At 49.9% G+C, this 71,019-nt stretch overlaps 1 protein-coding gene across 2 annotated transcripts; it reads right to left on the reverse strand.

Annotated features, from left to right (window-relative positions):
* Positions 1–8,774: 8,774 nt before the first annotated feature.
* On the reverse strand, positions 8,775–59,287 carry PPP1R16A (protein phosphatase 1 regulatory subunit 16A). Of its 2 annotated transcripts, none has more exons than XM_028735973.2 (11): positions 59,183–59,287; positions 42,078–43,634; positions 25,745–25,815; positions 24,505–24,650; positions 19,969–20,072; positions 18,643–18,767; positions 17,474–17,599; positions 15,253–15,328; positions 13,073–13,202; positions 11,355–11,514; positions 8,775–10,764 (listed from the first exon to the last, which is right to left on the reverse strand). In XM_028735973.2, exons 2-11 carry the CDS (start codon positions 42,325–42,327, stop codon positions 10,381–10,383), a joined length of 1,572 nt encoding a protein of 523 aa, XP_028591806.2. In that variant the 5' UTR covers positions 42,328–43,634; positions 59,183–59,287; the 3' UTR covers positions 8,775–10,380. The 2 variants fall into 2 exon arrangements, with proteins under 2 accessions (XP_028591806.2, XP_028591807.2); XM_028735974.2 differs by lacking the exon at positions 59,183–59,287 and adding an exon at positions 51,128–51,286.
* Between the last annotated feature and the right edge of the window lie 11,732 nt (positions 59,288–71,019).

Raw genomic sequence — 71,019 nt, forward strand, 5'->3', positions numbered from 1 at the left:
ACTAAGTTTGAGAACCAAGGTCCCACTGTAATTGCGAGAGGTGCCAAATAGATGGATCCAAATAGATGCAGAGCAATGGGGGATTGGTGGTGTAAGGGGGAGCCCAGCTCTGGGACCTCTTCCAGGGCAGGAGTGCGGATGTCATTTATCAGAAAGACCAGGGGAGCTGGCAGGCCTTTGCCTTGCTCTGCCCTCGCGGTTCAAATGGTCACACGTCTCCGCAAGGTTGTTTGCCTTTCTAATCCCAAGCTAAAGGTTGCATTGCAGCAGACCAGAGACTCTTTGTTTCTTCCTCAAAGCTGTGTGTTTTCCAGGAAAAGCCTCCGCAGTGGAAAGTCAGAGTTCAACGAAGTCATGTGCGTATGAAATATATTGGATCAGCACAGATGCCTGCATTTTGGGTGGGCTTTCCTTGCACCCCAGATCTGGGAGGCTGTCATGATGTCATGCAAGGGGCTAAGCGCCCGTTTAGACGGCAGTTCAGCTCAGCCCTGCGCCTGGACGGCCGTGGAGAAAGGCAGCATTTGCTCGGCTTAGTTTCTCTCCTGCAACAATCTCTCCAAAAGGAGTTCAGAGCGGAAGGCTGGATGCACCAGACTGCAGGAAAACAAAGCCCAAGAGAAGCCGCAGACCTTTGACTCTGGGAAAACCTGCTTGGTCATGAGGATTGCTGCGCTGGTTCCTGCTTGACCTGCCTGCTGGACAAGGGGCTGGGCGGATGAGGTTGCAACACCTCGGCCGCGTGGTCAGCAGGGTCATGCAGCGGGGAGAGACCTTGCAGGCTGAACCAGCAGCTGGGCTTCCAAGATCAACCCATGTGAACCAGCTCCTTCTGGTCGGCTGGAGGTTCACCGCTGATGCAGCAGAACCCAAGAGGCTCAGCCACTAAATTTAAATCCTGCCGGCTGCCTGCAGTGCACCCACCACCTAGGACCACAGCCACCCTCCTAGGAGAGACCCACAACTCTCCAGGCCCCAATTCCCTAGAGGGCAAGCTGGTATGCACACACAAATACACACACACACACAACCCTCTGGATTCATCTCTCTCTCACACTCAGACCTTGCTTTCAGGGACAGAGCTCAGCCTCAGAAGCATGAGTGCGCTGTGCATATGCAGAGTGCTTTTTGCTTGCGACAGATTCAGGGGCAGGCTGTCCAGAGTCCTGTTGATTTGTTGGCTTGGTTTACATTCTCCAGCAAAGAAAAAGGAAGTTTTCTGGGCTCCTCGCAGATAAGACAGAGAGCAACTTCCATGTTAATGAAACAATCCCTCCAAACACACACACACACACACACACACACACACACACACACAACCTATGGTTTTTAGGTTATTAACCTGGGAAAGTAGCTCATCTAAGGGAAGTGAAATATACTCAGAGTCAAGAGTGGATTTCATGCTCTTTATTCAGCTCATAGTGGTGAGGAGGAATGGAAGTTCCCCCAGAATGTCTGCTGGGCTTCCAAGATGAACCCATGTGAACCAGCTCCTTCTGGTCGGCTGGAGGTTCACCGCTGATGCGGCAGAGGGCAGGGTGTGTGTGTGTGTGTGTGTGTGCTGATCTTGGGTCTGGGGATCTCTGAATACCAGCTCCTGAGAGTTGCAGGTGGCCAGATCATGTTCAGCTTGCAGGATTGGCCTGATCTGGCCCAATGGTTGCCATTGGTTTGAGTTGAATTAATTTTATAATGAATGATTTTAGAGTGTTGTGTTTTGTTGTACTGTTGTACTGTTTTATTGTTGTTAGCCGCCCTGAGCCCGGCTTCGGCTGAGGTGGGCGGGATATAAATAAAAATTATTATTATTATTATTATTATTATTATTATTATTATTATTATTATTATTATTATCATCATCATTATCATCATCATCATCATCATCATCATCATCATCTAGCAGCCTGGTGTTCTGTTTCATAGAGTTGTAGTGCTGGAAGGGATTCCTAGAGTCATCTAGTACAGCACCCCAACTCAATATTCTTAACGTGGATTAAAAAGAAACTCACTTCAGTAAGCTTGCATTAAAAGGGCGAGACTGTTGTAAACAAACATTTGCCCTTGTTCCCTTATGGGGTGTCCAGGAGCCCATATAGAGTTTGTACGAACAAACTTAGTTGGTCTCTAAGGTGCTACTGGACAATTTTTTTTATTTTTTATTTATATTTCGACTTAGTAATGTTTCCAAGTCTGCTGTAAGGTCAGCTGGTGTTCTTACGCCAATTTTGCAGTGAGGCTGAAATGGTCAGGGAAATAACAATGCTGTCCAGGATTGCAAAGACTGCGGAGAGAATAACTGGGTGCACTCTTCCCACCTTGGATCAAATCTACGCTTCCAGGTGCCATAAGAAAGCGGCAGAGATAGCGCAGGATAGTGCGCACCCCAGAAATGATCTCTTTCAGCTTCTGCCTTCTGGAAGAAGGTACAGGGTTATAAAGACCAGGACTAGCCGCCTGAGAAACAGTTTCTATCCAAATGCAATTTTGGTTTTAAACGCAGTGTAAGGTAGTCTTGGGTGGCGCTGTGGGTTAAACCACTGAGCCTCTTGGGCTTGCCGATCAGAAGGTCGGCGGTTCGAATCCCCGCGACGGGGTGAGCTCCCGTTGCTTGGTCCCTGCTCCTGCCAACCTAGCAGTTTGAAAGCATGTCAAAGTGCAAGTAGATAAATAGGTACCGCTCCAGTGGGAAGGTAAAGGGCATTTCCGTGCGCTGCTCTGGTTCGCCAGAAGCGGCTTAGTCCTGCTGGCCACATGACCTGGAAGCTGTACGCCGGCTCCCTCGGCCAATAAAGCGAGATGAGCGTCGCAACCCCAGAGTCGTCCCCGACTGGACCTAATGGTCAGGGGTCCCTTTACCTTTACCTAAGGTAGTCGTGCTCTGGTCCATGGGGTCATGAAGAGTCGGACACGACTAAACGACTAAACAACAACGACAAGGTAGTCTCTATGGGAGTATATTATATTTACTTATGGGGTATCAGAGTTTTTAGGGGGCTAACCAGGCTGGGATAGCAGGCTTGTTGGTTTTTGAATGTCTGATGTAGATTTTTTTCAGTTTCGTTGTTCTGTATGGGACAAAGACAATAAAGATTATCGTATCGTAAAGGGTTGCCACGTGCTACTCCATGAATTCAAAAACCCACCCAAGAGCCGGAAGGCACCTTGAAAGTCAGCCCTTTGCTCGGCTCAGGATCAACAATGCAACTCGATCAGGACGGCTCCAGCTCACAGCTGAGCTTCAAACCAGGGACCTGCCACTCACAGCTCATATGCTCCGCCGTCACACTGCAGGAGCTCAAGCGGCTGAATTTCCAGGCCATCTCCTCCGAGGAAGCACGCCACGGCCGCCTCTCGATGTCCATGTGCTTCGGAAGGAACAGACTGTGCAGGTCAAAAGCTCCTCGCTTGGCACAGGCCGGGCGCTGCTGCCGCCGGCGGGCACCGAACAGGCTGCTTGGCACCTATCAAGCTGGTGATGACACCCTGTCTTTTGACAGAGGCCCACCTGCTCTGCTGGCAAACCCAGAGCTCTGAGCACCTCCCACAGCCATCCTTCAGCACCCAAGGCAGCTGGGAAGCATCTCCGATTGTCACCTCTTTACTCTGCGCATGGAAGTCACGAAACCAGACCCCACAGGGCCTCCTCCCTCACTGTCCTCAAGACACTGTTGGCATCCGCCAGCTGGGGCAGAATCAGGGAAGTGATGGGGAAGGAGGGAGGCCCATCGAGTCCTGCATCCTGCTGTCCCAGCGGCCAACCAGGTGCCCTTTAGGGGAAATCCCACAAGCAGTGGCTCTCCAGGGATCCAAACAGGGGACCTTCTCAGTTGAGGATCAATCCTGGGACCTTCTGCGTGCAAGACAAGTGTTTTACAAAGCCACTTCCGCCCTACGAAAGGTGGTGGTGTTGCGGGCTTCATGCCCCCACCATGCACACGGCAGCTGGCACTAATCCCCAGCCGTGTCATCCCCTGGACAGCCAATCAGCTGGCTTGGGGGCGTGGCCTGCCCTATTTAACGCAGGATCTCCCTCTTTTGCCGTCTCCAGCTGCTCTGGTTTTCCCACCCTCCCGCCCTATAAGGTTTTCATTCCTTGACCTTGCTATGGACCTCGGTTGGTCGCCATTGAGGGGCCTGATGGGAATTTTTCCACTTGGCAAATTGGCACCAGCCACTTGGTTTTCGCCTACCTCGTAGCAAATCGTCACAACTTTCTGGGTAGTGGCGGTTAGGCATTGGTATAGTTTTGTAGATGGAAGAGGGGAGGAAGCGCCATCACCTGCCCCACATATTGAAGGGTAGTCTGGTAAAGGATTCCGGGGGGCATGACCCCGTCTGAAGGCTGGGGAGGTGAGGGCCTAAGGCACGCCCCCTTTCGGTGACCCTGGGGGAGTTCCTAGTTGATGTGCATCAGCAGGACACCCCCTACTGGTGGTTAACCCTTCCCAGACTTCAGGCGGACGGGCTGAAGTCGGATATAGTTGGTTAGGACCAATCCCTAAGCCAAAACCATTCACCACCTGCAACTAATAAAGTTGTGGCCTTATTTAGCCCATTAACCTTCATAATGGTGTCATGTGTCATTATTTCCACTGGGGGGGGGGCGGGAACTCGCCACGCAACTATGCTGTGCCCCTTCCCTAGCTCCTGCGTGGGCAGACTGCAAAAGCTTCTGGTGACTATAGCAATAGCTACCCATTCCTTGATGCCAGGCTGGGGTGCCAGGTTAGAGGAGGTTAGCCTAATGTGTACCACTAGAAGGAGAGGAAAAGAGTTGGCAGGAAGGAAGCAGACTCCTCTCTCGCATTTCAAAGGAAGCAGACTCCTCTCTCGCATTTCAGCCTGCAAAAAAGCAAGAGGACAAAATGGCCCTTCCCATTTACCACGGTCCATTGTCTGATAGAACCTACAAGCAGAAGGTCCTGGGTTCAATTCTTGAGAACTCCAGGAAGGGCTGGGAGAGACTCCCTGCCTGAAACCCTGGAGTACTGCTGCCAGCCAGTGTACTGCTGCCAGCCAGTGTGGTTTGACTCTGGATAAGGCGACTTCCTAGATTCCAGATGAGTGACAGCTGCTCACACAGACCCCTTGAGCACCTATTTCCCCTCCTCAACTCCCCTTGCACCGTAATGATGGGGGCATAACCAGTATTCCCGAAAATAACAAATCCCTATTAACTTCTATGTTTATTTGAACATTGTTATTTTCGGGAATACTGGGAAATAACAAAGTAAAGAGTAATAAGCAAGAGTTGTACAAGATTATGATTCTAGCTGGAATGGCAGTTATTGCTTTGGGATGGAAAGAAAAGGCCAAATGGAGTATGGAAAAATGGAATGATTATGTTTTTCAATACGTACAATCAGAAATATTCGCAGATAGTGGCAGAGGATAGATGGGAAAACAAATGTCAAAGAATCACAAATAAATGGGTATTTTACAGGAACTGGATAGAAAGAGGGGAAGCCAACCCTAACATACAAGCTCGAATGAACAGACTGTGTACATGGATAAAAATATGAAGAAGGAAGGCCTGACTGGGGGTGGGGAGGGCTGGAGTGGGGAGGGAGGGGGAAGGGGGGGAAGTAAACCGGATGGTATTTTGAACTGATTTTGTTATGTAAGCCTTTTTTTCAGAAACCATATGCAGTGGTACCTCGCAAGACGAATGCCTCGCAAGACAAAAAACTCGCTAGACGAAAGGGTTTTTGGTTTTTTGAGCTGCTTCGCAAGACGATTTTCCCTATGGGCTTGCTTCGCAAAGACGGAAACGTCTTGCAAGTTTGTTTCCTTTTTCTTAACACCGTTAATACAGTTGCGACTTGACTTCGAGGAGCAACTCATAGCACACGGTGTGGTAGCCTTTTTTGAGGTTTTTGAAGACTTTGGTGATTTTTGAAGCTTTTCCAAAACTTTCCCGACACCGTGCTTCGCAAGACGGAAAAAATCGCAAGACGACAAAACTCGCGGAACGAATTAATTTAGTCTTGTGAGGCACCACTGTATATTAATGTTATGTAGTTGGGCATTGTAGTATGAATGAATTTTGTTCTGTATTCTTTGTTTTATAGAATATATATAATAATGTTATGTTACTAAGCAAATTTAATAAAACAGGGGGGGAAATGATGAGGGCATAACGGTGCTCTGCGGTAGTGGGAGAAAAATTCAGCAGGGTTCAGCTCACATTGGTGCAAAGCCCCCCCACAGCTTTGTCGAGCCTTAACCCCGTTGCCCCCCCCCCCCAAGCTGTGCAGAGGGGAGCAGGAGTGAAGGCGGGGGACCTTCACTCAGTACAGAGACCCACACAAACACAACCAGACGTCTGTTGGGGTTGTTTACCAGAAACACTTTTAATGGTAGAAAAGGGTTGATCCAAAAGCTGCCCAGGCCCCCACTCCCTCCCCCCAGACAGCAACATTGCTGAGGGGCAGCCGCTGGAGGGATGCTCTGCGGTGCAAGCCCTGCAGAAACGAGGAGTTTGTGTGCAAAAGCGGAACCGCCGAGGGTCCGAACTCCTGCTAAGCCACATCAGACGTCTTCCTGGAGCCCCAGCGACGAAGCTGGGCTCCCTCAGCATCCCTGACGCAACTCTGGCCAGGAGAAGAGGAAGGGAAGAGGAGAGAGAACGCTGTTTTCTACTGGAAGGCACGGTTCCTCTGTGACCGCTGGGTTCCTGAGAGCTGCCGAACAAAGTTCTCTGCCCCAGGGGAGCCCAGGCCTCGGGAACAAACTGCTTGCACGGAAATGCAGCTCTGCAAGGGACAATTTGCTGGGTTTAGAATCGCAGAATTGTACAGTCGGGGTGGGACTTTCTCCATGGTGAAACCGCTAGTGGTTTGGATGGATCGAAGGCCGAACCCGTTCAGCTCACAGCTCCTGCCTCGCTTCCCGGCTGCGGCACCCCAAAGCAAGCTCCCTGGTGTGAGAATCAGGTTCAACCCTTAGGATGGATCTCCTACTTGGGGACTTCCCTGGCCTTTTCTGGCCCACGTAGGACCAGTCTGAATATTTGGCCTTGGTGAAGATTTGACGTTTTCTTCCCCCAAAAGTTTCTGATTTGAGGTTCTGTTGAAATGAGGCTGCATTTTAACGTTGTATTTTAATCTTGTGTTTAAGTTGTACCTTAATCAATTGTTTTATATCTGGTGTTAGCCGCCCTGAGCCTGGTCTTGGCTGGGGAGGGCGGGGTATAAATAATTTTATTATTATTATTATTATTATTATTATTATTATTATTATTATTATTATTATTAGGATGCCAGCAAAAGGGGCAGGGAAAGAGATCTTGGGCTCTTCTCAGCCACACAGGGCACCAGAGGCCTCTTTCTGCTGGAATAGAGACCTTATTTGGGCTGACGAACTGGAGGTGCAACTCCTGGGTGGGAAAGCACAACGGCGGCAACGCAGAATGCCCAGCCTACACTGCAGGGCTGGAGAGGAGTCAGAGGGAGACTTCCTCCTCCTCCAGAGGAGTGAGTAGCTCATCAGCCCCACCTGCTGGCCTCCAGGGGGCTGAGGAAGCAGGATTCCCCACACGGCAGGTTGCAGAATTGCAAATTGAAAGGGACCACCACCACCCCAGGGTTATCTAGTCCAACTTTTCATACTAAGTGGGTTGCTAAAGTGCTTTGACACGTAACCTGTGGGCCGCACACTGCCCTGCCGCGTGGCGACAGGGAGTGGGGCCTAAATTTGATGCCCTCCCCCCAGCCCTCTTGCTGCCTTCCCAGAGCCAGCGAAGTTTGGTGCCAGGCTTTGGGAAGGAGGCACAAGGCCCACCCGCTTCCGAAGGCATGGAAGGGCCAGGCAGAGGGCTTTCTCGATGGTGGCACCTGCCCTGTGGAACGCCCTTCCTTCAGATGTGAAGGGAATAAGCAGCTATCTTATCTTTAACGTTTATTTTAGCGTTTCCGTGCGCTGCTCTGGTTCGCCAGAAGCAGCTTAGTCCTGCTGGCCACATGACCCGGAAGCTGCACTCCGGCTCCCTCGGCCACTAAAGCGAGATGAGCGCCGCAACCCCAGAGTCGTCCGCAACTGAACCTAATGGTCAGGGGTCCCTTCACCTTATCTTTAAAAGACATCTGAAGACAACCCTGTTTAGGGAAGTTTTGAATATTTAATGCTGTATTGTTTTTAACACTTGACTGGGAGCCGCCCAGAGTGGCTGGGGAAACCCAGCCAGATGGGCGGGGTATAAATAACAAAATATTATTATTATTATTATTATGGAAAGCTCAGCTAGGCTTTGGGAAGGAGGGAGGAGGACTTTGGGACCTTGTCAGAGCCCTGGTGCCTTCTTGCCAAGACCCGGCACCTTGCTTACCTGGATGTGGGAAGGCAGCACTGGGGGTGGGCATCAAATGTTGCTGAGTGCCCCCCAAAAGGGCCGAGAACCGCATGGACCACCCTAACATGGTGCAACTTCCTGCAATGCAGGAATCGCAACCAAAGCATCCCCAGGACGGAAGGAGACCTAAAGGAGCTCTCCACTTTCCTTTAGGAGGAACCTGAAAAAGGGGAACGGTGGGGAGGAAAATCTCCTCTCCCTCTTTCTTTTTCTGGGAATTCTTTTTCCCCTTTGGGGTGGGGGAAGAGAGATGCAACGCAGCCAAGCTCCTGGCAGGAATTCAGCTGTCTCCTGGGCATGTGCAGAGGGGAAGGAAGGCGGAAAACACCTAAGTTGGTCCTCGGTAGAGGGGCGGATTCCCAGCACCCGCCCCATCTTGTGGCCGCCCCTCTGTGGGTTGACGAGGATGCTCAGAGAGAGAGAGAGAGGTCACTGAATTTATTGCTTTATCAAAGGCAGGAGTGGGAACACCAGGATGAAAAATATAAACAAGTCATTAGAAGAAGAAAAACACTGTCAATTTTTTAAGACAAAAGAGGATACAAAAGGTAATAGAAAAATCCATGAGGAGCAGCCTTTGCCAGCTGGTTGCCCCCTGGATCTCAGCCCGGCTGGGGGGCTGATGGGGGCTGGAGTGCAAAGGCTGGCGAAGGCCACACGGTAAAGACAGAGAGAAACATCCTCGATCGGGTTGGGGAGACACAAGGGTTGCAGCTGCCTTTTGAAGGCAGCCAGGCATGATCAAAACAGGAGCGCTTTGCCCAAGAGGTGGCCCCCTCCGAAGAGGCAGGCCTGTCCGCTTGCCACAGCAGCAGAAGGCCAGGGCTGCGTCTAAGGCGGCCGCAGCCCGGCAGGAAAATTGCAGCTGCTTCCCCCGTCGCTCATGTCGGAAGCAGCCGGGGACGCTTTGCGGTCACCGTTGTCGGGGCTTCGAGGGGCAGTGAGAGGCCAGAGGGACCAGGACCCACACGGGCACCCGCTCTGCCAGGGCTGGACTCAAACGAAGGGCAATGGGGAGAAGCCCCTTCCCTTGCCTTCCTCGCATCTGCCAAGGCGCAGGTGCCCCCTCAACTGCCCCAGTCTCAGAAATGGCCCCACTCTCCAGCAGCTGAGGGCCGCTTTGCCCAAGGAGAAACCCATTTTCCCGACTACCACTTCCCAGCATGCACTTCTTCTCTGCAACAGATCGGCTCCGAGGAAGAGGAGAAGGGCATGTGGGGGGGCCTGACGGAGCAGGAAAGGGGTGCTCCACACACAGCCTTTTGGGGGAGGGTTGGTGTGCCTCCCCCGTCCTGCCCCCTTTCCCGCCGGGATGGCAAGTGGTGCAGTACAATCCCCAGCTCCCTTGTAACACCCAACCCACTCATTTCAGAGACATAGAAAACTCCGCAGAGAACATTCAGCATGATTTTGGGCAAACCGGATCCTGCAGAGGCGCACAGGTCCCCTTGCTCCGTGTGTCCCCTTTTCCCAGGAAACCTGGCCTCCTCCAGGTGATTCCGGAGCAGCCACAACCTGCCGCCACTTCCCTGTGCAAGGGCAGAGCAGCCCACTGGAACAGCACCGGGACGAGGGCGTTGGCCTCCACTTGCGCCCTGGGCACCAGCGCAATGGACGCAGCAGAATCTGCTTGTTCGTCGTCCCCAAGACCTGCCAGGACAGCAGCGCAGGGACTCTCCCTTCAGAACTGACAAGAGCACTCAAACTGCCCGACAGCTGCCTCCTCCAACACAGAGAAGCTGTTCCCTTGGGACTGCGCACCCTAGCATGCATTGCCGCATTCCAGAGACCAACACGCAGGGAAGTGTAGTTTGGCAGGTGAGATTTCTGCACCGGCAACCGTAGGGAGCTGGGGTTTTCCGTTGGGCGAGGGTGCTGCCTCTCCCGCAGACAAGCCCTTGGGGAGCAGCTGGCTTAGGCTGCTGCATCCAAGCCCCAGAGGTGCTGGGCACCCACCAGGCGCAGCCAGGAGGGGCGCAAGGCCCGGTTCAAAGGGTACCAAGGAGGAAGAGGAGAGCCTCCCTCCGAGCTCACATCAGCCGACAGCAGCGCTTCTTCTCCACCGGAGTCTCTTCCACCGGGGCGGTCAGTTTGAGGAGCGGGGGGTCCCCGCTGGCCGCCGTGAAATACACAGAGTTGTGCTCCGAGTCCGGGCTGGGGGCCTCGCCAGGGCCCAGGGAAAAGTCCTCCGCGTGGGGCCTCTGCAGCTTGGCGGCCGCCCGCTGGCGCTTCAGGTCGGCCAGGGTGTGGCGCGCCTTCTCCTTGCTGAGCCCGGCCGGCGGGTCGTCCTGCGTGGCCATCTGGTAGGAGGTGCTGCGGTCCAGGCGTTTGGAGTAGAGGTGCTTGGGGTGGGCCGAGCCGTTGCTCTCGGACAGCTGCTCCCCCGGCTCCACGACGATGGCCGGCTCAGCGTCCTGCCAGGACAGAGGGAGGAAGGATGAAGCCATGGCACCTCCTCCCCCCCACCACCGCAGGGCGCAAGGACAGACTCCGAGGACAGACAGAGGGAAAATGTCAAGTGACCTTTCCCAAGAGACCAGAATCCTTCTTGCTGGGGAAGCTAGACTAAGGATACCAGTTTTTTTTCAATGAATCCGGGGACAGTTTAATCAATTAATTAATTAATTACTACACGTTCGGGACATTGATTCTGCAGCGATGGCGGTGGCAGAGGGGTGGCCACCGCCTTGACCTCAACCAACTGCATTCGCTCCAGAAGACACACACACATTTCCCCTTACTTTTTAGGAGGGGGAAAGTGCGTCTTATAGAGCGAAAAATACGGTGATTAAAAAATAAGCCCTCCAATTAAACTGAAACTCAAGCTGGAGCTGCTTCGGTTTTTGAGGCTGTTTCGATTGTGGGGGGAGACAAAGAAATGGGGTGTGTTATTACAGGGGGTCCCAGCAGAGCGGCATGGCTGTTGAGAGCAAACACGGGCGGCTAGCCAAAAGGGCAGGGGCTAAGCTCCCCCCCCCCTGGTCAAGATCAGGCCCCCCCTCACCAAGACGTGTGGCTGGAGCTCGGCGTCCGTCTGCCTGTCCTCGTCCTCCCCTTCGCTCTCCCGCTGCTCAGCCTGCTGCTGCCAGACGATGGCCTCCTTCTCGTGCTCCTTGCGGTAGAGGTTGCTGCGCTCGGTCACACTCACCCGCCTCACCACTTTCCTGGAGAGGGAGGGAAAGAGGGGGCAGGGAGGGGGTGAGAACCGCTTCTGCACAAGCCTCTCAAAGCAGAGAGAGCCTCCAGAAGAATGGCAGGTGAAGACGGTGGACTTTTTGGAGCTGGCCGACCTGACTGGAAGAATCCATGATCAGAAAGAAGAGGAATACCAAGAAGATTGGAAGAAATTTAAAGATTATCTACCTAAATACAATCATACCTCGGGTTGAACGCGCTTCAAGTTGAGCGCGTCCGAGTTGCGCTGTGTGGCAAGCTGGAAGTAACAGAGCGCATTACTTCCGGGTTTCACCGCTTGTGCATGCGCTCAAAATGATGTCACGTGCATGCGCAGAAGCGGCAAAAAGTGACGAATGCATGTGCAGACATGCCATCACTAGTTACGTTTGCTTCTAGATGCGAACGGGGCTCCGGAACGGATCCCGTTCGTATCTAGAGGTACCACTGTACTGTAATATAAGATAATTAGATTGGGACGCGGGTGGCGCTGTGGTCTAAACCACAGAGCCTAGGGCTTGCCGATCAGAAGGTCGGCGGTTCGAATCCCCGCAACAGGGTGAGCTCCTGTTGCTCCATCCCTGCTCCTGCTAACCTAGCAGTTCAAAAGTACGTCAAAGTGCAAGTAGATAAATAGGTACTGCTCCGGCGGGAAGGTAAACGGTGTTTCCGTGCGCTGCTCTGGTTCACCAGAAGCGGCTTAGTCATGCTGGCCACATGACCCGGAAGCGGTACGCCGGCTCCCTTGGCCAATAAAGCGAGATGAGCACTGCAACCCCAGAGTCGTCTGCAACTGGACCTAATGATCAGGGGTCCCTTTACCTTTACCTAAGATAATTAGAAGTCACTTTAAAGTATCAAATAGGCTTAGGATTAGAATAAGAATGAGTTGTAAAGCATTATGGATTTAGACTATTAATAAAAGAGAAGATGATGGTAAACTGAAGGAGTTAGTTTTATTAGAAAGATGGTTTTGGAGAACTGTTACAAGGTGATAAATGAAATTCAGTTAGGGGGGATTTGAGGAAGTCAGATAACAATGAAAGTTAGATTGGGTTTTAGAAGTAATAAGAGTCCATATTTTTGTTTTTTTCAGTATTGTAATGTGTTTTCTTTTGTGTGTTTTATTTGTTATATTTGTTATAAATGTGGAAAATCAATTTAAAAAAATTGGGGAAAAAAGAGAGCCTCCAGAGAGCTTTTGCTCCACCTCCCCACTCATAAATTCACAGAAGGGACACGGGAGGGTCTGGTCCACCCCCTGCAATGCAGGAATCACAGCTGGAGAACCCCTGGCCAATGGCCCTCCAACCTCTGTCCAAAAACCTCCCAGGAGGAAGAAGGTCCCACCCCTTCCACTGTCAAAGAGGCTCTCACAGCCAGAAAGTTCCTCCTAAACTCGGAATCTCCTTTCTTCTCATTTGAGCCTGCCCCATCTTCAGCTGCCTGAAGACGGCTATCCTATCGCTCCTCTTCCTCCTGCCCTGCCCTCCTGGGCCTGGCAGGCTCCTCTGGCCCCACACATTGAGCCCACACCGCACGCCCTACCCTCGGCTTCCGGCGCTGGAGGTGCGTCGCTGCAGCAGGGACTTGTGCTTCTCGTGGGACTTCATGATGGCGTCGTGCTTGTGCTTCAGCTCCATGAGTTTGGCCCGCACTTCCTCGTCGGCACACACGTCTGGCAGGAAGGGGAAAGGCGAGAGTCAGGAACCGGGGGGGGGGGCATTCTGGACCAGACCCTTCTTCCCTCCATCACCTTTGCCGAACCTGGAGCCTCCGCCCAGCAGCAAGGACACGGCATGGCAAGCCCGGTCCAGCAACGCCCTCCCTTCCGAGATCTAGACAGACACTGTCAGATTTCCCTCTAGTCAGAAGGACTAGAGACTTTAAAAAAAATAAATAGAGCAGAGACCTTAAGTGCCAAATTCTGCTTATGTGCACGGCTGAAGAGGGACTGGCTGAAATCATACAAGTTAAATCCAAGCAAGGGAGAGAGCCTGAAAGCTCTTTCTCTGCCAGGTTTCTGCTTGGGGTGCGGAAAGAGCTTTTAAGCTCTAAGCTCTGCTTGGGGTGGAAGGAGCAAGGCCTACTCAGGGCACCAATTCCAGGGTGCTCTTGCAAGATCTTGCAGGGCCGCCCAAGCTCCCGCGATATCTCGTGCGAGCACTCCTGGCCGTCCAGTGTCATTGCCCTGAGTGGGCCTTGTCCAGAGAGAGACGCAGGCAGCTTAAAAGCTCTTTTCGCAGCTGAGTAACCCAAGTGGACTCACTTGGTGGATCCACCCCCATCGTTCTGCCTGGACACTGAGGTCCAGCTCCGAGGGCCTTCTGGCAGTTCCCTCACGGCGAGAAGCTAAGCTACAGGGAACCAGGCAGAGGGCCTTCTCGGTGGTGGCGCCCGCCCTGTGGAACGCCCTCCCTTCAGATGTCAAAGAGATAAACAACTACCTGACATTTAGAAGACATCTGAAGGTAAAGGGACCCCTGACCATTAGGTCCAGTCGCGGATGACTCTGGGGTTGCAGCGCTCATCTCGCTTTATTGGCCGAGGGAGCCAATAAATGTATTTTTGATCTTTGTTGGAAGCCGCCCAGAGTGGCTGGGGAAACCCAGCCAGATGGGCGGGGTACAAATAATAAATTACTATTACTATTACTATTACTATTACTATTACACAAAGGAGCTTTTAAGCTCACCTTTACTTGCCAGGAAGGGCCACTCAGCACATCAGCTCTGGGAGTGCTGGGCATGCTCTCTCCCTCGCTCACTGCCTCATCCAGTAGCTGCAAGGCAGTTCAAGGTTTTAGGCGTGCCCAATATTTGAGTGGGGGACGCGGGTGGCGCTGTGGGTTAAACCACAGAGCCTAGGACTTGCCAGTTGGAAGGTCGGCAGTTCGAATCCCCGCGAAGGGGTGAGCTCCCGTTGCTCGGTCCCAGCTCCTGCCAACCTAGCAGTTTGAAAGCACGTCAAAGTGCAAGTAGATCAATAGGTGTCGCTCCGGCGGGAAGGTAAACGGCGTTTCCGTGCGCTACTCTGCCTCGCCAGAAGCGGCTCAGTCATGCTGGCCACATAACCCAGAAGCTGTATGCTGACTCCCTCGGCCAATAAAGCGAGATGAGCGCTGCAACCCCAGAGTCATCCGCGACTGGACCTAATGGTCAGGGGTCCCTTTACCTTTATCTTTAATATTTGAGTACTGTATACACAGAATTCTTGGAACGATGTGATTAGGAAACTGCCTTGCCCTGAGTCAGACCATGGGTCCACCTAGGTCAATATTGCCTACACGGACTGGCAGCAGCTACTCCAGGGTTTCAGGCAGGTGTCTCTCTCAGCCCTACCTGGAGATGTCCTTGGGGACTAAACATGACACCTCCTGCATGCAGACCCCCAAGGCAAAGGCTCTGGCATTGAACTACAGCCCTGCCCCCAAACTGCACACTGGCAGAAGGCATAAAATGCGACGAGATTCTCCCCACTGAGGTTTGCGCTAAGGATTTTCCAGAGTGCAACCACCACTGCCCAGCCCCAAGGAAGCAGGAGAAGTCTCTGCCCCGGGAAAGGGTGGAGTAGCAAAAAGAAGGAAGGTCCTTGTTCTCTTGGCCTTGAAAGCTATTCGCTGTTTGCACCGCAGCCCTCAGCGTCAACAGAAATAAAACGGGCCTGGACCCAGGAAGCCAAAGCAGGCGCCCCAGTTCTGATGCACACACACCCCACAACCTACTCACCAAGTGGCGTCTCATCCAACACCGACTTGCTGTTGAGATCTGCTCCATGAGCCACCAACAGCTCCACCAGGTGAATCTGCCAGCAGGAGAGAAGAGGTTTTAGCAAAGGGAGGCAGCCGTGACAGGGTGAGACAGTTGCCAGGCTGCTGGGATCAGTTCTAATAATAATAATAATAATTTATTTATTTATACCCCGCCCATCTGGCTGGGTTTCCCCAGCCACTCTGGGCGGCTTCCAACAGAACCCTAAAATATAATAACCTATTAAACATTAAAAGCTTCCCTAAACAGGGCTGCCTTCAGATGTCTTCTAAAGATAGGATAGCTACTTATTTCCTTCACATCTGATGGGAGGGTGTTCCAGAGGGTGGGTGCCACCACCAAGAAGGCCCTCTGCCCGGTTCCCTGTAACCTCACTTCTCGCAGGGAGGGAACCGCCACAAGGCCCTCGGCGCTGGACCTCAGTGTCCAGGCAGAACGATGGGGGTGGTCCACCTCGTTCTGTCTCCTCAGTAGCGGCCAGCCAGGGACTCCCAGGAAGTTCACCAGCAAGGCAGGAAGGTGAGGGCAGCTGGTACCTCTGGCTATCAGAGGAATGCTGCCTCACATATGAACATAAGAAGAGCCTGCAGGATCAGGCCAACGGCCCATCTACTCCAGCATCCTGTTCTCGTAGTAGCCAAGCAGATGCTCCAGTGCGAAGCCCCCAAGCAGGATCTTTCCAGGAATGGGATTCAGAAGCACTGCTGCTGCCAGCCATGGACGCAGAGCCTAGCTATCCTGGCTAGAAGCCATTGACAGTCCTCTCTTCCTTCTCCATGAATTTGTCTCATCCTCTTTTGAAGCCATCTAGGTTTGCAGCCATCCCTGTCTCATGTGGCAGGGAGTTCCAGAGTTTAATTGGGCGCTGCATGAAGAAGGACTTTCTTTTTCACCTGCCCTGCATCTTCCAACATTTAAGCTACATTCAGACTCCCTCTCTGAAGCCTTGAGGGGTCGCTGCCAGTCAGTGAAAGCAATACTGAGTTATATGGATCAACAAGCTAAGGCAGCTTCCTGTGTTCTTACTTTAGAAATGGATTCAGAGTCTGGAGGGAGGGGCTGCTTCCCGCTCCCTTCCAGAAGGGCAGAGCTGCTATTCCACAGCTGAGATGAGTCTCAGGGCCCTTAAGAGTCTTCCCTAACCTTCTCCCGAATGTCATCCTTGCAGCTTCAACCTTCTCCTGTTTCCTGGCACTCTTTCAGGTCACTGGAAAAGAATCAACTTACCTGTAAAAACTTCCCCACCCCTTGGACTTACATGGGCTCCCAGGACGTTTCCGAGCACAATTCAAAGTGTTGGTGCTGACCTTTAAAGCCCTAAACGATCTCGGTCCAGTATACCCGAAGGAGCGTCTCCACCCCCATCATCCATCCCGGATGCTGAGGTCCAGCTCCAAGGGCCTTCTGGCGGTTCCCTCCCTGCGAGAAGCCAAGTTACAGGGAACCAGGCAGAGGGCCTTCTCGGTGGTGGCACCCGCCCTGTGGAACGCCCTCCCATCAGATGTCAAGGAAATAAACAACTATCTGACTTTTAGAAGGCATCTGAAGGCAGCCCTGTTTAGGGAAGCTTCTAATATCTGATGAATGAATGTATTTTAATGTTTTGTTGTAAGCCGCCCAGAGTGGCTGGGGAAACCCAGCCAGATGGGTAGGCTATAAAGAATAAATTTTTTTTTTTTTTTTTTTTATTATTATTATTATTATTATTATTATTATTATTATTCCTGTGGTCTGTTCAGCTCCAACCATCCTCTTTCTGCAGAGCGCTGGCTTTGCAGACCCTGAACCTGCGCATGGCTCCCCCAGGGTTGGGGCTGCTCTAGCAAACAGCGCCAGAACCCTCCTGCAGAGCTCCTGTACCCACAGAGACAAACGCCAACGCCTGGAACGGCTGGCTAATTGCTTGCATTACCGCCAGCTGCCTTAGGAAATCCCTGGCTTATCGAACTGAGCAGGGGATCACCAGGGCCATGTGGTCTCTAGACGGACTCAGATTAATGGGATTACGACGGTCAACGATCTGCCAGGAAAAGGCTACAGAGAGCGGCCTTGGCCACTGGGGGGCAGCACCCTGCCCTGGAGGAGCGTCTGCCGGCGTCCGCTGTTCTCCATGCCAAGGCTGCTTCTGCAAGGGCCCCCGGCCCCCCATTTCCTCCTTCCGGAGCCCTCTGGCACTCACCTGGCCCCAGCAAGCGGCCGCGTGGAGGGGCTGCCAGCCGTCATCGTCCTTGGCGCTCATGCTGGCTTTGTGCTCCAGCAGCAGCTCGGCTGCCTCCAGGTAGCCGTTGGCAGAGGCGATGTGCAGCTGCAGGGCAGAGAGGGCAGTGAGGAAAGGGCAAGGCAGGACGCAGAGGCATGCGCAGAATCCACGTCCCACCCATTCAGCCTGAGCTGCGGCTTCAGGTGAGGAAGACCTGGGTGGGATCGCCCGTCCGCTGCCTTAAACCCACGGAGATGGTGAAACCCATTTCATAGCGGATTTGCTGGCGCCACATAACAGCTGCTCCACGCTGGTAAGAAGTCGATCTTTTACACTTTGGAACTCCCTGCCTAGTGACACCAGACAGGGACCTTCGCTATTCCCTTTCCGGCACCTGCTAAGAACATTCTTGCTCATACAAGTCTACTCGGATGTTCAGAAAGCTGGTGCGAGTTTTAATCTGCTCTCTGGTCTACTGCTGTTCTTAACTTTTGAAAGTTTTATATTATTGTTGTTTATTTTTCTTATTGGTAATTTTATTGTTTTATCTTTTTCACAAACCGCTTTGAGGTGTTTTGTGTTTTTTTTAACCAATCAAGTGGTGTATAAATTTTAGGAAATAAGCAAATACAGTGGTACCTCGGGTTAAGTACTTAATTCGTTCTGGAGGTCCATTCTTAACCTGAAACTGTTCTTAACCTGAAGCACCACTTTAGCTAATGGGGCCTCCTCCCACTGCCGCCATGTGATTTCTGTTCTCATCCTGAAGCAAAGTTCTTAACCTGAAGCACTATTTCTGGGTTAGCGGAGTCTGTAACCTGAAGCGTATGTGAAAAGCTTTCCTGGCTTGGAGCTCAACACCACCTGAGCCGTTTCCCTCTTCTCTGAAACAGAGTCAACACCGAGGCAGAGAATAGATCAGGCAGACTCATTGGAGTGCTTTTTCTGGGCTGGGATGGTGCCCTACAGGTGCCCTTAAATCTTACATATTCTGCCAACCTTCCCTTGAAAGAAAGATCCTGGTCCTGGCAATTTCTCTGGGCTTTGTGGGGGGGGGAAAGGAGATGCCAGCAGTTACAGCAAGATGGGGGGAGACGTCCCCGCTCCCACCGCCCGCCTCAAAGCCAGGCCCTGCGCACCCATCTCACCAGGGTGGCGCTGTGGTCCAGCGGCGTATTCAGGTCCACCCCTTCCTTCACCAGCCGGCGGATGTCGTCCACCATGGCACGCTCCACAGCGGAACGGGCCTCCTCAATGGTGTCCTGAGTGATACCTGAGGATGGAGAGGAAGAGGATGAATGGAAAGCAGCCCACTGCGGGCTGGCAAGGGGACGCTGCTGCGCTGGGAGGAGGAAACAGGGCAGCGCCTCTCTGGCAGGGGCACCAAGGACCTGCCCAGAGACACGTCCTCCACCAGGGCTCCGGCTGCTCCTTAAGAACACCAGAAGAGCCTGGTGGATCAGGCCCATGGCCCATGTTCTTGCAGGAAACCAGCGAGCAGAAGCTGAGCACAAGAGCACTTTCTCCCCCGTTGCAGTTCCCTCCAATTGTGGAGGCCGAGGAAAACCATAGAATTGTAGAGTTGGAAGGGAGTTGGGAGGGATCCTGAGGATCAGGCAGTCTAACCCCTGCAAGGCAGGAATAATAATAATAATTTTATTATTTGTACCCCGCCCATCTGGCTGGGTCTCCCCAGCCACTCTGGGCGGCTTCCAACAAAGATTAAATATACATTAAAATGCCACACATTAAAAACTTCCCTGAACAGGAAGAGGCCGCTGTCCTATGCAAAGATCGAACCTGCAGCCTTGGCATTGTCAGACCATGTATCCTGGCTAGCGGGCACCGATAGCCCCCTCTGTGCCACCTGTGGCCCTCCAGATAATAATAATAATAATAATAATAATAATAATAATAATAATAATAATAATAATAATTTATTATTTATACCCCGCCCATCTTGCTGGGTTTCCCCAGCCACTCTGGGCAGCTTCCGACAAAACACTAAAATACAATAACCTATTAAACATTAAAAGCTTCCCTGAACAGGGCTGCCTTCAAATGTCTTCTAAACGTTTGGTAGTTATTTTTCTCTTTGACATCTGGTGGGAGGGCGTTCCACAGGGCAGGCGCCACCACCGAGAAGGCCCTCTGCCTGGTTCCCTGTAACTTGGCTTCTCGCAGGGAGGGAAGGCCCTCAGCGCTGGACCTCCAGATGCCATCGCACTACGACAGCAGCCCTGGTAAAACACTCCTGTGCTTAAGAGTTGCAAGGGACCTAGAGGGCCATCTAGTCCAAACCCCTGCAACGCAGGAACCGCGGCATCCATGACAGATGCCCCCTTCAACAACCTCTGCTGAGAAACCTTCAAGGAAGGAGAGACCACCCCTTTCCGAGGGAGTCCGCTGAACAGCTCTTGCCGTCAGAAGGTTCTCCCTGCTGCTTAGGAACAGCCCGAGAGGAGAGGACCCACCTTGGTCGGCCATGGCTGTTTCCAGGTAGTCCAACGTGGCATCGTCCTCGCAGAGGTCGTACGGCATGTTCCCATCCGAGTTGACGGCCAGCAGGTTGGCGCCTCTGGAGGAGGAGAGGAAGAAGGGTTGGAGAAGCAGTTGGCAGGCAAGCAAGCAAGCGTCCCTCTGCCGTGCCCAGGGCCACTGCCGACGGCACGGCCCAACTCCTGGTTGTGTAACAGATACAAGGAGTTATTTCCGTTCCGGAGCAGCAGCACTAGGAAAACATGCTTTGTGGGTCCTCTTCAGAGAGCGCGGCAGATTGAGTTTCCTCCTCGCCCTTGGCTGGGGAGAGCGGATGAAACGGGATCCTGCTCCCCCACAGCACCCCGCCTCTCCCTCCTGCAAGCGCCCTGCAGCCTCAAGGAAGGGGGTGCTGAGCCCCCGCAAGGCCACCCTGGAGTCAGAAGTGAGCAGCGATGAAGAGGGGAGATGCTGGAACCGGGGGGGGGGGTGGCAAGGCCAGCTGCAGGCAGCAGCGTCACAATGCAAAACAAGAGAATGTGCTCACTTGTTTTGCATTCTTGTCACCACCAAAATTAATTCATTACCTACTTTTTCTGCCGCCACCCCCCCAAAAAAAGTGAGGCAGCTCCCCCAGAAGCTGAAAGTGACCTGTGCTAGAAATTCCCCAGGCGTGTTTTGCGACTGGCTCGGGTCCAACTGAGACCACGTGGAGATATCTGGATTCCAGGCTGGCGACCGGGGAAAGCAAAAAGCCACTCAGAGTAGGATCTGAAATATTTTCCTTGAAGCTTGAATGTCTTTTGTTCTATTTGTTTTATTTGACACTTTAATGTGCTGTAATGTGTTAATTTTAATGTGTTAGTTTTAATGTGTTAAAGCTATGCTTTTCCCAGTAGTGATGTATGGAAGTGAGAGCTGGACCATCAAGAAGGCTGATCTCCAAAGAATGGATGCTTTTGAATTCTGGTGCTGGAGGAAGAAGAAGAAGAAGAGTTTGGATTTGATATCCCACCTTTCACTCCCTTTAAGGAGTCTCAAAGCGGCTCACATTCTCCTTTCCCTTCCTCCCCCACAACAAACACTCTGTGAGGTGAGTGGGGCTGAGAGACTTCAAGGAAGTGTGACTGGCCCAAGGTCACCCAGCAGCTGCAAGTGGAGGAGCGGAGACGCAAACCCGGTTCCCCAGATTAGCAGACTACCGCTCTTAACCACAACACCACACTGGCTCTCTTGAGAGTCCCATGGACTGCAAGAAGATCCAACCTCTCCATTCTGAAGGAAATCAGCCCTGAGTGCTCACTGGAAGGACAGATCCTGAAGCTGAGGCTCCAAGACTTTGGCTACCTCATGAGAAGAGAAGATTCCCTGGAAAAGACCCTGATGCTGGGAAAGATGGAGGGCACAAGGAGAAGGGGACGACGGAGGATGAGATGGCTGGACAGTGTTCTCGAAGCTACCAGCATGAGTTTGACCAAACTGTGGGAGGCAGTGGAAGACAGGAGGGCCTGGCGTGCTCTGGTCCAGGGGGTCACAAAGAGTTGGGCACGACTAAACGACTAAACAACAACAACGTGTTGTAAACCGCTCTGAGATTTGTTCTTTAAAATATAAAGCAGCAACAACGGCCTGCTGGATCAGGTCTACGATGACCACATCCTGTTCTCACAACAGGATCAAGCAGGATCCAACACAAAAGCAACCGTCTCCCCTCCTGTGGCTTCCAGAAGCTGGCATTCAGAAGAATTGCTGCCTCCGACTGTGGAGGGCAGAGAACAGCCATCAGAGCCAATATCGATAGCCCTCTCCTTCATGAGTGGGCCTGGTCCTCTCTTGCAGATGGTTTGGGGCCATCGCTGCCTCTGCTGATGCAGCACTCCGGGAGCAGAAGGCGAAACCCAGGGGCCAAAAGGGAAAGGGGCCTGCTGAGGCCCCAGCGCCCCTGGGGTGAAGATTTCACCTCCTTCCCAACGTATGCACCCCCTTTCACCCCTCAAACTAGGTCTTCATGGAAGAAACTGACCCAGAGGACTTGACTTGCTGGGGCAGCCCAATGATCCTCTGAGCTTCACATCCTGCCTCTCAGTAGTGGCAAACAACAGAAAAAAGACAGGTATTCAAACCTTTTTTGTAAATTCACTATTAGAAACTGTACCTCTGAGTCCTCAATCCTTTGCTTTACCTAGGCCAAGTTAGGAATATAGTACTTCAGAATTTTTGGGGTTTCTACCCCCTTTTTTGAATTTTGGTCATTTAAAGTTTATGATTTTTCTATTTCCTTCTGAGGAAACAGAATTGTTCAGTGAAACGAGGTTTGTAGTCAGCATCCCTTTAAGGCTTTGTTCAATTTTATTTTTCCTTAAGCTTTTTGATTTTTATTATTTAGTTTATTTCCACAAGATAATATTACTTTTCGTTTCAGGGATTTTCATGGCATTTCATTCGTTTTGTGCAATTTCTCAGTAGTGGCAAGCCAAACAGGCCAGGGGCGGTCTGGAGGGGGTCGCAGGGGGGCAATCTCTTCCCCACATACACACCACACCCCCCCACACTTTCTGGCATTCAAAGGGCTGAACATGCCCCCAGAACAGAGGTTGCACTTTGGTGTATCAGGACATTGACTTAGCTGCTGCCTTGAGTTCCCCTGTCTGCGTCTTCCTTTCTTAGCAGCACTTAGGTTGGTAGCCATCACAGCATCCTGCAGCCATGAGTTCCATAGGTCCATCGCATATTGTGCAAACAGGAGCTTCTTTTGATGTGCCGTAAACCTGCACATCAATTCCAGCAAACAGCTCCAAGGAGAGGAAGCAAGGCCATTTCCCCATTTCTACCTATTCCCCATTCGCAATCTGTGACCGTTTCCTTCATGCTCCCTCCTGTTTAAGCCTCTCTTCATCGCCGCAGCGAGGGCTGAAGTACGTCTACGTGACGCAAAGGATACAGGGGCCCTCACCAGGCAGGGAGACCCGCAACTCAAGGCACAGCAGCTGGGGAACTCTCTGCCACAAGGTGAAAGGGACTGCTACAGATTTCTGCAGAAAGCTCGCTCGTTGGCAGGGCGAAAGTCTTGCTCACAGGAGATCCCCTGCAGGCAGCCAACTACACCAGTGACACAGTTGCTCTGCCAACAATGCAAGCCTGTTAAATATTTACAGCCCTACAAGTGAGATCCAAAACAATTGCAGTGCAGCCCAAGAACGTGACCTCAATTCCAGGTGACGTGAGGAACCTGGTAATGATGCCATGGGGAGGAGGGGCAGGATGCCTCCCACAACGAGCGCAGTGGGTCGCAAGGATGCCCTGATCCTGTTAACAGCTTAGAGATGGGAGGCATCCCGGGGGAGAAAGAAGAGAAAGAGACCCCTGCAACTCCCCACTTGCATGCGATTGTACACACGTGCAGTGCCAGGAACCCGGAAGTGGTGGGTGACTTGCGAGGAGACCCTCCCCAGAGCCCAAAGATGCTATGGAGTCTCCTCATGATCCAGAGGTGCAGCGGGACCTTGTGGAGGCTGCTCGGTTGAGGCTAAAGCGGTGGCTGCTGTGCTGCCCCATGTCAGTTGTTAGGCGGGGAAGCTGAGCAGCCTCAACAAAGCCCCACTGTGCCTCTGGCTCACGAGAAGACCCTCCCCGAAGCCCTACACTGGGCAGGTTCCTACGCTGGACTAGCACAAGGGCCTCCCCACTCAGGTTTCAAAGTGTGGCCCCTTGTCAGGGGCCCTGCAGAGATATCCTAGCGGGTGTTAGTTTCTGTTTGGGCCACTGTGCAGTGCTTTTGGAGTCACAGGACTCTGTTTACATTCCTGGGATTCCAGACTGTTGGAAGTCTCACGGAAGAGAGGAGACGGATGTGATGTTACGGGTTTCCTGTTCCTTTGTTGTTCAGTTGCTCTCTGTCTTTCACAGAGAGAGGATGATTTCTTTTCTGTCTGCGTAAAGGTAAAGGGACCCCTGACCGCTAAGTCCAGTCGTGGACGACTCTGGGGTTGCGGTGCTCATCTCGCTTTATTGGCCGAAGGAGCCGGCGTACAGCTTCCGAGTCATGTGGCCAGCATGACTAAGCTGCTTCTGGCGAACCAGAGCAGCGCACGGAAACACCATTTACCTTCCCGCCAGAGCGGTACCTATTGATCTACTTGCACTTTGGTGTGCTTTCGAACTGCTAGGTGGGCAGGAGCAGGCACCAAGCAATGGGAGCTCACCCCGTTGCAGGGAATTGAACCGCAGACCTTCTGATCGGCAAATTCCTAGGCTCTGTGGTTTAACCCACAGCGCCACCTGCGTCTGTATGCGTAGCTTAGTAATAAAACTCTTTGCAATGTAGCTCATAAATCTCGTCACTTCTGCTGCTGGATACTCTGCGTAATGGGAACATGCTTGGAGCCTCATCAGAGGCTCAGGTCGTTAATCACGTTGGAGGCAATTCCGAAGGGCTCGACTGGCAGAGGAGTCACTCGGTCAAACGCAACTCTGACAGTGGGGGCCCATCCCCTGGCCCCGGGGGGGGGGGGGACCTCCTTCGTGACCCTTACTTGTCAATGAGCAGCTCCACCAGATGCAGGTGCCCGCAGGTGGCGGCAGCATGCAGGGGGGTCCAGAGCTCGCTGTCGCAGGCGTTGACGTCGGCCCCGGCTTCCAGCAGCAGCTGCACAATGTCCCTGTAGTCGTCAATGCAGCACTGGGGAGAAGGGGAGGAGAAGCATGAGGCCAAGGCAGAGCAAAGGGGCTTTCGCTGCCTTCAGATGTCTTCTAAAAGTCAGATAGTTGTTGTTCTCTATGACATCTGGTGGGAGGGCGTTCCACAGGGCGGGCGCCACCACCAAGAAGGCCCTCTGCCTGGTTCCCTGTAACTTGGCTTCTCGCAGGGAGGGAACCACCAGAAGGCCCTCGGCGCTGGATCTTAGTGTCCAGGTAGAACGATGGGGGTGGAGATGCTTCTTCAGCTGCACTGGCTCCCAGTGGAGTACAGGATCAGGTTCAAGGTGAGGGTTTTAACCTTTAAAGCCCTATACAGCCTAGGACCCTCATACCTACGGGACCGCCTCTCCTGGTATGTCCCACAGAGGACGTTACGGTCTGCAAATAGGGAGGTTAGGCTGGCCTCAACCAGAGCCAGGGCTTTTTCGGCCGTGGCTCCGATCTGGTGGAACGCTCTGTCCCAAGAGACTGGGGCCCTGCGGGAATTGACATCTTTCCGCAGGGCCTGCAAGACAGAGCTGTTCCGCCTTTGGCCCCCTCTCTCCTTCTGTAATCCTCATAGAACTCTAGCCCAATGGTTGCCATTCATTTGACTCTGAATTGATTTTAGAATGAATTGGTTTTAGAATGCATTTCAATTAATTGATTGTGATTTTATGTAAACTGTGTTATTTTTACTGTCGTTAGCCGCTCTGAGCACAGCTTCGGCTGGGGAGGCAGGGATATAAATTAATTATTTATTATTATTATTATTATTATTATTATTATTATTATTATTATTAAGGACAGCTTCATAAAGCCATCTGGGCGTCAATGAACATTCCTCCTAGGAACTCCATTCCCCAAGAGGGGAGAAGGGATGGCAACCGCCTGTCTGAACAGAAAGAATTCCCACCTTGCTGCTTTCTTGCCCAAAGGGGGGGCGGGCAGCAAGCGGTGGGGTGAGCATAGCAGAGAGACCATAAAAGTCTATGATCCTATGATCATGCCAGACCCTTTATACCCTGTGGCTGGCTGGCTGGCACTGACGACGAGAGGCAGGTGGGGAACCTGGAAAGCAGGCACTGGGCTCACCTGGTGCAAGGCAGTGAGGCCATCTTCGTTGTACAAATTGGGGCTGAGGCCGCTCTGGAGGAACTGGCGAACTGCAAGAAACAAAAGACCCTTTTTAGACAAGCAGGAGTGCCCAGATTCATAGCTGTCAACTTTCAGATTTGAAAATAAGGGATCAGCAGCCTCACCTGTCCCGGGGACAGTCTACGGGATATCTAACAATCCGGGATAGCAGTGGGAAACGGCGCTGGAATAAGGGAATTTCCCGCAAATAAAGGGAAGGTTGCCAGCTATGCCCAGACTGGGTCAGGGAGTCAAAGGGAACAAGAGGGTACCAAGGATAGGAAGAGAAACAAGGACTCCCCCCTGTATAATCCACACAGATTCTGGGATCCCAATCATTTTGAGAATGTACTGATCGTTTTTGCACAGTACTTAGTACTTGGTTTGGGCCCCTTTTGCATCAATTACTGCCTCAATGCAGTGTGGCATGGATGCTATCAGCCTGTAACTGATGCAAAAGGGGCCCAAACCACGTACTGAGTACATATGCATGCTTCTGCTTCTCAGAGGTCCAATATTGCTCTATTTGCAATCCTTGTTTTGCTGGTTTCATTTAATATTCTAATTTTCTGAGATTGTTAATTTGGGGTTTTCATCAGCTGTATACCATGATCATCACAATTATAACAAATAAAGGCTTGACATATCTCGCTTTGCATGTCATGAGTCTATGTCATATATTAGTTTCACCTTTTAAGTTGAATTACTGAAATGAATGAACTTTTCCACGATATTCTAATTTTCCGAGTTTTACCTGTACTAGCGGCTTTGCTTCTCAATATTCTCTGGTTGGCCTCTGTTATTTTCTCCTACTGATAAGGAACCTACCTAAGGACTCTATATGGGCTCTTGGATACCCCATAAGGGGAAAAGGGCAGATTTTGGTTTACAACACCACACACTGGGCAATCCGTCGGCTGCGGTTTTGATCACCTTAAAGGGCTGCTAACTCCTTTAAGGCTCTTCTTCCCCGTGCTTGGGAGGAATCGCCTTCCCGCATGACGTAACAAAGAGAGCGCAGCAGTGACCACAAACACCTCTGGCACTGAAGCGCATCGACAGTCCCGGGAGCAGCCGAGGTGACGCAGGCAGGGAGGCCACTCAGGTTGGCCAGGTTGGGTAAGTAGGTTAACACCTTGGCCTGGCCTGGCCCAGGTTTGTAACCCAGGCTCCCTCGACACCGCAAGTTGTCAACTGTTTATAGTTGGCTCAAAGAGAGCAGCCACATCCTTTGCCCTGGCTGAAACTGGAGCCTCCAGCTGGGGTGGAGCCTGGGCAAGAACAGGCGTTTAGGGTGCATGTCAGCAACACAACAGGCTTAAGATGCACATCACTAAGTGTCAGATGCTGCTGGCGGTTGCTCGTGAGTAACCAAGTAGGACGCTGATCTGGCTTTTATAGGTTTTATTCCTCAAACTATTTACAGTAAGTGAGAGCTGGACCATAAAGAAGGCTGATCGCCGAAGAATGGATGCTTTTGGATTATGGTGCTGGAGGAGACTCTGGAGAGTCCCATGGACTGCAAGAAGATCCAACCTCTCCATTCTGAAGGAAATCAGCCCTGAGTGCTCACTGGAAGGACAGATCCTGAAGCTGAGGCTCCAAGACTTTGGCCACCTCATGAGAAGAGAAGACTCCCTGGAAAAGACCCTGATGTTGGGAAAGATGGAGGGCACAAGGAGAAGGGGACGACAGAGGACGAGATGGTGGGACAGTGTTCTCGAAGATGCAAGCATGAGTTTGACCAAACTGCGGGAGGCAGTGGAAGACAGGAGGGCCTGGCGTGCTCTGGTCCATGGGGTCACAAAGAGGCGGACGCGACTAAACAACAACATTTACAGTGCAGATCTACCAAGTTCATGTCCGTCTCAGTCCCTTGCAGAATCCGGGAGTGGCCCCTTCCAGCTTCTCCCCCAACGTAAGAACTTTGGCACCCCAAGCCTCCTCCTCCCCTCTGTGCAAGCTGGGTGACGGAAGGGGCGTGCGTCCCCCCTGGCCAGCCTGGCGAGGTGAGGTGCCAGGGCTCTCAGCAGCATCCTTGAGCCCTTTCCTCGCCTGGCTGGCCCCTTCCCTCTCTTCCCCACTGGAGGTGTGGCTCCTCAGGAGTTTCGGAGGCTCTCTGTATCCCAACGGCCCCCTGCCTCCCTCCCCAGTTCTGATGGCCGGATCCAGGAACTGAATAAGCCCTCACCTTGACCAAAACAAAACCAGCCCCTTTGCCAGAAGTGAGGGAGTGGGCAGCCCAGGCAGGGGGGAGGATGAACCATGCCCCCCCTTCTCTATCACAGGCTGACTTAAGGGTTGCATCCTGCTGGCAGCAGCACTGCTCGGCGGCAGCCCAACCACCCCCTTGGCTCCACAGAGCTGCGAAGGGACCCAGAGCAGGGGTCAGCACCCTTTTTCAGCAGGGGGCCGGTCCACAGTCCCTCAGACCATGGGGGGGGGCGGACTATATTTTTGGGGGGGAAATAATGAACGAATTCCTATGCCCCACAAATAACCCAGAGATGCATTTTAAATGGAAGCACACATTCTACTCATGTAAAAACACGCTGATTCCAGGACCACCCGCGGGCCAGATTGAGAAGGCAATTGGGCCGGATCCGGCCCCCGGACCTTAGTTTGCCTACCCCTGGCCTAGAGAGTCACCTGGATGAGGCTGGGCATGTTCTCTGCCTGCCCCCAGCAGGCTGGGGAAAATGTAGGATCTGAGGAGAGGAGCAGGTGAAGCATTTCCAAATAAATCAGCATATAATAAAGACCTTTCTCTCTCTTTTTTTGAATAACACAATCTCTCCCTGTCGTATAAAAAAGGGCATGCAGTACGAAAGCTTTCCATGGAGAGATCGAAGGAGCTGGCGTGGGTGCCCACATCTTTCCATACTTTCAGAGCTGCCTTTGAAAAGGGATTCAAAAATATTATTGTTATGTATTAAAAGTGGCAGATTCGGCACGCTATATAGTATCATAGAATCATAGAATTGTAGAGTTGGAAGGGATGCCAAGGGTCATCTGGTCATTAAGAATGGATAAATATGAAGAAATCTGGAAGGAATATTTAAGCGATAAGGTGGATAGTGGTGGGAGTAGGGGGAGGAGAGAGAGGGGGGGGGAAATATTGTTTAAAAGGTGTAGTCATAGGTATATCAGTGTATTCAAATCTGAATTGTCAAATTGTGTTATTAGTGTTATTATGATTTTTGTTGTATGTGTCTTTTGCGGTTGTTGTTTGTATTGAAAAAATGATTAAATAATTTTTTTTTAAAAGGGTCATTGGTCCAAACCTCACACTCTGCAGGAATATATATATATATATATTATCAAACTCCAAATTTGCCACCATGTTTTATCATTTGTGTTACGTATTATTCTAATTACATTTTGAATATGGCGAGCGTCATATCTTTGCAAATGAGATAAAGCCAGACACAAACACATGAACCCCGGACAGATTACAGCTAATCGTAATCTTTTACACTGGTGTACAAAGTTTACATCGCCTTTAACGAGTTCTGCCGTTAAGAGAGAGGGAGGGGAATTTTTCTCAAGCAAGTGTCTGGAACAAGGCAGGCTCCTGAGAGCCTTTGGGGGGACTCTGACCTCCCCCAGCCCCAACCGAGGCCTTACTTGTGTAATAAAAAAAATTAAGGTATCATATATATAATAAATGTTCATAAGTGTACCAAGCAAACACGTAGCTAAATATATAAACCACATGTCTGGAGCAGCACAGGAAGACAGTCGTGAAACCATTTCAACTCCCAAACTGACCAAATGTTTTCTCTGCAAGGAGGGAGGGGGTGAGGGAACCTTCCCATTGTCTCAGGAATTGGGTAATCGCCATCTCAAAGGAATGGCTAGACTACCAGGAAAGGCAAGGAGATAAGGCATTATCAGATAACCTGGCAGACAGGGGGAAAAAACAACATTCAAATTTCTGTTGTAGACCGCCTTTTCTGTGATGTAGGTATGATGTATCTGGGGGGTGGTCTTGGGCTACACCCCTTCTGTGATGTATGTATGATTCAGGGATTAAGTAGTTATAATAACAAAAGAGTGACCAAAACCCAGATAATGCAATCAGGTAACTTGCCAGACAGGAGATAAACAACGCACTCAGATTTCTGTTGCAGACCGCCTTTTCTTTGATGTATGTATGAGGTTTCTGGGGGTGGTCTTGGACTCCAGGGCAGGGAATTTAAAATGTCTATATAAGGGCAGGCACCCCTTTGTTCTGGGTCCTCCTCCTCCTGCGTGTGAGGGGAGCACCCTGTTACAACAGATCAATAAAGATCAGGCTTACTAGCTGCTTTGCTTCTCAATGTTCTCTGGTTGGCCTCTGTTCTTTTCTCTGACCGATGGAGAACCTACAACGGACTCTATAAGGGCTCTTGTGTCCCCCATAAGGGAATAAGGGCAGGTTTTGTTTGCAACATTGCCACAGGCAGGCAGGCTGCAGCGTTCATCTGGAAAGCCTGCCCCACTGTGACCCCAGGCAGGACCTCGCTCACGTCAGGAGGGTTACAGCATGGTCAGGAAGGAGCGGTGTGGCTGCCACGTGACTCCCTCACCGGGGCTTTGATTGCTATTGAAAGAGGAACGATTTTGTCCGTGTTGCCCTGCAGGACGGAACAATAATCTGCTCTGTGTGACCTCAACATCGCAACTGCAAGCCGGTCGCTTAAATTAAACAGTCAGATGCAATTAAAAAAATCAGAGCTAAAACCCAAGAGGGTGTGTGTGTGTGTGTTGTTTTAGCAAAGAGAATCTCTCCTGCTAACCACCGCAAACCCTGGAGAACGTGAGCCGCAAATGCAAATTTGGGAGAGGCAGCTCAAGGGCAAGAGGAGGTCCTGTTCAGAAGGGCCCAGACACAATTCTTTGTGGTCTCCCTAAGAAATCTCACTTAACTCCAGAGTCATCAATGCAGGATCTGCCATGTGACTCTGGGCAAACTGGGTGTGTGGTTTCACACCAAGCAAATGCCGCAACACACACACCCTTCTGCTTTTCAAGATGATGATGATGATGATGATGATGATGATGATGATATATTATTTATACCCCGCCCATCTGGCTGGGATTCCCCAGCCACTCTGGGCGGCTTCCAACAAAATATTTAAATACAGTAAGGCATCAAACATTAAAAGCTTCCCTAAACAGGGCTGCCTTCAGATGTCTTCTAAAAGTCTGGTGGTTGTTTATCTCTTTGATATCTGGTGGGAGGGTGTTCCACAGGGCAGGAGCCACCACCAAGAAGGCCCTCTGCCTGGCTCCCTGTAGCTTTGCTTCTCGCAGGGAGGGAACCGCCAGAAGGCCCTCGGAGCTGGACCTCAGTGTCCGGGCAGAATGATGGCGGTGAAGACGCTTTTTCAGATGACAGATCACAGCCAATAAATGGATAAGGGCAACAGGGGGACAGGACAGGAACACTGGCATCCCTCTTGGAGCCAGAAGAGACCCAAAGGGGTTATCTAATCTTGCAGGAGCCCCAAGTATGGCACAGTGGTTAGAGCGCTGGACTAGGACCTGGGAGACCAGGGCTGAAATCCCCACTTGGCCATGCAGTTCACTGGGTGGCACTGGGGACCAGGCACAGCCTCTCTCAGCCTCACCTACCTCACAGGGCTGGCGTGAGGATAAAATGAGAACAACATACGGCCCTTGAGCTCCTTGGAAGAAAGTTGGGTGCAAATATAATAAATAAGGAACTCATAAACTTCAGAGCTCAAGGTGTTCAACGCAAGAAGCCTGGAGTGCTACCCAAAGCATATTATGACAGAAGCAAGCAAGCACATCACTGGAAGCTAATTCTTTTCCTTTAACTAATCCCTTGATTTTATCTCTGCTGTGACTTGTCTCCTCCCAGTATTTTTAAGTTTATAGTCATCATAATAATAATTTCAATCTATATCCTGTTTTCCTCTCAAGGGAGTCCAGGGCAGCAGACACAACAATGACAAAACATTAAAACCAGTTAGAAACTTTCAAGAAGTTTAAAATGTTCTAAACACATGATCTCAACCAATAATTTCAGAGTTGCCAGGAAGACTGCCCTTTGGCCATCAAATGCCTAGGCCAACAGGACTGTTTTCCAATTCCTCCTGGAAGTTACTAACGTTGGGATACAGACTTGCCTCGCTAGGGAACCACCACGGAAAAGGCCCTGGCATGGGTCAATGCCAGTCCAGAAGCCCTCAGTGCCAGTGTCACCACCAAAGCCTCTTCAGCTAATCGCAGCTGGCGCAGTGCTTTCAGCACCCGCAACACGTGGTCCCCTCATTCTGAAAGGGATCGCAAGGTTAAAATGCAATTTAAAATGCAGCCTCATTTTAAAAGTAGCCCCTAGATCAAAGCCATAAGGGGAGGGAAACATAAGGGTCAGACCGAGTCCAAACCAAAGGCCTGGTGGAACAGCTCTGTCTTGCAGGCCCTGCAGAAAGATGTCAAGTCCCACCAGAAGGTCCTTGGAGCTGGACCTCAGTGTCTGGGCAGAATGATGGGGGTGGAGACGCTCCTTGAGAAGAATTTTGATGGCAAGAGCTGTCCAACAGTGGGACGGACTCCTTCAGGAGTCTACCTGTCTGAAGTCTACCTGTCTGAAGCTACAGCCAAACCAGTCCTCCCCGCCACCACCTCAGCGCTGACTCCTGGAGCTGGCTCTGGAACTGTCCCTCCTGGCAGGGTCACCTAGGAGTCCCAAGCACCGCAATGGAACCAAGGCTAGCGAGGTCCGAGGGCGAACAACGGCAACCATGTCTGTTCTCCAAACCCCAAATGCGTTATTTAAAGGCCATTGTCACTTCCAATATCCAGCCAAGCAAAAAGAGCAGCAATTTGTTCCACATTTCCTGTTCACTTTGGAGGCTCAAGAGGCAAGGCCTGACAAACCCAAGTGAGCCAGAGATCCAGGAAATCAAGGCCAGCGAGAAGGAAGCCAGTCTTGATAGCAGCACGTGGAGAGTTTGGGTGGCAGGTTTTCTCAAGTGCAAAAAGGTCCCCAGAGAGACGGCTGAGGCCAAACCGCAAGCCTTTGTGCACACCTAGAAGCTGGATGCGGTCCAAGGGCGAGGGGTGTGTTTTCCGGCCCCAACCCCTTATGAAAACACCTGCTGTCTTCCAGCCAGGAACCTCTCCCTGCCAACAGAAACTCGCCAGAAACCCCGAGGCAGAGGGAAAACACCTATGGAGGCAACAGGAACTGGCCCTGTTTATGCACCACGGGGATGCAGTCAATATTGAGTCCGCCAGGAGGGGTGTTCAGTGGTAGAAAGGGTCGAGTCGATCAAACATAGGGTGGCAAGAGGGGCATTGAAGCAACAATGAGAGCACAAGATGGCACAAGGGAGGGGTTCTATGGACTCAGCAGCCACGCAGCATGAAAACCCCATCAGTCCAGTTCCTCTTTATCAATTGCATCTTAAGGGGAACAAGGGAAAGCTTGGCCTGCTGTCTCAGATGCCTTCAGAGTTTGTCCTGGGCCTCCTTCCAGAATCATCCCACTTAAGTATGACTCACAGAATCACAGAACAGCAGAGTTGGAAGGGCCCCGGGGGCCATCTAGTCCAACCCCTGCAATGCAGGAATCTCAGCTAAATCACACATGCCCAGACTGCATAAGGGCCACTGCAGAGAGGCAGGTCAGTTGGGGTGGGTGTCACCCCTTCGGGGTCATCGTGAGGCTAAAGGTACCCCCACTTTATGTTCATATAGTTGGATTATTATCCAGTAGGAGAAAGTGAGTGGTCCATTATAGGATGGTAATTGGCACTGAGTTTTTTCTCACTGCTCAGAGAAGGAATCTGGTCTGTGAGGTTCCTCTGTGTTGAAACTTAATACCAGTCTATGAGTCTGGACTGGTACAGAGTCAGGCCCTCCCTGGGTGGGTGACAAGGAAGGGGTGCTTATGATGCCTCTTGAGCTGGCTTCTTGCTTCAGAGACAGAAGTGGGGAAATGAGCTGGTTGTAAACGGTGCTTGATGCTGCCAGGGATTCTTCACGAATTAGACATTCCCTTTGCGGCAAGTGGTTGGTTGGGAATGAACTGCGTTATGGGGTTGGCTGATAGGAATGGCTGAGAGAGACTGGTATGTGGGGGTTGGGGGGGCAGGCAAAGTTGTGCTTTGTGAAACAAGAGTGTGGAGAGAGGCTGAGGGTGCAGCCTCTAAACCCATCGGTTTTGCTCAGCCGCTAATGAGTTTTGTAACATGTGATTTCCTTTCAGGCATTTAAGAGGATGTTTTGTTTTGTTCCTAATCAGGCCGCTTTACAACATGGACTTTCATTGCATTTTGGCATTCGGTTTTCATTTGCAATATCTTTTAATGCTGTAGCTGTGATGTTTTAAGGCATCCTTTATCTGTTTAAAGATATTGTTTCTCTAAATAACTTTTAATGCTGTTTTTGTGGATTTGCGACTCAACGTCGTGAGAGTTTGCAGAAGTGATGGTATGAAGGATCCCATTGTTCTTGCTGGCTGAGCAGGACTAGATCTCTTTCGGGTGAACACAGGAGGACAGGCTTCTTCGTGGGAAGAGAACAGCTCAGAAAGGCAACCAATTGCCTAGGGTGGTGGGCTCTCCCTGGCTGAGGGTCTTCAAGCAGAGACAGGACAAACCATCTCTTGGGGATGCTGATGCTCTGGATTTCTTGCTAAGGGTGGGGAAGGGGATGCGCTAGATGGCCAGCCTTGATGCCGAAATCCAGCATAACCTGAGCTCTGCGAGTGAAGCGTTCTCCCGATTGAAATGCAGTGTGTTTGAGGACTGGGACATTCGCAGGGAAACCAAAATGCTTGTTTACAAAGCTATTGTACTGCCAACCTTACTGTATGCTTGTGAAACATGGACCACTTATAAACTCCAGCTCCAGCTCCTCGAAAGATTCCATCAATGGTGTCTCCGAAAAATTTTACACATCACTTGGGAAGACAGGCGAACTAATATCAGTGTACTGGGAGAAGAAAAGATCACCAGTGTTGAAGCAATGATTCTTCAACATCAACTTCGTTGGACTGGTCATGTTGTGCGGATGCCTGATGATCCTCTTCCAAAGCAACTGTTCTATTCCAAACTCAAAAATGGAAAGCGTAATGCTGGTAGTCAACAAAAGAGATTTAAAGGCTGTCTCAAGGCAAATCTTTAAAAATGTAGTATAAACACGGACAACTGGGAAACACTGGCCTGCGAGCGCTCCAGTTGGAGAACAGCCTTTCCCCAAAGGTGTCATGGGCTTTGAAGACACTCGAACTCTGGATGCAAGGGAGAAACATGCTAAGAGGAAGGCACGCTTGGCAAATCCACACCGTGATCAACTCCCACCCGGAAACCAATGTCCCCACTGTGGAAGGACATGTGGATCCAGAACTGGCCTCCACAGTCACTTACAGACTCACTGTTAAAACTGTGTTTATGGAAGACAATCTTACTTGGCTACAAGGGATCACCAAAGAAGAAGATGAAGAAGAAGACAAGATCTCCCTCAATTCTACGATGCCACAACTGAACTGCCTGCTCTTTCCCCCTCCCTATATCTGGCACTACTAGACAGCTAGGAAGCCCACACTCTGCAGACATAACAAAGAGACATCACTCAGAGGAAATGCATTCCACATGTGCTACTGCTGTTCCTGAAGATGCAGCTTCACTGACTGTAGTTTAGATCGACTGCAGCTGCCTTTCTTATCATAAGACAGGATCGTGATCTGACTTTCTGCCTCTTGCGATTTGGAAGTCACGCATTATCATCCGTTGCAATTTCTCCTGCATTTCCTGTTCTTGCTATGATGATTTAGTTACGGAACTCCAATACCACCTGCGTTCCCAAACACACAAACATTCCCACCTCTGGGGGCATTTTCCTTCCCTGGCGCAGGGGCTCTCCCCTCAAGCCGCCTCCATTAAGGCTCTGCAGCCTCCGTCTCTGGAGTTTTGCCAGGCGAATGCTTCCTTTGGTCTTAACCGGAGCCCTCAACACTCAGCCACCAGCAGGCAGGCAAAACATCAAGTGTGCTTCAGCCTTTAGGAGCCTCTGCCCCTCACAGTGGGGCCCCTAGGGCCACCCCATTGTGCTTCAGGACCACAAGGGAGCAGGACTTCTTCCTCGGCTGCACAGAAGGTCAAGCACACAGCTCCCTTGCAGGAGTTATTACAGCTAAGCCAGAACAGCTTGTTCCTGCCATGGCTCCATGTGTCCACTGTCAACAGACACAGCTCACCCACGTGACACGCTCCCCACAGCCAGCCAGCCCTGCACCTAATGGCCTGTTTTGTACACACTTTTTTTAAAAGCTACCCATCAGCAACCTTCCAGCACCCCCTGTTCTCATCACGCACTGTGTGTGCTTTCCTGCATTTGGTAAATGCCACTCATGTCTGCGAGAGACCATCAACCCTGCTTCAAAACAACGGACCTGGTTGCCAGTTCGTTCCGGGGTTCCAATTCAATGTGCTGACTCAGGGCCCAAACACCTGAAAAGACAGCTTCATCTCTGCTGCTGAGATCAGCAGAGGGGACCCAGTTAGCAGCAAGATGGACCAATGGCATCTGGCTGCAGAAGGTGCCTATCAATTCTCGACTAAAGTGCGCCAGAGGGGGACCAACTCTCCGTCTTCCGTGGTGACACCTAGCCCAATCTAGCCACTCGGTGGCAAACGTGGTTTTCTCCCACTTCTCTCTCCCAGCAAAGCACAGGGTCCAGAGGCAGAGCGACCCCCGTGGTTGCGCAAGCAAGAGGCAGAGATGCAGGTGGCTCGTTCTGGCCTCCTCCTTACAAACCCAGGGACAGAAATGCCCATGTTGTGCTTTAAAGCTAGACGCGCTTCCCCACAAGCCGCAGCCAGTGGCGCCCTCCACATTCCACACATTCCCCAAGTCCTAAGCTCAGCCGCCTGACCACAGCAGGTCCCTGCTGGGGAGGGGTAGTGCAACATATGCTGCAGAAGGTGGTGATCCCGACATCCTGGATTAATGCTTTAGGAGCATTTCATGGGGGGTGGGAGAGAGACACAAGTACATGCCACTGTTGTCAGTTTCAGGGCATTAAAAGAGAAATAGATGGGTTCTTAGATGGAGATGTCGTTGGCTCAGCAACTGTAGGAGACACAGAGCCCAGAGGCAAAAGGCACGGCCTGGACAGAGTGTGGGTGGTCTGGTCTGGGCCAGGGGCCAGGAGACTCCCTGATCTGCATTCTGCCGGGCGCTCCAAGTGCTAAGGGTCAGCCAGGTGAAAGGGTCAGCGCCAGAGGAGGGGTCATGGCTGCAGAGGCCAAAAGCTCTGTCCTCCAGGACCGTAATGCTGGCAGCCTTCCCTGAAGCCACACGTAATTATCGGCTCCATTCTTCCACCGGCAGCCAAAGTACACTCTGAGCAGATCCAGCTGTTTAAAATTATTTCTATTTTCGGCTCATCCGCCTTTTCATTCAAGGATCACATTTTGTCATTAGCTACCCTAAGAAGAGAGGAAGAGTCAGAGGCCGAGAGCGAATCGTAAAAACCCGGCAAGCTCCTTGGCCTGCCCCTCTGCCGCGGGAGGGAGTCGAGGGGGAGCCACTAAACACAGAGAAGGGAGAAGCCGCAGCAGAGACAGACTTCGCCTCGGCACCACAGAGCAGAGCGTGGTGGCAGCTGACCGCTGCATACTGGGCTTGCATTTTCTTGCTCTTGCAGCCCTGAATTAAAGGGTGGGGGTGGGGGGAGAAGAGATCTGCAGATTTAACTTTTACCAAAGTTGCGCCGTTGGCTGTGAGGTTGTGCCATTGCTAAATGTGGTCCCTTGCACAGCCAATGCAAGTAAAAGTGAGTCTCTACCCCAAGTAAGGTAAAGGTAAAGGTACCCCTGCCCGTACGGGCCAGTCTTGCCAGACTCTAGGGTTGTGCGCCCATCTCACTTAAGAGGCCGGGGGCCAGCGCTGTCTGGAGACACTTCCGGGTTACGTGGCCAGCGTGACATCGCTGCTCTGGCGAGCCAGAGCCGCACACGAAAACGCCGTTTACCTTCCCGCTAGTAAGCGGTCCCTATTTATCTACTTGCACCCGGGGGTGCTTTCGAACTGCTAGGTTGGCAGGTGCTGGGACCGAACAACGGGAGCGCACCCCGCCGCGGGGATTCGAACCGCCGACCTTTTGATCGGCAAGCCCTAGGCGCTGAGGCTTTTACCCACAGCGCCACCCGCGTCCCTGTACCCCAAGTAGCTTACAGTATATATTTACGGCATGGCACAGGGGACTGACTACTAAGTGCCCAAAGCTGCCAAGGCTCAGAAGTCCCAAACTAGAACACTTTTCTTTTCTTTTTTTACTAACAGGAGATCCACATAGCCTAGACGTTCTGTGACCTACCTGAGCTTTCTGAGAGGCTTTCAGTGGCTACTGGTCAGGATGGCTCCACGTTCCCTCCAGGTTCGAAGGCAGCTCCTGCTTGCCTGCCCTGCCTGGGGGCTTCCTGGAGGCATCTGGCTGGAAGCAGGATACCCGACTAGGATGGCTTTTGGCCTGATCCAGCAGAGATGCTCACATATTTAAGCCTCACTGAGCTCAGTGTGGTTCTCATCCTGCTGATTCATTCATTAGGAGCTCAAATGTTTGAAAAGTAAACCATGCGTAGGCAAACTAAGGCCCAGGGGCCGGATCCGACCCAATCGCCTTCTCAATCCGGCCCATGGACGGTCCGGGGAATCAGCGTGTTTTTACATGAGAAGAATGTGTCCTTTTATTTAAAATGCATCTCTGGGTTATTTGTGGGGCATAGGAATTCGTTCATTCCCCCCCCCCTCATAAAAATGTAGTCCGGCCCCCCACAAGGTCCTTTGCGTGCAGAAGGTCCTGGGCCTAATCCATGGCATTTCCTGAGATGAGCCTGATGGATCAGGGCAGTGGCCCATCTAGTCCAGCCATCTGCTCTCAGTGGCCAACCAGAAGCCTGGTAACATCCCAAAATCTTGGAGAGCTGCAGCTCATCCTGGGACTTGATGGAACAACGGTCAGACTCTGGCTAAGGGACTTGTATGTTTTCTTGCTAGGGTCTTTAACAGGCCTTTTATGTACATGTCTTTAACATCTGTACCATCGGATCCTCTGGGCTGGGGAAGACGGAAGAATAAAACGAAAAGCCTCTCGCTTGCGACTGCAGAAGACTTGCTTCCTCGTGGAAGCCTTTCAAATATGTGAAAACTGCAATTTTGTCTCTGCTTGACCCCTCTTCCTGCAAAGCTCCACTTGTCACATTTCTCTAAACCTCCCTCAAATGTTACTGAGAGGGGAGGGGGGAGCCTCATGGACGGGCACAGCCAGGATACGGCCTACCCACCTCGTAGGCCACTGAATGGGAAGGGGGGCATGGCAGAAAGAGGAAACTGGCAGTGCCAACCGGGTCTGGCTTCTAGTTTCTGCAACACGCCAGCAAGTCTTATACAAGTAAGGCAGCAAGCTTGGGAAGAAAGGCAGTGGAGTGGGGTGGGTTTTTTGGGGGGGGCAGGTCATTCAGTGGATAAAGATGCCACTGAATAACCCAGGAAGATTCCACTTCCTGGGAGAGCTGGGCAGCTTCAGCTGGTCAACTAACCATTATGCTTTTAAAAATGTCAAACACCTCTGTTGCTCTCCACTGAAGCCCCTCCAGCGACACTTAAATCTTCCTTAAAATACGACGTTTGGGGCAAATCATGGGCAGCCACAACTAGATGCATTGGGCAACTCTATCCCCAGAAGCAGCCGATCCTATGAAAGGCTTTCTGAGCATCAGAGAACTTACTCTGAGTGTATCTTGGCAATTGTTTCATGGCAATCTTTATTTTCAAAGGATGCTTCCAAGGAGGTGTGATTTGCATGCGGTGAGACAGGCCTACGCGCACTTCCAGGGTTTGCACACAGAACAAAGAGCATTAAAAGGACCCGAAACTCCTGCAGCCTTTAACTCCCTTGTTGCACAATCTTCTATTGTCAGTTGCTGAGAGAACTTAGTATCTTACGGGGTGGCAAACAAATGTTGCTCATTAAAAACTGGCTTCTTGGATTAGTAGAGCTTCTGATATGCTATGAACCTGCACCCCCACAGCATCACTTGTCAAGGGTGGCCCCACCAGGGTGCTTGAGGCTGGGGGGCAATAAGCCCTTGGCTGAATCTCATTATTATTATTTCCCCTAGATCTTTTCTTAGCATCCAAAGGCTCTTTCATTGCACCTTGCAGATACTGCTTTCCTTGTTGATTCCCCTCAAAGCCAGGCTAGAGCACACAAGCGACCAAAGCAGAAATATGTCTAGAAGTGTTTATGAAGCAACCAGCTTCAGTCGGCTCTGATGCTGAACTGAAATTCCAAGCAAGTTTCATGGAGCTTCCTCCCTAGCAAGCAGGCTTGGATCACAGCCCTAGCATTTTTCGTTCACCTTTTTAATCACTGGGATTGAAATGGTTTGAAATTTGATTTCTATTTTTTTGTTGTTGTTACATTTCTATGCTGCACTATTCCATTCCTCACTGTAGCATCACAACAACCCTGCGAGAGAAGCCAGGCTGACCGGATGATTTGCCCAAGGCCATCACACAGTGACCTTCACAGCAAAGGGAGGGTTTCCTGCAGAACTGAGTGGTAGCAACCTTTCGGACTAACCCCGCAATCCTGTGCATGTCTACGTGGAAGTAATCCCACTGAGCTGAGAGGGCCTTGTTCCTTAGGATTGCAGCCACAGACTGGAATCTCCGCTCCCTTATCTGGAAGTCTGCCCCTCTGGGCACACACAGGAATGTGCTCTACGAGTTCTGTGAAATTCACATGTTTACATGTTCGAGTCAACAATGGCCACCACACTGGAATTACTACTGAGACGAGTGTGGAATTCTGAAAGAACAACTATCCTCCTTCTCACTTTGAGAGGGGCGGAATCATATGGCCAAGGCTTGCAAGGGGAAGTAAAGGAACGGAGAAATTAGAGACTCAAAGACTGAAGTAAAGGAAAGAGGGAAATCGAGGACCATCGGGATGGGGCCTTTGGGAATGAAGGGAGGACCATAATGATACTGCTACGTAGGATTATAGAACTATAGGGTTGGAAGGGAGCCTCTGGGGTTATCTAGTCTAGTCCAACCCCCTGCAATGCAGGAATCTCAGCTAAAGCATCCATGATGGACAGCCGTCCAACCTCTGCTTAAAAACCTCCAAGGAAGCAGAGTCCACCACCTTCCCAGGGAGTCCCTTCCACCGTCAAACAGCCCTTACAATGACAGATGGCCATATTTGCATTTCTGCAGCTATAACTGGACACACAGTGCTCCTAACCAAAGACAGAAAAGCTTACAACAACTTGGGTCTTTGTTGTTTGCACGTTGCTATAGCAGAATAAAGTTCTCTGAGACATAACTCCTTATGGCTTGCCAGAATCCTCATTTTCCTTAGGTTTTCTAGGTCTTGTGGCAAGAGGGCTGGGAGGAAAACATGGGAAACCAGCCACATTTCCCAGATTCATTATGCTTTCAACTTTCATGATTCCCAGACCAATATGCCAAGTTGGGGAAGGCTGACTAAGAGACTGAAATATGGTAACAGTACCACCTCTTCTGCCTTGGTCAGACCCCACCTGGAGTCCTTTGTCCAGTTCTGGGCACCACAGCCTAAGACAGATGTTCAACAAGCTGGAACATGTGTAGAGGAGGTTCTGGAAACCAAGCCTCAAGAGGAACTGTTGAGGGAGTTGGGAATGTTCGGCCTTGAGAAGAGAAGGCTGGGAGGTGATAGAAAAGCCATCTTCAAATATCTGAAGGGCTGTCACACGCAAGACGGCGCAAGCTGATTTTCTGAGGCTCCGGAGCAGGCATCCCCAAACTTGGCCCTCCAGATGTTTTGGGACTACAACTCCCATCATCCCTAGCTAACAGGACCAGTGGTCAGGGATGCTGGGAATTGTAGTCCCAAAACAGCTGGAGGGCCAAGTTTGGGGGTGCCTGCTCTGGAGGGTAGGACCCAAACCAATGGATTCAAACGACAAGAAAAAAGTTTCCGACTTAACATCAGGAAGAACTTTCTGAAAGTAACAGATGTTCAAGAGTGGAACGGACTCCCTCCGAAGGTTGTGGACTCTCTTTCATTGGGGATTTTAAAGCAGAGGTGGGATGGCCATCTGCAGGAGGGGTTGGACTAGATGACCCTCAGGCTCCCTTCCGACTCACCAATTTCATGACTCTCCGATTCCCCAGCCCTGCTGCCTGAGATGGCTGCAGCGCCTGGGCACCATGGGAACCAGGAGTTCTGCCACAAAGCTATATCCCCTCCCCACTGCCACTGGGCTCCAGCTCCTACCTTCTTCCACGTCGTTGCGGCACGCGGCCTCCAGCAGCCGGATGTTCTCGGGGAACAGCACCCGCCTCTCCTTGCTGCTGCCCTTCTTCTTCTTCTCCGCTCTGGTCTTCTTGCCCTGCACGTCCTTCTCAAACTGCGCCCACTTCTTCAGCTGCTGCGTGCGGCGCTTCTGGGCGTGCTTCAGCCGCTCCTGAGTGCCCATCCGGCCCACCGCAGACATCTCGGCCAGCAGCTCCAAATGCTCCGCCATGGCTGACCAGGGGCAAGTCGCTGCTCTACTTCCGCAGTCAGGGATGCCTCAGAAGCATCTGGAACAGTTCCACGTGGGGTGGGGAGGAAGGGGGCTTTAAGGAGCCCCCTTCAAGCATCACCAGCAAGGCTTCCAAAGAGCTCAGCCCAAAAGCAACGGCTTCTTACTGCTGCGCTCTGACCAGTTGCCAAGACTGTGACATCCCTGCTGGCAAAGGGAGAGTGTCCTCCATGGCTGACCCACCTGTTGGATGGGCAAAGTGGCCCTCAAAACCTGAAGCTGAGAAGTTGGAAGCCTCTCACCAGCAGGGTATCCATGCAAGTTATCTAATAACAAAAGCACGTAGTGAACTGGGTGCTGGATTCACAAAGCTGGAAGAAAGAGCAGCCCTTTGCGAGACACTGTCAAGGGGTCTTAATGATGCTTGGGAGATATTTTCACCACCTAAACAGCTAAGGAAGCAGGGGCCAAACCTGGAGCCTGCGGGGAGGCATTCTGAGCCCTGTTCCAAGATCCATCCCCAATAATGCGGCTAGCTCCAATCAAAGCGCAGTGCGGATCATCTCTCCATTGAGAATAAAAGCAAAGCACAAATCCCTCCACCGTTGGTCTTTACTGGCAGCTTCCAAACGGCAGCCTCTGTCCCTCTCCAGTCCAGAGTGCAGCAAGCTTGTTTCCAGGTGCACACCTGATGGTCATTACTACCGCTCAGGCTCTGATAGGAGCCTCATTACCCAGATAGCACACAGCCGGCTGTCTCCTCTGCTGACAAAGCGAAGGCCTCAGACTCTGGGGGCAAAGGGAGGCAGGTCTCTGCAGGCTGCCAACCCGTTCCAAGGCACACGGGAGTACCTGTGAGAGCTGCCCGTGACTGTGCTTCCCAGCCACCACCCCAGGGCACAGCTCAAAACCGCCCCACAGATTCTGCTTCAATTCCAGCGACCCCCAAGACGTCTCCAAAACCCCAGGCAGTTCTGTTCTTGCAGCTGTTTCGGAACAAGATCCTGTCTTGGCTGCTCAACCTCTTCCACGTGTTGCTGCGCAAACCTCCTTCGAAAGGAAAGCGGAGATGCTGGAGAGGCAGCGCGGAGGGTCCCTGTTTCCTGTTCTCGCTCCCAGCAATTTGTCTTGCCGCTGCCTCCAAACCTTCAGCTCTCCCCCTCTCGCTCTCTCCAGCTACTCAGGAGCTCAGCTGAAGGAACCGGCTGGCAGGGGTGAGCCCTGCTCCTCGATGGAGACTCCGCCCTCCGACAGCCTGCCACTCGGGCACTGGGCTGAGCTTCCAGCCAAGCACGCTCCCGGGAGTCCTGCAACAGAGGAGGAAGAAGGAAGCCAATCAGAAAGAGGCATGCGGGCGACAGAGCAAAGAGGTGCCCAGCTCACCCTGCCGCTTCCCACCTCACACGGCGCTGGCGCTGCCCTGCCTTAATCCAGGATTAACCTACAATCAAAGTTTAAGCAAATTACTTGGGGTTTTGGCACTGGCCGCTCAAAGCCTCTTTCTCTTCTCTCCCTCTGCCTGCCCCGCCTCAGCAAAGCCTCTTGCATTCAGCAACTTCTCTCCCCCCTCTTTTCTGCCACCTGCAACCTAGCAGAGTTGTCTTCCTTCCCAGAACCCCCAAAAAATCCTCATCGGGGAGCAACGCAACAGACTGGCCCTGGGATGCACAACGACGACACCCCCCAGCACTGGGCAAACAAAGCAGGAAGGAATAGAGCAGGAAGAAATAGACTTATGAAACCAGGTAAATAGAGCAGGAAGATAAATAAATAGAGCAGGAAGGAATAAACCTATGAGACCAGGGTTCAAATCTCTACTAAGCCATAAAGCTCACTGGGTGACCTTGGGCCACTCCCTGCCTCTCGGCATAACCTACCCTGCAGGGCTGTTGTGGGGAAGAGATTAATAGTAATTATTATTATTATTATTATTATTATTATTATTATTATTAATTTATACCCCGCCCATCTGGCTGGGTTTCCCCAGCCACTCTGGGTGGCTTCCAACACAATATTAAAATATAATAAAACATTAAAAGCTTCCCTAAACAGGGCTGCCTTCAGATGTCTTCTAAAAGTCTGGTAGTTGCTGTTGTCTTTGACATCTGATGGGAGGGCGTTCCACAGGGCGGGTGCCACCACTGAGAAGGCCCTCTGCCTGGTTCCCTGTAACTTGGCTTCTCGCAGTGAGGGAACCACCAGAAGGCCCTCGGAGCTGGACCTCAGTGTCCGGGCTGAACGGTGGGGGTGGACATGCTCCTTCAGGTCTACTGGACTGAGGCCGTTTAAATGCATGCCGCCTTGAGCAACTTGGGGATAAGTGCAATAAATATGCAATAGTAAAACAAATGAAAAACATGGTTGCCTTCCGGAAGAATAGAGGCCAGGGAATGTCCCCTGCTTCCCTTGGCAAATGTAAATGTGCTTTAAATGAGGCCTCCTGTCACCCGTATCAGCTAAGCAGAGGGAGGGGAGAAGCAGAGGAAGAAAAGGCCGCCTGCCTTGCACTTTGCACCCAGGGGCTGAAGCAGGAGAACTTCCCTCCAATCCATTACCCACGGATAAAAAGCAATATCCACGTCTAAAGTTCTTGGAGCCCTTATCTTGTTATCTCCCACGACAAGGCCAGCACAACCGTTTAGGTGCTGCAGGACAGGTAGGAGAAGGAGCCCAGGGGGGCTGGAGGTCAGCGGGTGACGTACGCTAACCTTGCTCAGCGTCCTGTGTGATAGGAATTTTGAAGTCTTAGATATCACCTGCTAGCTGCAGAGTTCTCTGGACCTCTCCATAAGTAGCAACTGAATCACGCAATATAATCGTCAGCAAATGTTTATGGGAGAGAAGCTGCAAAGCAGCGAATTGCATCCCTGGAACTGTCAGAATGCGTTGGGCGGACAGGGAAGACGGAAGGATCCTGTACTGTTTTGTGCTTTCGTGATAACTCAGCTGGTTAGAGCGCAGTTCTGATAATGCCATGGTTGCAGCTGACACTTCCCCTTCCACTGTCAAACAGCTCTTATTATGGTTGGGGTATTTAAACATCACCCAGTAGCCAGTGAAGTGTGATTGTAACTTGGTACGCTGCTGTTGAAATTTGTGTAGTGGTCGCTTTTATTTCATTCTGCAATTCTGAATTACTTCCTTGCCCCCTTTTGTTACTTACTTCTTTTTTCAGGGTCTATATGCTTTTGTATGTAATAAAAATTCAATTTTGAAAAAAGAAGGCTACAAACAAGGAAGCTCACTGACCTGAGTCCATTCCAACTCTACGGTTCTATAAGGAGTTAAAAAAAAAAATCTTTTACAAGTGTTCCTTTTCTCCTAGTACCAAAGGTTCTGAGACAGTGTAATTAATTTCCATATAGGATTTTATTTGCAATGTGATCTCCTTGCCTAGCCTGAAATTGAGGAAGAAGCCTTTGCAGGTGCACAATCGCTTCTGGTTTAGCAACACACAGGTGCTCCGCTGGTTATATAACAAGACTAGCAGTGGCAAAAAAATATTGCGCCACTCGCGTTTATCCCCCGCCATCAGGCCAGTCCGTCAACAAATCTGCTTCCCAGAATGCGGCATCCCAACCACATGCAACGCCTGAGCAGCCACGTAAACTGCCTGGGGGGAGGAATGCAGGAACTCCCCAGAGTCTTCCCAGAATAAGGAATGCAAAGAATGTGGCGTCAGGCCTGGGAGCAATTCATCAGGCAAGGCTTCCACCATGCAACTTTCACTCAAGGACATCCAAACAAAGGCAGAAGCATTGCTCAACTAAGACTGGTCCTCTGCAGGGGAGGCTCTGCCACCAGCATCTTCTCTCCTAGGAAGAATCACAGAATCTTCGAGTGGAAGGGTCTGTGAGGGTCATCTAGTCCAACCCCCAGCAATGCAGGAATCTCAGCTAAAGCATCCATGACAGCTGGCCTTCCAACCTAGACAGCATCTTAAAAAGCAGAGACATCGCCTTGCCGACAGAGGTCCGTCTAGTTCAAGCTATGGTTTTCCCAGTAGCGATGTATGGAAGCGAGAGCTGGACCATCAAGAAGGCTGATCGCCAAAGAATTGATGCTTTTGAATTCTGGTGCTGGAGGAGACTCTGGAGAGTCCCATGGACTGCAAGAAGATCAAACCTCTCCATTCTGAAGGAAATCAGCCCTGAGTGCTCACTGGAAGGACTGGTCCTGAAGCTGAGGCTCCAAGACTTTGGCCACCTCATAAGAAAAGAAGACTCCCTGGAAAATACCCTGATGTTGGGAAAGATGGAGGGCCCAAGGAGAAGGGGACGACAAAGGATGAGATGGTAGGACAGTGTTCTCAAAGCGACCAGCATGAGTTTGACCAAACTGCAGGAGGCAGTGGAAGACAGGAGGGCCTGGCGTGCTCTGGTCCATGGGGTCACGAAGAGGCGGACATGACTAAACGACTAAACAACAACAACATCTTGGTTGCCCTCCTCTGCACACCTTCCAACTTGCCAACATCCTTCTTAAACTGTGGTCCCAGAACTGGACACAGGGTTCCAGGTGTGGTCTGAGCAAGCCCTACAGCAGTTCTCGGCATGCACTACACCCCACCACTCGAGAGACAGACAGACCATTTTGCAACGCAAGCGGCTATGGCCTCCCCTGCACACAAAGGACTAGGCTGGATTTGTCCCCATGAACCTGCCCGTCTTCCTGAAGGAGACAAAGAGTTCCCTCCCCGCCCGCTCCAGAGATAGCTGGTGGGCACTTCCTCCTCTGCACTGTCATTTACTCATCAACACTAATCACTAAGCAGAGAGCACTTTTATTACCAGGTCTAATAAAACCGCCTATCTCGTAAAAACCTAATTCAGGCTTCCTCAAACTCGGCCCTCCAGATGTTTTTGGCCTACAAATCCCATGTTCCCTAGCTAGCAGGACCAGTGGTCAGGGATGATGGGAATTGCAGTCTCAAAACATCTGGAGGGCTTTATTTGAGGAAGCCTGACCTAACTGGTTACACAATAAAGACTTGACCTGAACCAAACAAAACCGGCAGCTTCACACGGAGTTCACATTTGCCCCACCCACAGCAAAGATTCACTCTCTCGACAGCTCAGCTCCTCCACAGATGCATCTTCAAGACTGGCTGCTGTCAAAAAAAACCCCAAACCTGTCCCTTCTCCTTGGGCAGTTACCTGGTCAAAGTTATTTCTGGTGGGGGAAATGTTGTGCTCCTTCTGGGATAGTCTGTCCACCTTTGGTCACCACCATGCTCTCAGCTCTCACCTGTGGTTCCCAGAAGCTGTCAGCAGGCGACAGCAGCCACACACTGGGAAACGGCTTCAACTGGCTGGCTAGACCAGGTGAGAGTAGCCGATGGGTCTCAAACCTTGTATGAGTTAGGGATTTCTGCTGTGAGCAAAGACAGGTTCTGACGGATTGAGCGGACAAGATCAACAGCGGGTCCAATGGTCAAGAAGGCGGTTTCTGTACCTGCTTAGAGGGAAATGGAGGGGGCGGCAGGTGGGGTTTGTTAACCTGGGAAGGCAGCCCATCCTGGAGATGGAAAACTCTGGTGATAAACCTCCACCGTCTTGCACCTATACTCATTTATGAGAAAGGCTTTGGGAATAATCCCCGAGGAACCATCTGTACCCGTTGCCTTGCAGAACATCTCTGGGAGAAAAGAACACTAAGGAAGAATGCCTACACAAATTTGGAGTGGAGCTCCTAAAACAGTTGAGTGGCGCCTTGTACACCTCCTTCCAGAAACTCCTGCAGCCAAGCTGGTGCCAAACATCTTGCTCTGATTTCCTTTGGACCACATCAGTGAGGCCGAGAGGGGGGTCTTGTCGTCTAGGCAGCCCAGGACCTCCAGACACACTGCCCAGGGTTGAGCCCCGGCAAGGCCATTTTGGTGCTGGAAATGCAGCAAAATCAATGTGGGAGGCAGCAGTTATAGAACCAGGCATGTCCAAAGTCCATTTTGGGGGCCTAATCTGGCCTGCCGGTCGGTTTAATCCGGCTCCTGTGGCAGTTTATTTCCTGGGGTAAAATCCTAAAAAAAAAATCTTTGGTTGGTCCTCTGGTCGGCCCTTCACTTCATCAAATCTGGCCCTTTTTGAAAAAAGTTTGGACACCACTGGCCAAGCCAAGGACAGTCATAAGGAACAGGAGAGCAAAGGGCACCACCCTCAAGCCCCTGGCTTCTGCTCTGTCCTGGAGCAGTTTGCCCAGATGTTAAATTAGCTAAGTGCTGGGCATTCAGGGAGCACCTTTGCCAAACTGGCAACACACAACTGGAGGGCACCACAGAATCACAGACTGTAGAGTTGGAAGGGACCCCACGGGTCATCTAGTCCAACCCCCTGCAAGGCAGGAATCACAAGCTTGGCAAAGGCAGGGCTAGAGCGTCTGGCCAGAAGTGGAGAGACCCGGGTTCAAATCTCCACCTACAAAGCTGACCTTAGGCTAGCCGGTCTCAACAGGTTTGATGTGGAAGATAAGACAAGAGGAGAAGTATGCGTGGCACACTGAGCAACTTGGGAGACTACTTTAAAAAAAACCAGCGTGGTTCAGTGAAGCACTAGATTTGGGATCAAATCCAATCTCAGCCATGGGTGGAGAGGAATCCCTGCCACGCCTTGCAGCTTGCAAGAACAAGGTGTCAAGACACTGGCTGCTCAAGGAGCACAGAGTGTGCTGTTCTCATAACCCTTCAAATCACACCCCTGCCTGGCTCTGGGCTGCCATAGCTCTGCAGGAGATCATAGAAAGGAAGGTCATGGGAGCCAGAAGGGCCGAGTGCCCTGCTTACCTACAGAGCACCACGAGCTGATAGGCCCTGCTATGGCAAAGGCAGGAAGGGAGGCAGGTGGGGAACTTGGAGGGAGACAGCATGTCTGAATGGAGAAGATGCAGGTGGAGAAACAAAAGATGAAGAGGTGAAATCAGTTTTGATTAAATGGGCACAAAATAATGTTTGAAGATTGGGAAAGACTGTGGAAAACTGGTTTAAAATTTACAGATTGCTCTTTGTTGAAAGAAAATTACATGAAAACGACGCATAGATGGTATATAACACCAGCGCAGATAGGAAGAATGTATAAAACTGGTTCAAATGTGTGTTGGAAATGTAAGGAAAAAGAAGGGACCTTTTACCATATGTGATGGGATTGTAGCAAAATTTAAAAATTCTGGGAAATGATATGCAATGAGTTGAAGAAAATGTTCCAATTAACATTTGTAAAAAGCCTGAAGCATTTTTGTTAGGGATTGTAGGAAAAGACTTGCCAAGGAAATTGAAAAACATCTTCATGTATGCGACAACGGCGGCAAGAGTCTTAATAGCACAAGGATGGAAGAATGAGGAAATCCCGACTAAAGAACAGTGGCAAGAGAAACTGGTAGATTGTGTGGAATTTGCAAAATTGACACACAAACTACGTGATAAGGACACGTAGATGTGACTTTAAAGAAGAATGGGAACCTTTTACAAAGTACTTAAAGAAACAACAAAATGAACTGGACTCCTTGGCAGGTTTTGAATAAACATTCACAAACCTTTTATTGGTAATATATAGATAGATAAATTAGGGATATTTACAATTTTATAACATGCGGAGAATAGCGTGTGCTGAAAAACCAGAGAGAGGAGCTGAGGGAAGTCTGGGAGGGGGGTGGGTTTTTCTTTTTTGGGGAGGGGGGATGATGTATTTTTGATTAAATGTTATGTTGAATTTCCTAATAAAAAATATTCCAAAAAGAGAGAGAGAGAGAGAGAGAGAGAGAGAGAGAGAGAGAGAAGATTCAGGTGGAAGATAAACGGGACGGGGAATTGACACAGAAAGCCCTCTGTACAGGCTCACCAGAGTCACTTCCTGCAAGATGGGAGAGGGAAACATGCACCTCTGGACATACAGTGGACACAGCCGTCCACCACACACCCAGACAGAGAGGTTTTCTCCCTCTTCTATAGTACTGGAACTCAATTCAGGCCATTCAATGAAGCTGAATCACAGAAGATTCAAGGCAGGTTAAGAGTTAGAAAGCCAGATATATAAACTAGGCCCACACCCTCCAGCCCACCTGAGGGAAGTTTCAACAGGTGGAACATTAGGCAATGCTTCCAGGTGTCAAGATCTGCTGAGCAACCAAGCCCACGGCCCAGTTACGTTCTCCCCTTCACTCAGAGACGGCTTCCAGCCCCACAAATCTAAACTTTAAACTGAGAAGATCAAGAGCAACTCAAACCAGCCAAAGTTAAGGATCCTTGGAATTGCCCCTGAAGGTGTTATGGAAGAGACAGCCTCTCTGGGGGCCCCTAGGTTAAGGGCAGAGGAGCTCTGACGCTTGCAAAGAAGGGTGCAAGGCCTGGCAGGAGGAAACTGGGCGAGAGAGGAGCATGGGAGCAGGCAAGAAAGACGGTGTGCCCATGCGCACAGGCAGGGGACGCACACAGGAGGCCAATCACTCTCCTCTCTAACTTCAGTGACTTAAGAAAACGGCACAGGGAGGCAGGGATTTGGGTGACATCTGTGAGCCTCTATTCAGCTTTTGGGGGGAAATGGCTGGCTTTCTGAGAACTCACTTCTGCCGAAGTGCCTGAAGATTACAAGATCTGAAACAGGAAATGATAATTTTGTTCCTGGATCAACTTCTTTTGATGCGGAGCATTGTGCAGGAGTCTTTTGAGGAGGCGGCAGAGATAAAAGCACAGAGTGTGCTATGCAACAAAAGGCAGGTCAAGCCAAGGTGTCTCTGTCCTCGTCCGTCCCACCCCCCATCCTACAACAACACACCAAGAGCTGCCTATGAACATTCCCAGTAAGTATTTTACCTGCCCCCAGTTGTGCAGGTGGAGGGGTGGTCCGGCTCCTGGTGCTGTTGATCAGACTGAGGGAGCTCTCCCGAGCAGAGCAGGCAGACTCTGGTGAGCCTTTGACGGCTCAGCACCACTTTCTCGCTCCACAGGAGCAGGTGGGTGGCACCCAGCTGCACGGCTGCAGGCTGGAGGGAGTGGCCCCTGGGAACACCAGCCTCCAAACTAGGAATGCAAAGCGTACCTGGAAACAGGAGGCACTCAGCCAAAAAACTAGGCCAGAGTAGGAGGACTGCTGACATATGAAATATTTACACACAGAGAGAGAGAAGCAGAGCAGGAAGCTGTTGCTCAGTGCGACACCTAGCAATTGCCGTGAAGGCTTACAAGACAGTGGTTTACAGAGAGGGCACAGCCGGGCGCTGCCAACCCAGCCGGAAAGAGGCAGGCAGCAGAGCCAAGGAGCTCCGCGGATTCTCTGCAGCGTATAATCAGAAAAAACAAAAGCACTTGAAGAAGGCAGCCCCCAGCAGTACCTTTTTACTGGGGGAAAGGGAATGTCACAATTTACAGAAGCATCTAAAAACCTGGATCCTCTTGAGGTTTTTAGGGGCCTTCCCATGCTTGGAATTTAGTAATAATAATAATAATAATAATAATAATAATAATAATAATAATAATAATAATTTATTATTTGTACCCCGCCCATCTGGCTGGGTTTCCCCAGCCACTCTGGGTGGCTTCCACAGAGACCAAAAATACACTAAAATATCACACATTAAAAACTTCCCTGAATGTCTTCTAAATGGCAGGTGGTTGTTTATCTCTTTGACATCTGATGGGAGGGCGTTCCACAGGGCGGGCGCCACTACCGAGAAGGCTCTCTGCCTGGTTCCCTGTAGTTTTGCTTCTCCCAATGAGGGAACCGCCAGAAGGCCCTTGGCGCTGGACCTCAGCGTCCGGGCAAAATGATGGGGGTGGAGACGCTCCTTCAGGTATACTGGGCCAAGACAACAGCTGTGTTGAGGTGGTGGCTGTGGCGATCGAGTGTCAGGGGTGTGTGAAATGCTGCTGTTCCCCCTGACTCGCCCCGTCTGCTCAGTCGCAGGGGCTCTTGTGGTTTCCAGAAACCAAAATTCAAAAGTGTTGCTGCTGCAAAGCCTGGCTGTCACAGGGCTGTTTGCATGAGTTGGTTGGCTGAGTAGCAGTTACAAGCACCCATAGCCCTGGTCCAGACCAAAGTTCACCTACCCGGCATCCCATTTCCAGGAAGCTCACAAGGCAGGGCATGAAGGCAATAAACAGCACGCTCCTGCTGTTGCCCCACCGACAGCCTTGATGCCTGGGGATGATGGGAGCTGTAGTTCCAAGACGCCTAGAGGGCACAAAGTTGAGGATTACCGGTAAGTTCTGCATTAAGAAGAACCTTTTTTTTTTTTGTCCTTTATCTAGTGCCAGTGTCATTGGGTGACCTCGAGTTCTATTGTTAAGTGAAAGGAAGGGAAAAAATCATCTTTGTTCACCACCTCCTCACCAGGCATGCAAACAGAGCTAGTAAATGGTTGGCCATTTTAGAGAGAGGGTACATTTTCAAAGGCAGAAGGAATGCGGAGCTGTAAGCCGTTCCTGAAAATCACTGCGGAAATTTAAACAACAGACGTAATCTATTTACTTGAATTAGCACCTTCCCTCCTAGACAGAAAGCACCAAGGGGATAACAGCTCTTTTGGAAAAGTTAAAATCTCACTGATTAGCCTTCTTTCCTATAAAACAGCTGACCGTTGGGATTTTCATTTTATAAAAGGGGGGGGGGGTGCTGTTAAGCTCAAGACTCTGCTTCCACCACTCCGATTCCAAGGAATGAAGCAAGATTTAAAATGCTTGCCTCTTTCTCCATGGGGTCTGCATTGCGTGAAGAGTACTAATTTTGCTTCTGGCAGTTAATACAGAACAGATTCTAAAATCTGTAAGACTGATCTAAGACCTTCTTTAAACGTATTTTCACTAAAAGGCAGTTTTGTTGTAATGGTTATTACGGTATGTATTTTTGTGTTTCTATATTGTAAACCGCCCTGTGGTACCTGGATGAAGGGCGGAATAGAAATTTAATTAATTAAATATAACAATAACAACTCCTCGCAAAATAAATAAAGGCCCTAGCCAGAAATAACCTGTGCACCAATCTGTTTCACACATTATGAGCACACCTTAACCAGAAAGCTTAGCTGCTACGGAAATCCAAGTGTGGAATTATTATTCACATTATAATCCTCAATCAGGGTGACAAGCCAAACAACTGAGCACACCCCACTCTCCCTGCACAAGAGGAAGAGATTTAAAGGTCCAAGTTGCGGTTTGAAATAAACCAGAATTTCCTGCTTTGTCCAAAGATGGGAAATTGTGGTTTTGTACAAACCATAGTGAGTTAACAAACCACAAGCTCAACCCACAGTTCCCGGTAATATCTTCAGATGAAATACGAAACTGATTTATTCTGAATTACGATCTGACGTTTTAATGCCATCCCCTTGCGCACAGAGCACAGAAGCATAGAAGCATGAACCGCAGCACAGCACACATTCTTCTCAGGACAAGCAGTGGTTTCCTGCTTGAACACAATCTGTATCTGAATGTCCAAGGGGAGATCATTTATGACTGTAAGCTTGTGTGTAGCTGGTTCATCGTTGTCCCTGCCTTGATATATGTCTTACACAAGAAAACAATTCTTAAATCAAGTGGTGCTCTTGGATTTTTCAGTGCGGGAAAAACTAGGAAAAGGAATGATAAGAGGGCTATCAAGCCCCAAACTAGGTGTAGTAGACGCCTCACCTAGATAGGATAAGGAAAATGGCAAGTAGGCAGGTAAGAGAGAGATTCAGAGAAATCTTTCTTGGAAGGGATTTATAATGTGAATAGCTGTTCATATTACATATAAGCAGAAAACGGGTCTTTCTAGCATCAGCACTTGAAACAGGCACTCAGCAAACCACAGTTTAACTCAACCTATTAAATACTCATTGCTCTTAGCCTTAAAGGAGACACAGATGCAGCCATTTTCTCCTTGCACCAACCAGAGAAAAAAGAGTGCCATGTTAAAAATGAAAGTTGCTTAGAGTTACTTTTGTGAGAAAGACTAACAAATAAAATAAATAACAACAACAACAACAACAACAACAACAACACACACACTCATATATTCCTAGTGGTGGAATATACTTCGAGAATCAATCTTAGCTGAAAAGTAAAAAATAAAAAATAAAATATGCTTTATTTGTTCAAGGTCCCAAAACAGACAAAGAGATTTCTTAAAACACCCACTTGGTCAAAAGATGCATCATTTGCAATTACAGAGAGCTTCTATTTAAGCATGGAGTTCTGTGCAAAGCTAAGCACCTACACACTCTGCCAGCAACAGAAGAGAAGTCAAACAATGATCACCCTTGCTCACCTCTCTTTGCCCAGCCCTGCCAGTAAGTTCTCCTTGCTTGCCAACGTAGCAACAAAGCAATGCCAATTGGTGGTTGCTCTGCAAGTGGGCCCTGCGCTTGCTCGTCCATCGCACACCTGCTGCAGGGCAGACAGACATCAAATAGAGGAGCCACACACATCCTTTCCCTCACTGCCTTCATGCACCTCGGCCCTCGTGCAACACAGCCGCACCTGCTGCATAAGCAGGAACCTTTTCCACCTGTGTTATCACTCCAAGCAATTGCACAAGGCAGTACCAGCATCCTCTGCAATATTGCCACGGCTCCCAAGACATCCTGCCCAGTCTGCGCATCCCTGTCGGTTTTAAGGTAAAGGTAAAGGTACCCCTGCCCGTACGGGCCAGTCGTGTCCGACTCTAGGGTTGCGCGCTCATCTCGCTCAAGAGGCCGGGAGCCAGCGCTGTCCGGAGACACTTCCGGGTCACGTGGCCAGCGTGACTAAGTGGCATCTGGTCAGCCAGCACCAGCGCCGCACACGGAAACGCCGTTTACCTTCCCGCTATAAAGCAGTACCTATTTATCTACTTGCACTTAGGGGTGCTTTCGAACTGCCAGGTGGGCAAGAGCTGGGACCGAACGACGGGAGCTCACCCCGCCACAGGGATTCGAACCGCCGACCTTGCAATCAGCAAGTCCTAGGCACTGAGGTTTTACCCACAGCGCCACCCGCGTCCTGTCCTGTCGGTTTTAGCACCTCCCAAAATATCCATCCTGCAAGCAACTTTTGCTGGGCTGGCCTTCATGACCAAGCACCCCACCATTCACTACCACATAAAGCATAGGTTCCCTTACCATTCCAGGTTACCGTTTAGTGTCTCTAGCTCAGCCCGACAGCAACGCATAGACTCCCCAGAGTTTCATGCAGGAGTTTTTTCCCAGCACTCCCTGGAGACGGCAGGGACTGAACGGGAGAACTTTTGAATGCAAAGCGTGAGCTACAACGACGCTTCCTCTCCGCTTAGCAAAAGCCTGCCTGATCAGGCCAGGGGGGGCATCTCTGGTCCAGTGTCCCACTTCCTCCAGCGTCCGAGCACATGCCTCTGGGAAGCCCACAAGCAAGGCAACAAGGAGGAAGCCCTCTCCCTCCTTCCTCAAGACATGTGCATGGCCGCTACTCAGAGATTTCTAAGGTTTATGGAGGCTCTGTTTGCTGGGCGCCATGAGCCACAGATAGACCCCTCCTCTTCCTCCACACAGGTGTGTGACTCCATTTCAAAGGCAGTCCTCAAAGTTGACCATGTGCTGTGTGAACCAGCCCTCTTTCTCTCCCAGCTGGCCCCATAGGAAGACCCCCAAATACTAATACAGTGGTTCCTTGGTTCTCAAACTTATTCCGTTCCCGAAGTCCGTTCCAAAACCAAAGCTTTCCAAAACCAAGGTGTGCTTTCCCATTGAAAGCAATGCAAAATGGATTAATCCGTTCCAGACTTTTAAAAACAACCCCTGAAACAGCAATTTAATATGAATTTTACTATCTAACGAGACCATTGATCCATAAAATGAAAGCAATAAACAATGTACTGCGGTCACACAATCAATCAATCAGTAGCTGAACTGGGTTCCACACAGTCACAAAAACAAAACAAAACAGAGCCACAAAAACACAAAATAGCAAAACCTGACAGACGTCAGCGTAACAGTCAAAATGCAAATGTGGCACTCCAATTGTCAGTGTAATACTCAAAACGGAAGAGTAACACTCAAATCGGAAGCGTATCACTCAAAACTGAGCACATTCGACTGCCAAAAAAAGTTCACAAACCGGAACACTTCCTTCTGGTTTTGCAGAGTTTGGGTTCCAAGTTGTTTGAGTCCCAAGGCGTTTGAGAACCAAGGGATCACTGTAACAGGAGAGACGGAGAACCTTCTCCTCAGCCACTTCCTCTCCGTAATGAATAATAATAATTATAATTATTCCCAGGGCTCTTTACCAGCCTCCGGCTCCTCTCAGGTGACTCCATTGTGAGAGAGCCAGGGAACGATTCATAATAATATAATAATAATAATTTATTATTTGTACCCCTCCCATCTTCAGAAGGAGCTCCGTGGGCCCCTCTTTTTCTGGGAAAATAGCACTCATGATGATGATTCAAACTTGCATGCCGCCCTATACCCGCAGCTCTCAGTGTAGCTCATGACATAAAAGCACAAAATGCATAATAAAAACGAAAAGTAACCAAACAATTAAACTCCTTAATTAAAACAATTATCAGTAATATCCAAGGCAACATGATGACCAAGTACAACAATGCAATATCTATATGAACTCTTTATATAGTCTATACGGAACATTTAACAATATGAGAAAACAAACAAACAGAAATCTTATGGATCTCTGAAAGTCACTAAATGTGCACTCTTGATGGGTTCTCTTGAAAACATAGAACCAAATAAACATAAGTCTTATAAGTCTCTGAAAGTCTTTGTAGACTATGCCAGTCTCTGAAAAGACCCATTGTTTCTTTCAAGAGAATCCATCAACATATGGTTTCTCATATTGTTCAATGTTCCGTATAGACTATGTTGTTGTTGTTGTTTAGTCATTTAGTCATGTATGACTCTTCGTTGGGTCGTTTAGTCGTGTCCACCTCTTTGTGACCCCCTGGACCAGAGCATGCCAGGCCCGCCTGTCTTCAACTGCCTCCCACAGTTTGGTCAAACTCATGCTGGTAGCTTCGAGAACACAGTCCCACCATCTCGTCCTCTGTCTCCCCTTCTCCTTGTGCCCTCCATCTTTCCCAGCATCAGGGTCTTTTCCAGGGAGTCTTCTCTTCTCATGAGGTGGCCAAAGTACTGGAGCCTCAGCTTCAGGATCTGTCCTTCCAGTGAGCACGCAGGGCTGATTTCCTTCAGAATGGATGCGCTTGATCTCTTTGCAGTCCATGGGACTCTCAAGAGTCTCCTCCAGCACCAGAATTCAAAAGCATCAATTATTTGGGAATCGGCCTTCTTTATGGTCCAGCTCTCACTTCCATACATCACTACTGGGAAAACCATAGCTTTAACTATACGGACCTTTGTTGGCAAGGTGATGTCTCTGCTTTTTAAGATGCTGTCAAAGTTTGTCATCACTTTTCTTCCAAGAAACAGGCATCTTTTAATTTCGTGGCTGCTGTCACCATCTGCAGTGATCATGGAGCCCAAGAAAGTAAAATCTCTCACTGCCTCCATTTCTTCCCCTTCTATTTGCCAGGAGGTGATGGGCCCAGTGGCCATGATCTTCGGGTTTTTGATGTTGAGCTTCAGACCATATTTTGCGCTCTCCTCTTTCACCCTCATTAAAAGGTTCTTTAATTCCTCCTCACTTTCTGCCATCAAGGTTGTGTCATCTGCATATCTGAGATGGTTGATATTTCTTCCGGCAATCTGAATTCCAGCTTGAGTTTACAGTGGGACCTCAGGTTAAGTACTTTATTTGTTCCGGAGGTCCGTACTTAACCTGAAACTGTTCTTAACCTGAAACACCACTTTAGCTAATGGGGCCTCCTGCCGGAGCACAATTTCTGTTCTCATCCTGAAGCAAAGTTCTTAACCTGAAGCACTATTTCTGGGTTAGAGGAGTCTGTAACCTGAAGCGTATGTAACCTGAAGCGTATGTAACCTGAGGTACCACTGTATAAGATTGGGGATGTCCGCCTTACTAGCAGAACATGTGAAAAGGACCATAGGGTCTTAGTACAGTGGTACCTCTGGTTACGTACTTAATTCGTTCCGGAGGTCCGTTCTTAACCTGAAACTGTTGTTAACCTGACGCACCACTTTAGCTAATGGGACCTCCTGCTGCTGCTGCTGCGCCGCCGGAGCACGATTTCTGTTCTCATCCTGAAGCAAAGTTCTTAACCTGAAGCACTATTTCTGGGTTAGCGGAGTCTGTAACCTGAAGCGTATGTAACCTGAGATACCACTGTATAAGATTGGGGACATCTGCCTTACTAGCAGAACATGCGAAAAGGACCATGGGGTCTTAGTACAGTGGTACCTCTGGTTACGTACTTAATTTGTTCTGGAGCTCCGTTCTTAACCTGAAACTGTTCTTAACCTGAAGCACCACTTTAGCTAATGGGGCCTCCCACTGCTGCCGCGCCGCTGCACAATTTCTGTTCTCATCCTGAAGCAAAGTTCTTAACCCGAGGTACTATTTCTGGGTTAGTGGAGTCTGTAAACTGAAGCGTCTGTAACCCGAGGTACCACTGTATATGGACACTGCATTGTTGTACATGGTCATCGTGCTGCCTTGGATATTACTAATAAAAACGAAAAGCAGACCCTCTCGCCTCCATCCTGAGCCCCTTCCCGCCCCTCCACCCAACGCCCCCCACCCACTTTGCTAAGAGGCAAAACTCCCCCCGTTCACCCCCCACCCCGAAATAGAGACCTCGCCTTACTCCCCCCCCCAAAAAAACTGCCCCCTCTCAGGCCACTTGTCCCAATGCCCCCCATGGCCATGTCACGTGACTCATGGGGCTCGGCACCCCCTTTCCGTGGGGGGGGGGAGTGGGCTAGGGGGGAGCTCAGCCTCTCTTTCCCCCCCCCCGGGAGACCCCCGCCCCGCCTCCCGCCGCTTCCCGGTCTCTCGCTCACTCACTCTGCCCCCCCACGGCGCTCCTAAGCCGGGGCTTCCCTCGGGGCTCGCCTCTCCCGCTAGGCCCCAGCGTCGCCACCATGGCAACCGGACACACTTCCGGCCCGGACAGGAAGTAAGGGACCCCCTCCCGGAGGCGGCGCCATCTTGGGTGAGGCAGGAAGGTGGGAAAGCTCGCCGAACGCGAGAGAGACCTCGGCGCCGGAGGATCCGTTGTGGGGAGGGATCGAGTCTGAGCTGGGATCTGGCAGCCCGAGCGTCATCAAGAATGAAAAACCAACAAAACATTTTGCAGTTCATATATATACTGTGTGTGTGTGTGTGTATATATATATATATATATATGCAGGTTTTGGTGTCCTCGGGTGTCTTCCCGTGTAAAAGTTGGGGTGTCTAGGCGACGTTTCGACGAGGTCTCACTCGTCATCTTCAGGCTGGTGCTTTCGGCTTCTTGTTACTGGAACAGAGCAGGATCTCAGTGTTTGAGTTCCTATAAATACTGTTGAGGAGGTGTGGCCTCTAATGTTCTTGGGCAGAGAGGAAGTTCCTAGGCTAGTGTGCCTTTTCTTCTTTTGTTTCTTAATTACTTGAGGGATATCTTGAGTGATTTCTTGAGTTGTATCCTGAGTACCACTTAGGTGGGTCATTAGGTGTGGATTAGTTGCTAAAGCCTTTGTGTCTTGACCTCTTGAACTTTGTGAAGAGTTTTCCTGGGAAGATGGTTGTACTGCATTTTGTTGTGCTCTGGCTTGGCTTCGTGTATAGGGGCGAGCTGTGGTTTTCTGGTCTGTGCCAGCCAGATCTGTGTAGGGATTGCATGGGGGTGCAGCATCCGGAGGTGCCACCATGGTTTGGCTACTGGATGGTATCTGTAATTCATCTGTGGAGAGGGTCTGGGTTTGGGTCTGGTGTGGTTGATTGGTGATGGCGTTCTGTGTGCCTCTGGCTCTGGTGTCAGTTTTTGTGGGGAGGGCTAATTTCCAGATGTCTGGCAAGCGGGATGTGTCGTCACGCTTGTTCATGTTGTGAGGGTGTTTCTCTATCTCGATGGCTTCCATGATTATTCTCTTGTGGTGATGTTCCATGTTAAAGAGCAATTTGGAATCTGCAAAATTAATTTCATGTCCTGTTTCTTTCATGTGTTGGAAAAGAGAGGAAGTTTTTTCTTCTTTTTTGACGGCATTCTTGTGTTCTGCGATACGTGCATTTATTCGTCTGTTAGTTTGTCCAATGTACGTGGCTGGGCAGACTTTGCAGGGTATTTCATAGACCCCTTGGTTTTCCAACTGGATTTTATCCTTGGGGTTTCTGAGGATATTGGCTATTTTTTGGTTGGTGCAAAAGGCTGTTTTGATATTGTGTTTATGGAGGATTTTGCTAATTTTATCTGTAGTGCCCTTGATATAAGGAAGGAGGGCCATGCCATTGTTTTCTTCTGTGTCTTGGTTTTTGGGGGGTGTTTCTTTTTGGATTAGCTTCGTAACCCTGTTTTGCTGGTATCCATTGGCAATTAACACATTTGAGAGATTCTGTAACTCAGTTGTCAAGTGGTTTTTGTCAGCCAGGCGTTTGGTTCTGGAGATGAGAGTCTTGGCTACGGAGTTTATTTGTGCAGGGTGGTGGTGTGATTGTGCATGTAAGTAGCGGTTGGTGTGTGTTTTTTTCCGGTAGATAGTGTGTCCTAGGGAGCCATCAGGTTTTTTGTAGATTAGGACGTCAAGGAAGGGAAGTTGGTTGTTGGCTTCTATTTCCATAGTGAATTGTATTTTGGGGTGTAGGCTGTTGAGATGTGTGAGGAAGCTATCCAGTTTTTCCTTCCCGTGTGGCCAAATTACAAAGTCTGCCCAGCAAAGTCTGCAAAGTCTGCCCAGCCACGTACATTGGACAAACTAACAGACGAATAAATGCACGTATCGCAGAACACAAGAATGCCGTCAAAAAAGAAGAAAAAACTTCCTCTCTTTTCCAACACATGAAAGAAACAGGACATGAAATTAATTTTGCAGATTCCAAATTGCTCTTTAACATGGAACATCACCACAAGAGAATAATCATGGAAGCCATCGAGATAGAGAAACACCCTCACAACATGAACAAGCGTGACGACACATCCCGCTTGCCAGACATCTGGAAATTAGCCCTCCCCACAAAAACTGACACCAGAGCCAGAGGCACACAGAACGCCATCACCAATCAACCACACCAGACCCAAACCCAGACCCTCTCCACAGATGAATTACAGATACCATCCAGTAGCCAAACCATGGTGGCACCTCCGGATGCTGCACCCCCATGCAATCCCTACACAGATCTGGCTGGCACAGACCAGAAAACCACAGCTCGCCCCTATACACGAAGCCAAGCCAGAGCACAACAAAATGCAGTACAACCATCTTCCCAGGAAAACTCTTCACAAAGTTCAAGAGGTCAAGACACAAAGGCTTTAGCAACTAATCCACACCTAATGACCCACCTAAGTGGTACTCAGGATACAACTCAAGAAATCACTCAAGATATCCCTCAAGTAATTAAGAAACAAAAGAAGAAAAGGCACACTAGCCTAGGAACTTCCTCTCTGCCCAAGAACATTAGAGGCCACACCTCCTCAACAGTATTTATAGGAACTCAAACACTGAGATCCTGCTCTGTTCCAGTAACAAGAAGCCGAAAGCACCAGCCTGAAGATGACGAGTGAGACCTCGTCGAAACGTCGCCTAGACACCCCAACTTTTACACGGGAAGACACCCGAGGACACCAAAACCTGCATTCCTGTACCCGTGAAAATCTACGAAAGCATATATATATATATATATATATATATATATACACACACACACACTGTATATGTACTATATATACGGTATATAGAATCATAGAATCATAGAATCATAGAGTTGGAATAGACCACAAGGGCCATCGAGTGCAACCCCCTGCCAAGCAGGAAACACCATCAGAGCACTCCTGACATATGGTTGTCAAGCCTCTGCTTAAAGACCTCCAAAGAAGGAGACTCCACCACACTCCTTGGCAGCAAATTCCACTGTCGAACAGCTCTTACTGTCAGGAAGTTCTTCCTCATGTTTAGGTGGAATCTTCTTTCTTGTAGTTTGGATCCATTGCTCCGTGTCCGCTTCTCTGGAGCAGCAGAAAACAACCTTTCTCCCTCCTCTATGTGACATCCTTTTATATATTTGAACATGGCTATCATATCACCCCTTCACCTCCTCTTCTCCAGGCTAAACATGCCCAGCTCCCTTAGCCGTTCCTCATAAGGCATCATTTCCAGGCCTTTGACCATTTTGGTTGCCCTCCTCTGGACACGTTCCAGTTTGTCAGTGTCCTTCTTGAACTGTGGTGCCCAGAACTGGACACAGTACTCCAGGTGAGGTCTGACCAGAGCAGAATACAGTGGCACTATTACTTCCCTTGATCTAGATGCTATACTCCTATTGATGAGGCCCAGAATTGCATTGGCTTTTTTAGCTGCCGCGTCACACTGTTGGCTCATGTCAAGTTTGTGGTCAACCAAGACTCCTAGATCCTTTTCACATGTACTGCTCTCAAGCCAGGTGTCACCCATCTTGTATTTGTGCCTCTCATTTTTTTTGCCCAAGTGCAATACTTTACATTTCTCCCTGTTAAAGTTCATCTTGTTTGTTTTGGCCCAGTTCTCTAATCTGTCAAGGTCGTTTTGAAGTGTGATCCTGTCCTCTGGGGTGTTAGCCACCCCTCCCAGTTTGGTGTCATCTGCAAATTTGATCAGGATGCCCTTGAGTCCATCATCCAAGTCGTTGATAAAGATGTTGAATAAGACCGGGCCCAAGACAGAACCCTGTGGCACCCCACTAGTCACTCTTAGTGGTGTACAGGTCAATAGTCTGTGAGACGACTGGGGACTCTGTACGAACACCACAGACAGTGACTGAGGGGAGGGAGCGACTACCCCATGAGGAATGGTTGCAGCAGTTGGGACTTTCTCAATTTAGAGAAAAGGCGATACACGCCCAAGCTTAAAAACTTCTCCCTGGCCTGCGAGAAAGTGGACACAGAAAAGTTTTCCTCCCTCTTTCGTAACACTAGATCCTGTGGAGATCCAATGAAGCTGGACGTCGGGAGATTCGGGACAGACGACAGAAAGTCCTTCACACAGAGAGCACATGGTTAAACTGTGGAACTCCCTGCCGCATCCCAGTGGCTGGAAACCCCGGGAGGGGAGAGGGCTCTGGGGGGGGGGTCTCCCCTTGGGGCATCTGGTCGGCCCCTGGCCTGATCCTGCAGGCTCCTCTCTGGGCTTTCCCCTTCCCCAAGGCAGGCCAGAGGAGCGGTGTGTGTGTGTGTGTGTGTGTGTGTATATATACTTTGTGTATGTATGTGCATGTATATATATATATATATATATATATATATATATATATATATATATATATATATTGATATAGATATATAGATGTGCAGGTTTTGGTGTCCTCGGGTGTCTTCCCGTGTAAAAGTTGGGGTGTCTAGGCGACGTTTCGACGAGGTCTCACTCGTCATCTTCAGGCTGGTGCTTTCGGCTTCTTGTTACTGGAACAGAGCAGGATCTCAGTGTTTGAGTTCCTATAAATACTGTTGAGGAGGTGTGGTGTATAGCCTCCAATGTTCTGGGCAGAGAGGAAGTTCCCAGGCTAGTGTGCCTTTTCTTCTTTTGTTCCTTAATTGCTTGAGGGATATCTTGAGTGATTTCTTGAGTGATATCCTGAGTACCACTTAGGTGGGTCATTAGGTGTGGATTAGTTGCTAAAGCCTTTGTGTCTTGACCTCTTGAACTTTGTGAAGAGTTTTTCTGAGAAGATGGCTGTAGTTGTGCTCTGGCTTGGCTTCGTGTATAGGGGCGAGCTGTGGTTTTGTGGCCTGTGCCAGCCAGATCTGTGTAGGGATTGCAGGGGGGTGTAGCATCCGGAGGTGCCACCATGGTTTGGCTACTGGATGGTGTCTGTAATTTATCTGTGGAGAGGGTCTGGGTTTGGGTCTGGTGTGGTTGATTGGTGATGGCGTTCTGTGTGCCTCTGGATCTGGTGTCAGTTTTTGTGGGGAGGGCTAATTTCCAGATGTCTGGCAAGCGGGATGTGTCGTCACGCTTGTTCATGTTGTGAGGGTGTTTCTCTATCTCGATGGCTTCCATGATTATTCTCTTGTGGTGATGTTCCATGTTAGAGAGCAATTTGGAATCTGCAAAATTAATTTCGTGTCCTGTTTCTTTCATGTGTTGGAAGAGAGAGGAAGTTTTTTCTTCTTTTTTGACGGCATTCTTGTGTTCTGCGATACGTGCATTTATTCGTCTGTTTGTTTGTCCAATGTACGTGGCTGGGCAGACTTTGCAGGGTATTTCATAGACCCCTTGGTTTTCCAACTGGATTTTATCCTTGGGGTTTCTGAGGATATTGGCTATCTTTTGGTTGGCGCAAAAGGCTGTTTTGATATTGTGTTTATGGAGGATTTTGCTAATTTTATCTGTGGTGCCCTTGATATAAGGAAGGAGGGCCATGCCATTGTTTTCTTCTGTGTCTTGGTTTTTGGGGGGTGTTTCTTTTTGGATTAGCTTCGTAACCCTGTTTTGCTGGTATCCATTGGCAATTAACACATTTGAGAGATTCTGTAACTCAGTTGTCAAGTGGTCTTTGTCAGCCAGGCGTTTGGTTCTGGAGATGAGAGTCTTGGCTACGGAGTTTATTTGTGCAGGGTGGTGGTGTGATTGTGCATGTAAGTAGCGGTTGGTGTGTGTTTTTTTCCGGTAGATAGTGTGTCCTAGGGCACCACAGATAAAATTAGCAAAATCCTCCATAAACACAATATCAAAACAGCCTTTTGCGCCAACCAAAAGATAGCCAATATCCTCAGAAACCCCAAGGATAAAATCCAGTTGGAAAACCAAGGGGTCTATGAAATACCCTGCAAAGTCTGCCCAGCCACGTACATTGGACAAACAAACAGACGAATAAATGCACGTATCGCAGAACACAAGAATGCCGTCAAAAAAGAAGAAAAAACTTCCTCTCTTTTCCAACACATGAAAGAAACAGGACACGAAATTAATTTTGCAGATTCCAAATTGCTCTCTAACATGGAACATCACCACAAGAGAATAATCATGGAAGCCATCGAGATAGAGAAACACCCTCACAACATGAACAAGCGTGACGACACATCCCGCTTGCCAGACATCTGGAAATTAGCCCTCCCCACAAAAACTGACACCAGATCCAGAGGCACACAGAACGCCATCACCAATCAACCACACCAGACCCAAACCCAGACCCTCTCCACAGATAAATTACAGACACCATCCAGTAGCCAAACCATGATGGCACCTCCGGATGCTGCACCCCCCTGCAATCCCTACACAGATCTGGCTGGCACAGGCCACAAAACCACAGCTCGCCCCTATACACGAAGCCAAGCCAGAGCACAACTACAGCCATCTTCTCAGAAAAACTCTTCACAAAGTTCAAGAGGTCAAGACACTAAGGCTTTAGCAACTAATCCACACCTAATGACCCACCTAAGTGGTACTCAGGATATCACTCAAGAAATCACTCAAGATATCCCTCAAGCAACTAAGGAACAAAAGAAGAAAAGGCACACTAGCCTGGGAACTTCCTCACCACACCCCTCAACAGTATTTATAGGAACTCAAACACTGAGATCCTGCTCTGTTCCAGTAACAAGAAGCCGAAAGCACCAGCCTGAAGATGACGAGTGAGACCTCGTCGAAACGTCGCCTAGACACCCCAACTTTTACACGGGAAGACACCCGAGGACACCAAAACCTGCATACCTATACCCGTGAAAATCTACGAAAGCAGATATATAGATATATATACTGTGCGTGTGTGTGTGTGTGTGTGTGTGTATCTATATTTATATATATATAAGAATGCCTCTGAACATGTGCAGAGTGCCACTGAGACATTGCAGTCACCTTTGTGGTTGAAATAAAAATAAATAAAAAATTGTCCATTGTGCATGCACATGAAAGCTTATACCAGAATAAACTAGATGGTCTATAAGGTACTACAGTGGTACCTCAGGTTACATACGCTTCAGGTTACAGACTCCGCTAACCAGAAATAGTACCTTGGGTTAAGAACTTTGCTTCAGGATGAGAACAGAAATCGTGCTCCGGCGGTGCGGCGGCAGCAGCAGGAGGCCCCATTAGCTAAAGTGGTGCTTCAGGTTAAGAACAGTTTCAGGTTAAGTACGGACCTCCGGAACGAATTAAGTTCTTAACCCGAGGTATCACTGTACTGAACAATTTATTATTATTATTATTATTATTATTATTATTATTATTATTATTATTATTATTTTGACTGCGTCAGACCAACACAGCTACCTACCTGATCCTTTGTGGTTGTTTTCCCACAAATAAGCAGAGCTTCCAGGGAGTCAGAAGGGAGGAAGGCTGGACAACGCCCTCCCCACCCCCATTCAGTAAGGCAGCTTTGTTAATTGATTGATTGATTGATTGATTGATTGATTACATGTGTATACTATCTTTTCCTCCAAGGAGCTCAAGGTGGCCTGCATGGTTCTCTTCCTCCTCATTTTATTCCCACAACAACCCTGTGAAGCTGCTTAGACTGGGAGATTATTTCCACCCAAAACACTCTACCCTGCAAGTGGGGGTGCAGGGGGGCTCCAGATGTTGCCTTGTCTGGGTGACAAAGGGGGGCTCTCCCTGCCTTCCCATCTTTTTTAATATATATATATATATATATAATAAATTTTTTAACATATCATTTTCAACAATTATTAAACATACTTTTATATCTGATACAATTTTTTTGACTTCCATCAATCACATCTGAAAATTTTCCAATCTATTCACTTAATATACATTTCTTACTTTCACTATTACATTTAAATCTCATAAATAATCTCTCTCTTCTTTGCAATATTTCATATATTTCTCCTTACAAGACTTCTTGTAATCCTACTAGCGTAATTTGTTGATTACAGCTGCTCTTCAAATAGTTCGTATATTTCTTCCAATCTTCTCTAAGTCTCTGGTTCCGCAGATTTCAAATCCTTCCTGTCATTTTATCCAGTTCTGCGTAGTCCATTAATTTTGTCTGCCATTCTTCTTTCGGCGACCTGCCATTCCATCTTGCAATTTTTTAACATCCTTTTTTTAAAAAAAAATATTTCTATTCATTTTTTCCTGTTTTACAATTTAGAATATTCATTTAAACAACCTTCAAACATCAATGACTTCCCTTCCACTCCTTCCTTGGTTCGTTTTGCATAACATAAATCCCTGCATATTTAATATAAAATGAACCGTTCAGTATTCCATTATTACATCCATCAAAACTTATTTACACTGTTGAATTTATCTTAATGTTGCCAATGTTTTCCAAGTGTACACAATTTTAAACACCCTTAAAGCTTTATGTTGTGAACTGGCTTGTGATCTTTGGATCAATGGCAGTACTGTATACAAAATTATTATTATTATTATTATTATTATTATTATTATTATTATTATTATTATTATTTAGGCTTGACTTACACCAAACAGGGCCAGCCAAAGACATTTTGGAACCTGAGGCGGACCCCAAAATAGTATCCCCCCCTCCAGAGAAGAAGGGGCGAGGGAAGATTGACAGCAGGAACAAGGAGGCAAGAAAGATTGACATTGGGACCTGCTGCCCCAGTGGACCTTGCCGCCTGAGGCAGCCGCCTGACCTTGCCACATGGGTGGGCCGGCCCTGATACCAAACATCATAAATGTATTTCAAGGGTAAACATAGATTCTCGGAAACCACTCTGTGCCAGTTCTAGAGCAGGCTGGGACCCAAACAGAGAAGTGTTGCTTTTCTTCCTGGAGAGGCTGAGCAGATGTGAGCTGGCACAATTCTCCCTGCACTTTTACTGCTGTTTTTATTTGGAGTGGTGCTCTGCAAGGTCTCTGCTCCAAGGAGCTTACAATCAGAAAGGCCCAGAACTGCAATGCAGTCCAACACTGGGAACACCCCTTTGAGGGCAGGCTTATGCTTCAGCGGAAACACGTTCTGGTTAGCCCAAAGGGTCCTGGGGGTACTTTGGCACAGTAAAGGGGCCTTTCCATAAACCTCCCCCCAGCATCACCGCCCCACAGAGTGAAAAGGAACGGACTAGATGAGCTTTGGGTCTGATCCGGCAAGGAGGCAATCCTTTTGTTTCCCCTCGGAACTCAATGTTCCTCCAAAACCAAGGAACGGCTGCAGCACACGCAAATGTTTTCCTTGCCTGTCTTTAGGAATATAGGGCTATTCTCTCCTTCCCCTGCTAGATGGGCCAGATCCTGATGCCAGGTAAAGGTAAAGGGACCCCTGACTGTTTGGTCCAGTCGTGACCGACTCTGGGGTTGCGGCGCTCATCTCGCTTTACTGGCCGAGGGAGCCGGTGTACAGCTTCCGGGTCATGTGGCCAGCAGGACTAAGCCGCTTCTGGCGAACCAGAACAGCGCACAGAAATGCCGTTTACCTTCCCGCTGGAGCAGTACCTATTTATCTACTTGCACTTTTGACGTGCTTTCAAACTGCTAGGTTGGCAGGAGCAGGGACCGAGCAACGGGAGCTCACCCCGTCGCGGGGATTCGAACCGCTGACCTTCTGATCGGCAAGCCCAAGAGCCTCAGTGGTTTAGACCACAGCGCCACCTGCATCCCTAGTGTGGGATGTAATCCATCGGTACAGTCAAATGCAACATTCCTCATTTCCCTAGAATGGGCACAGGCAGGGGGACAACCAGTCAGTGTAACTTCATTTTCCACTGGTCTGGAGCATCCTTGCCCTGCATGTGACCTGGGAGATACACCTGGCTCTGGCTGCCTCCATAAAATAGCTGAATCATGCAGCCATTTTCTCAGCCTTCTTGATCAGTCATCAAGTTGTCTTGTTCCAGTGTTGTCTTCTTCTCTCTTTTGCTGCCATGTTGCTCTCCTGCAGCCATTTTGTTCCATTAATGTAAATTTTGCTGTCTGCCAGCTCTAAGCCAGCAGCACATGCGTTCAGCCTCCATATGAGACTCAGACTTTGTCGTGTAACTATTAAGGCAAGCCTGCCTTTCAGGGCTCAAATCGTGAACTGACTTTAGCAAACTTTTTGTTGCTTCACTCAGAAAGACTCTTGTGTCTTTATTCTTTTAAGAGGGATTAGAAGGGACACCAGGAAATAATGATGATGATGATGATGATGATGATGATAATAATATTTATTATTTATACCCCGCCCATCTGGCTGGGTCTCCCCAGCCACTCTGGGCAGCTTCCAACAGAACACTAAAATACAATAACCTATTAAACATTAAAAGCTTCCCTAAACAGGGCTGCCTTCAGATGTCTTCTAAAAGTCTGGTAGTTGTTGTTCTCTTTGACATCTGGTGGGAGGGCGTTCCACAGGGCGGGCGCCACCACCAAGAAGGCCCTCTGCCTGATTCCCTGTAACTTGGCTTCTCGCAGCGAGGGAACCGCCAGAAGGCCCTCAGAGCTGGACCTCAGTGTCCGGGCAAAATAATCTTAACTAAGAGGTCTGTATAGTCAAAGCTATAGTTTTCCCAGTAGTGATGTATGGAAGTGAGAGCTGGACCATAAAGAAGGCTGATCGCCGAAGAATGGATGCTTTTGAATTATGGTGCTGGAGAAGACTCTTGAGAGTCCCATGGACTGCAAGAAGATCAAACCTCTCCATTCTTAAGGAAATCAGCCCTGAGTGCTCACTGGAAGGACAGATCCTGAAGTTGAGGCTCCAATACTTTGGCCACCTCATGAGAAGAGAAGACTCCCTGGAGAAGACACTGATGCTGGGAAAGATGGAGGGCACAAGGAGAAGGGAACGACAGAGGACAAGACGGTGGGACAGTGTTCTCGAAGCTACCAGCATGAGTTTGACCAAACTGCGGGAGGCAGTGGAAGACAGGAGGGCCTGGCATGCTCTGGTCCAGGGGGTCACAAAGAGGCGGACACGGCTAAACGACTAAACAACAACAAAGAGGTTCAAACGAATCTGCAAACTACTTCCAGCTATATTGAGGGGAATCTGCTGTGCTAGCGTGAGTGAAGGAAGGATAAGACTTATTTAATATATCCTTTCCTGCTATCCTTAACATCCCCGCCCAGAGGAGTCCTTAGGGGAAAGGTGCAACATGGAAAAGGATGCACGATGGAGGTTTGCATGCAGCTACAGTCATGTCTCATGTTGCGTTTGCTTCATGATACGTTTTTTCAGGTTGCATCCTGCGCAACCTAGAAATACTGGAAAGGGTCACTTCCGGGTTTCGCCGCTCGCGCATGCGCAGACGCGCAAAATGACGTCACGTGCGTGAGCAGACGCAGCAAATCGCGACCTGCGCATGCGCAGACACGGGTTGCATTCTGCTCATGTTGCAAACGGGACTCCAGAACGGATCCCGTTCGCAACCAGAGGTACCACTGTATTCTTTGGGTTGCATTCAGTATGTGCACAACCTCGCAAAGACACCCAGAAATGGCCAGAAAGGGAACAGGGGCAGAATGAGACGTCGGACGATTGGGCTGCCCTTCTGTTCTTCTTCCAACTCCTCCATGCTCCCATTTCAAGCCCTCCCCAACACCCTTTGGCGAAGCCAGGCAGCTGACCAGACCGATGACTCTGGCTGTCATTCCACCATGCGCCTACCCCCCTCCAAAGAATGCAGCTCTGGCGGAGTGTTGTGCAGAAGAACCACGCATGACAGCGCACTGACATCACAGTGGGCAGACTCTACCAACCTGGGCTGGGACGGAGGCCGTGCTCGGTCCGCCCAGCTCTTGGTGCAACCAGCCTTGACCTTGTGGCTG

The sequence above is a fragment of the Podarcis muralis genome, chromosome 8 (assembly GCF_964188315.1).
Source record: "Podarcis muralis chromosome 8, rPodMur119.hap1.1, whole genome shotgun sequence".
In the NCBI taxonomy this organism is placed as follows: Eukaryota; Metazoa; Chordata; class Lepidosauria; order Squamata; family Lacertidae; genus Podarcis; species Podarcis muralis.

Bases quoted from the DNA above. Each gene is read 5' to 3' on its own strand.
- PPP1R16A (XM_028735973.2), bottom strand. From the start codon at position 42,327: ATGGCGGAGCATTTGGAGCTGCTGGCCGAGATGTCTGCGGTGGGCCGG. The intron at 25,816-42,077 runs GTAGGAGCTGGA...TGTTTCTTGCAG, and splicing joins CCGCAACGACGTGGAAGAAG to TTCGCCAGTTCCTCCAGAGC. The intron at 15,329-17,473 runs GTGAGTGCCAGA...TCCTGCTGGCAG, and splicing joins CGGCCGCTTGCTGGGGCCAG to ATTCACCTGGTGGAGCTGTT.